This window comes from Diplotaxodon limnothrissa, linkage group LG20 (genome assembly GCF_057381915.1).
Source record: "Diplotaxodon limnothrissa isolate DT_005_m linkage group LG20, D_limnothrissa_male_GT1.1, whole genome shotgun sequence".
Taxonomy (NCBI): Eukaryota; Metazoa; Chordata; class Actinopteri; order Cichliformes; family Cichlidae; genus Diplotaxodon; species Diplotaxodon limnothrissa.
In genome coordinates, this window is record NC_140615.1 from 29,215,177 (window position 1) to 29,279,140 (window position 63,964).

At 43.5% G+C, this 63,964-nt stretch overlaps 4 protein-coding genes and 2 non-coding genes across 6 annotated transcripts; all 6 read left to right on the forward strand.

Moving 5' to 3' along the window:
- Window positions 1-14,948: 14,948 nt before the first annotated feature.
- Window positions 14,949-18,634, forward strand: rpl10 (ribosomal protein L10). Its single transcript, XM_085343930.1, has 6 exons — window positions 14,949-15,033; window positions 15,994-16,052; window positions 16,786-16,893; window positions 17,787-17,925; window positions 18,009-18,171; window positions 18,431-18,634. The coding sequence occupies exons 1-6, from the start codon at window positions 15,011-15,013 to the stop codon at window positions 18,584-18,586; spliced, it is 648 nt and encodes a 215-aa protein (XP_085200056.1). The 5' UTR covers window positions 14,949-15,010; the 3' UTR covers window positions 18,587-18,634.
- On the forward strand, window positions 16,165-16,297 carry LOC146611141 (small nucleolar RNA SNORA70). The gene has a single exon (XR_014905040.1). It is a non-coding gene; the product is annotated as a small nucleolar RNA SNORA70 (small nucleolar RNA).
- Window positions 18,224-18,356, forward strand: LOC146611142 (small nucleolar RNA SNORA70). The gene has a single exon (XR_014905041.1). It is a non-coding gene; the product is annotated as a small nucleolar RNA SNORA70 (small nucleolar RNA).
- A 2,358-nt stretch (window positions 18,635-20,992) lies between the features above and the next one.
- Window positions 20,993-31,444, forward strand: dnase1l1 (deoxyribonuclease I-like 1). Its single transcript, XM_085344140.1, has 9 exons — window positions 20,993-21,003; window positions 29,067-29,225; window positions 29,746-29,834; window positions 30,061-30,150; window positions 30,233-30,345; window positions 30,433-30,545; window positions 30,630-30,787; window positions 30,987-31,083; window positions 31,248-31,444. Exons 2-9 carry the CDS (start codon window positions 29,076-29,078, stop codon window positions 31,398-31,400), a joined length of 963 nt encoding a protein of 320 aa, XP_085200266.1. The 5' UTR covers window positions 20,993-21,003; window positions 29,067-29,075; the 3' UTR covers window positions 31,401-31,444.
- A 3,624-nt stretch (window positions 31,445-35,068) lies between these two features.
- On the forward strand, window positions 35,069-38,273 carry LOC146611144 (L-rhamnose-binding lectin SML-like). The gene is made up of 9 exons (XM_085344553.1): window positions 35,069-35,144; window positions 35,288-35,320; window positions 35,406-35,456; window positions 36,168-36,303; window positions 37,013-37,119; window positions 37,192-37,236; window positions 37,339-37,471; window positions 37,897-38,000; window positions 38,203-38,273. The coding sequence occupies exons 1-9, from the start codon at window positions 35,069-35,071 to the stop codon at window positions 38,217-38,219; spliced, it is 702 nt and encodes a 233-aa protein (XP_085200679.1). The 3' UTR covers window positions 38,220-38,273.
- Window positions 38,274-47,030: 8,757 nt separating this feature from the next.
- LOC146611145 (protein kinase C zeta type-like) lies at window positions 47,031-60,591 on the forward strand. The gene is made up of 4 exons (XM_085344380.1): window positions 47,031-47,496; window positions 54,449-54,570; window positions 59,453-59,542; window positions 60,445-60,591. The coding sequence occupies exons 1-4, from the start codon at window positions 47,420-47,422 to the stop codon at window positions 60,501-60,503; spliced, it is 348 nt and encodes a 115-aa protein (XP_085200506.1). The 5' UTR covers window positions 47,031-47,419; the 3' UTR covers window positions 60,504-60,591.
- Window positions 60,592-63,964: the final 3,373 nt, after the last annotated feature.

The following is a 63,964-nucleotide window of genomic DNA, read 5'->3' on the forward strand; positions in this document are numbered from 1 at the left end:
ACGCATATGCACACACACACACACACACGCATACACACACACGCATACACACATACACACACACATGCACACATGCACGCACACACACACACACACGCATGCACACATACACACGCACACACATGCATGCACACACACTCGTAGAGCTGGACAAACTGTGCACATGTAGTCCTGCACACAGACCCTCGGCCTGAGCTCTTGGACCCATAAAAAGTGCATTAAAAGCCACTTGCAGGTTATTAAACAAATGTGCCTCTTTACTTGCATTCCTTGTTCTCTCATCTAGCTCCCCCACTTTCCATCTGAGTCGAACTTAAAGGATGTTACACGTGCACATAAAAGCAGCTCCCATATTAAAGCCTATATTTAGGTACAGAGTGGATTTTAAGACCAGCTGAGGCAGAACAATGCATAGTACAATGGTAGTACATTTGAATCACTGTCTATTTGCTAACAGTTTTTAACATTTGCACACAGCTGGATTAGCAGCTGCAAAACGAGGATAAATTGTGATGGTGATAAATTGTGATGGTCAAAGCCTCAAACACATTGTGCTTTGGTTCTTCTCTGTGCCAGCTGCAGTCTCACAGTGTCTTGTCTAAGGGCCACACTGTATTCTTTAAAAATGAATTGAATTGAATAAAAAATTATTGTCCACAGTGAGGCTGCACATGCTTTATTAACTGAGCACAGCTTTTCAAGAGTCAGCTGGTAGAGGTGAAGGCCTGTTCTGGGAGAAAACATATTGTCAGGCAATCTGTAGAAGACTTGGGTTCACAAGTTCAATTTAATTTTATTTACATAGAGCCACATCATAAAAACAGTCGCCTTTGCAAGGTAAAGACGCTGCAATAATACAGAGAAATCAGAGGTAACTCTAAGAGCCATATAGTCTCCTATCAGCAAGTGCTTCAGCGACAGCGGGAAGGAAAAACTGCAGAACCAGGCTGAGGGAGGGAGGGGGGGAGGGCAGGGAGACAAAGACGCGCTGTGGAAGAGAGCCAGACAGGATTAAATGCATCACGTATTGTATAAACATGTTAATGAAGTGCAACAGCTGACTTTGTTAATGTGTTTTATCCTGAAAGAGGAAGATGACGAGTATGAAGAAGAGTCCTGCATGTTGTGAAGCAGGACATGTTGTGACATAAGAGGATGTTAGGGATGGGTTGAAATGGAGGCCAGTTATTAGGCGTGGTGGCCCTCAGAGGGAGAAGCAAAAAGAAGAAGAAGATCATTAAAACATGGAACCTTTATAGATGCATTTGTGCTGAAAGCAGGTTCAGTCTTTGTATTGGCAGCCAAGCAGAATGATTAGCTTTGTGATGCTTCACATGAATGATTTCTAAAGCCCTGCCTACATACAAAGCTGACAGATGGTAGCTTTAATACCAATAAATCATAATAGGAGCTTCACTTGCTTGCCTAGCCTTTTGATACTGTAGCTGCTAGTCTCTTCCTCTATCCCCACACAGCCTGAAGACCAGTGCAGGTCCCTCAAACCAGAATGAATTTGGTCCAGTTTATTAAGTGCAACGGTTTCATAATAAAAGCCTTTTCCTTTTTTCTTTGCCACGAATATTCAGGTTAAAATATTCCAGGTACAAAGAGGCTGTTACTGAAATATGTGAAGCTACCTGTAGCCTGATTGTTGAGGATAGCCTGAGGAGTGAATGGGTATGAAATTCCTATGAAAGAGTCAATTAAGCCAGCTGTGCCAGCTGCTGTAGATGAGCCTGGATAGACAGAATGTATCATTTCTAACTGTTTGTTATGGTTATAGAGCGGTGTAGCTACACAGCAACACTGGAGATGTATAATCAGTTTAACATTAGTGGACTTCACCACACGCTCCTCATCTGATCATCAACAGACTCAAAACAATGCAAACTGCTGAGAACGGAACAGTTAAAGATCCAAGCAAACATCAACATGAACCCGCGCTCACTGTCATTACAGCACCAAGCAGCAGGTAAACCCTCCTGCACCTGCACTCTTTTAACACATGTAATATGTGGTGTCAGGGACTGTAAACAACACCGTGTGGATCCAAAGTCATGAGACACAGACTGACCGAGCAGCACACTCTGATGTCTGCCACGGCGTCACTTACACAGACTTAGGACATCACAACTTCAGGAATAATGAAGAGTTTCCACATTATACAGACTAAGAGGTAATTAGGTTAAGTGGGGTTGTTTGCTCCTGTTTCAGCTTGGAGATAAGTCTGTGTGTAACGTCCCCATGCCTCGGACACACTGCTACTTGTTTTATTTACTGTGTCGTTTCTTTACGGAGCAGCTCCCCATGCCCGTCACTACGGCAGAGCTCCAGACCTCTCCTCCAGGTCCCAGCCTCCTACTGAAAAAAGGGAAGTGTGATTAGATGACCGCTGTCAGCTGCGACAGCCAGCCTACCCCCCAGGACCACACCCTAAACCCTCTGCTCCGCCCCTCCCCTGCAGCTGGGCCACAAACCACACCCACCACACAGTGTCATTCAGTTCAAAACAGCAGGCAGACTGAGGCTCTGCTGAAGATGATTAAGATCCAGTTTTCCTTCTGTTCCAGTGTCAGGTGATCCCGTGTTTGTCACAACAAGGGCAGCAGTTACTTTTCCACACTGGCCACACAGGTTTGGACCATCATTTAAAAATCCCTCCGTCATCTTTGTCTAATATTAAAATGTGAGACATATCTGAGACATATGTGTATTGACTATCCAACAATCAGGAAATAGATTTCATGGCACTGAATAGTTGTTATTTTTACTATTATCATTGTAGAGTGAAACACAATATGGAAACAGAACAGCTGAGCATCAGGGGTCATAACTCTGATTCTTGTTTGGGCTGAGAGATGAACTGTTGAAATGTGGCTGTCCAGAGGCAGTGGTGCACCCCATAATGATGATGTATATGAAGCAGGGATCACTTCCTGTTTCACAAAGGATGAATTCATGCTGAAGTGATCTGATAATGTAACATTCATGTGGTTTGTACATCTGTGAGTTTTTATAATATCTTTGAAAGAAGTGGTGGTGGTGCAGTGGTGCAGAACGACACCGTGGACCACAGGCTACAGTCTGACAAAAACACAACGCTGGACTTTCAAAGAACAACATCTCTTATGAAATATTCCTGAAGGCTGCTTAAAGAAATCAAAGCGTGTTCAGGATGTCTTGAAACATACATTTGGTCACAACAAATATTGGCTCAGTTTTTGCCTCCTATGTTGATTTTTTTAAAATGTTTGCAAAGGTTTCGGCACACATGCACGTTTCCCATTTTCCTAGTAAAACACAAGGAAGGGAAGGGTGGCACGAGGCTTTTCCACAGCACTCTGTCAAACGAGGAGCACAGAGTGTGTCAAACAAAGCTCAACATGTTGAGTTAGTCACATTCCTCACAGTAGCTCCTTTGGCTTTTAGAGCAGCTTTTCATACTCTGTATATTCAATGATGTCATCATCTGGAGCCTTTCAACAGCTTCACATATGCTACAACTTGTCGGTCACTGTTCCCTCATCTGTGCTGGGGTTAGGTGCCTGTGGATCCAGGTGTTCTTCTTCTGCTTCTTACATAATTAATCCACTTTATGTTTCACAAAGTTCAAATGGGACATTTAATTTGATTTGTTATGTTTATACTTCCATACTGAGGCTGGTTATTTTGAGTCTTCACACTGTGAGGCTGGACTGTGTTATGAGAACGTGGGTGGGTTGCTGTGAAAAGGTTACCTGTACACTTCACCCTCACTGGTGGCTGCAGTGGACGAACTTAAACAGTATTCAGCCTGTGGGCAACAGGAAGCTTTACAAAAGTCAGAGTACTGGCTGCTTAAAATCTGAAAAGTCCCATATTTTCTGTTTGGACACACAAATGAAAAATGTCACACTACACAGGACGACTCGGGACAATTTCTGAGAGACAAATAGTTATATTTCAGAAAAATACTTTACAAATATTTTTATATGAAATTTGTCACAAATATTAAGAACGTGCTATTTTCATTCATCGTTCACGCTGGATTGAAGAAACATCACAAAAACAAAAACTATCAACGAGCTGTTGCTGAGGCTGCGTGCCACAGAAAAGACAAACAGCCATCCCTGCGCTGTAGAAAGACAGTGCCACTGGTCCTGTTTAAAGTCTGCAGTTACATGTGTGATGTGACCTCATCAGAATAAATGCAGTCGCTTCAGGTTGGTTCTCAAAGTTAATCACTCTGACCTTAAGAGTCTTAGTGTGTTTCTGGTGAACTCAGCCGTGTACACTACAACAGTTTAACACGGGTCTAGTTTGGCCATGACGACAGCTGGAACACGGACATTTGAACTGCTTTCCACCCTCGAGCTCTCGCTCGGCCTCCTTTCACTCCCTTTCTGGCCATATTAAGAAAATCCCTCAGATTGGAGGAGAGAGCAGCGCTGAGAGAGAACGTGAGAGAACTCTGGACTTATTCCCAGATCTTCAGTTCCTGTTGGGAAATGACTGGATGGGGCTCAGGGAGGATGAGTGTGTGTGTGTGTGTGTGTGTGTGTGTGTGTGTGTGTGTGTGTGTGTGTGTGTGTGTGTGTGTGATGTAATCAGGACACGCACAATTTGCACAAGTGAGTTACAGTAAAAGTACCAAAGCTGTCTGTGGAGTCTCTGTCCTCAGAGACGTGTGTGTGTGTGTGTGTGTGTGTGTGTGTGTGTGTGTGTGTGTGTGTGTGTGTGTGTGTGTGTGCGTTCCAGGTGGATAGAGTGCTATCTATGCAGATTTATACTCTTTAAATGGAGGCGTGGCTTAGCTGAATGAATTAGAGTACAAGACTCTATTACTAGTAGCTAAAACACACACACACACACACATGCAGACACACACACACACACACGTTCTCCGTCGACACAGCCTTTTAAGGTAAGCTCTCCCTTCCTCTCTCCCCCGTCTATGTTAGCCTCCTCTCTGTCTCATTTAGCCTGCCTGTGATTTTAACCCCCCCAGCTTCCAGCACACAGCCCTCCCCATTGTGTTTCTACTCTGCTTATTTTTTTCCATGTTTCTGGCTGTCGGCCCGAGCACACAGCACTGTTGGATTCCCTGAGGACCAGCGCGCCTCTCTTGGGTCTTCTACTCTCAAACTCATCTAAACAGAGAGATTCTGGTGAGCGGCGGCGACCAGGCCAGTGAGGAAAGGAGCAAAGCAAACAAACAGAGGTTTGCAACGATGCAGAGAGATGTACTGTGGATAGCACTGCATTCAGCCAGGGTGCAAACAGTGCTGTTTTTGTTCCAAAGGGGAAACAGTATAGACGATCGTCCATTAGAAATCACAGGTCTTACATTTGATCACGGGGTAAAAACGTGCGGATTCTGCATTTCTGTATTCAACACAGAGATGAAGAGATGGGGTCCAGTAGTTTTGTCCATATAAGGGGGGAGGAATGTGGCTGTGGAGCAGCTATGAATGACTGATCCACCTCTCAGCCTCCCTCCTTAGTGTTATCTGCCCCCTTTTTCCCTCTCTGGGATTAAATCTGGAACATTTCTCTTGTCATGTATGCAGCATCTACACATGTGCTGTCCCCCATAAACACACACACACACACACACACCTCAGCTACAGACAGAATGATGTTTCATCATGAACCCTGCTGGCTCTAGGACTTCTCAGTCACTTGTGAGTAAATGTGGGTCACCCAGGTGGTGTGAGTAACGTGCATTACATCACAGGTACAGGATCACATCACACCTGCGTGACTCATTCACCGTGTGAGTCTGACAGTCATCATTTCAGCTCCACTGCATGAGCGTATGTCGCAATATAGGCCCTGACCTGCATCGAGGATTCGCTGGAAGCTCATGTTAAATGAAACACATGGTGATGGAGAGCAGGGCCTAAAGTATTTGACAAAGATGCATTCCCTGTGTGTATGGGTGTGACTGTATGTGCTCTTTAATGGACGTGATACAGGATGTAAAGGTAAAGAGAGGAGCAGAGGGTGAAGCATTGCTTTTAGTTGCTGCCTGTCTTTGGTTATCTTCTAACCATGTGACCATGATGGCAGTGCTGGGCTGCAGGTTGATTGGTTAGCCACTGTGCCCCACACTCGTGGTTTACGCCAAGTGTTTGTTATCTCATCACTCAGTGTGAATGTGAGCAGATTGTAACACACACAAAAGATTCTAGGTCTGACCAACCGTCTCAGCAGGGCAAAAAGATGACAGTCAATAAACTTCTAAAAGATAATTTATTGACACAATTATCCAAAGATAAAAGATAAAACAGTCCAGTGTCCCATATGCGAATCAAGTAAAAACACACAGTCCCAAGGCCAGAGCCAGCTATGCCACAACACCAGTAGCACTCCACATGATGACTTCAACAGGGTTAGCAGTTGTCCTCTGAGACCCACCACCCTGCAAGTAGATAGCCAGTGGTCACTCCAGCCTCTGCAACTCTGCTGCCTTTAAGCTGTGGCATATCATAGGCCCTGGCCTGCACAGAGAGACAAAATGACACATTCACTGTATAATTCAAAGCACAAAACCCATCCAGCCCAAACATATCAGGTTTCATCACATTACATACCTGCACACAGTATCAGTCAAGTTCCATTTAAAATTCTCAGGAATCTGCTGAGCCTCAAACTAAGAACTTAGAAATCTATTCCTCCCTGCAACTTCTACTTCTGCAGCATCCTTCCACAGATCGAAGTGCAGGGTTCTCTGAGTGCTGTGCACCTCTAAGGGTATTATATCACCTTTGCTGGGTGGCTGTAGCTCAGGTGGCAGAGCAGGTCAGCCACTAATCAGAAGGTCGGCGGTTCGATCCCATCTACATGCCAAATATCCTTGGGCAAGATACTAACCCCGTGTTTGCCTACTGGTGGTGGTCAGAGGGCCCGGTGGCGCCTGTGTCCGGCAGCCTCACCTCTGTCAGTGCGCCCCAGGGCAGCTGTGGCTACAATGTAGCTTGCTATCGCCAGTGTGTGAATGGGTGAATGACTGAATGTAGTGTAAAGCGCTTTGGGGTCCTATGGACTAGAAAAGCGCTATACAAATGCAGGCCATTTACTGACTGACTGAGTAATAAAATACTGGACTGTCACCCACCACTGGCGTGCTGTCAGATTGTCAAATTCTTCCATTTAAATGGTCCAAAGTTCCCAAAATCACAAACATGGTTCTAAAGTGCAGTGAGTGAGCAGAGGTGAAGGCTTGCAGAAAGCTGTTACAGCTTATTGAAACAATTCTTACTCCAAGTTTCAGAGTGAACTTTAAAAGAAATGAGCTTCCTGCTGTAATCATAAAGGTGGTAACTAAACATGGTTTTCATGCACTTTAACCTGCGAGCGTATCCAACTCCTCTTTAGTCTCAAACTCACCATCAGGGCAGATGCAGTCTGTGCTACAGTGTGATCCACTCTGTGCAAACGATGAGCTGTACTTTAGTGTTTAAAGGACAAGGTGTTGGAGTAAAAGCACGAGGATACTGGAAGGTGTAACGTTAATATGTTATGGCTAAAAAAATGATTGAATGGAAGGTATGCTAGCGACAGACAAACAGAGATGACAATTATAACTACACTGTTATTAAAAATCAAAGACGCTGAGCTTTGTTGGAGAGTGATCTTTAACTAAGATCATGTCTGCAGCTGTTCAGACTGTACACTGTGTGTATGTTACTACAGTGGCTATGCTAAAATGATGTTTGCTGACTAACTAAAGAAACCAGACTAAAAGCTTCAGACTAACGGCGCTGTGGTAGGTGTGTTTCCTGGGAGGCTCTCTGTAACCTACATTTGGGGTTCAGGATTCAAGCAGACCAATCAGGAGGCTGCTCCTTCGTGAACAGCATGACATCATATGATCTCATTACTGAAGCAGCTGAGCCTGACACACAGACCTGCAGAGACACGACCAGCAGGGAGAGAGAGGCACACATGCAGTACATGGTATGCACTCAGACAGAACCTTTTAACCTCTGCGTTTCTAGAAAGTGCTTTACAATGTGTTTCTCATTCACCCACACACACACACAAATACACACACACACACAACAGAGTTTAACATAAACAGCCGAGGTTCAACGTCCTCCCCAAGCCATGTAGAAAAGAGCCTCTCTATCAGTCTGTATTAGATTTATAACATACGCTTTACTTCTGTTTACTGAGTTTACTTTTATTTTCAGATTGAGCCAAATAATTTTGGTGCCTTTGCTGTAACGACACATGAATGCGTAGCAGAATGAAAGTGTCAGTAGGGGTGGATATGTCTCAACAGAATTCAGGAGATGTGACTGCAATATGATCAGCCTTTACTTGGAAACGTTGCTAAATATGTGTGACAGAGGACGGCGCAGTTACTCTCTCAGCCTGCTTTTCCCTGTGATGCTGGCTGATATGTGAGGCCACCAATGGACAAACATGAAGAACAAACAAGTGATGAGGAAGATGACCAAGCAGGAGTGAGTCAGATTCATTTGTTTCTGTTTTTCTTGCTCCCAGTCTCTGTAGCAACACTTTGTTTTCACTTCCCAGTCAACAACATGTGGGCATCAAATGCACAATCAGCAGAAATCCCCACTGTTGAGAGCGCTGTGTGCCAACCTTTCCTCTGGGGACCATGTGATGCTGATGTGTGGGGTAAACTACCTGCATTCGCAGTAGTAAATGAAGAGGCCGTGGGGGGCTATCCCAGCTGCCACAGGGCAATGGGAACTGTACACCCTGAACAGGTCACCAGTTTGTTACAGGGCAAACACACAGAGAAAAAACAGTTCACAATCACGCCTAATTTAGAATCACTAATGAACCTGACCCCACTCGCAAGCTCGACCAGATGGTGGATTCAAACCCAGGACCTTCTTGGATCAGGCAACAGTGCTAACCACCACCGCGCCGTTATGAAGCCTCACATTTAACATTTTTGCATTCTTACAGTTTTTCAAATCCAGTTGTGTAGTGAGGGACCCTGCAAACTAAGTGGGTAAATACCCTGATGTGTTATCAGAAACCACACACTTTCACATCCACACTGGAAAATCCCAGCCAACCCGGAGGTTTATCTATCTGTGTGGTTTTATTAGCAAATGGTCCAAAATAGTAATGTACTACATGTAGTGTCTCAAAGATAAATGTTGGGCGTTTATCTTACCTCGAGGTCTGAGTGTTGACCTGAGAGCTGAAAGGTTTGAACTTAACAAATCCCAGAAAGTCAGGAACTGAGTGAGACAGTATAACCACGTCATAACCAGCTCTGCCCCTGGATGAATGCAGAGGGGCGAGCAGAAAGGACGAGCCCACAGACGCTAATGTGAAACTGGGCAGTGCATCATCGAGGCAACCTGCTGAGGAGTCAGTATTAATCCTTATTCTTTGTCTGAGCTTAAACATCTGAACAAAGTGATCAAAGGTGGTGTCGAGACTCAGCAAACTGAGCAACTGGCTGAACTTTAACTCACACTGAACCTTTACTGTTCTCATGATCAAACTGACGACACGGACTTGATTCTTGTCCCAAAGGCTATGTGGGTCCTGTGACTGCTGTGTGGTAACTAGGAACTGTTTGTACCAGAATATGACTGACATGCAAACAAGCACTGAACCTGAGAACACTTGCTGCTGCATGGAGAAGCCTGCATGGTCAAAGGAGCTTTCAAAGAAAAGCGTCTGGACTTCTTTAAGTTGCTTGAAGACGTTTCACCTCTCATCCGAAAGCATTCAGAAGCCTGCATGCTTTACTCATTTGTGTTAATCGACACATGTCACAGTGCAGCTGCTGCTCACGTGGCAGCAGCCAGCTTTCCTCAGCCTTCTGATAACGGTGAAGGTTTCAGATTTTATGTGACGACACTGAGTGGACCACAGCTCACTGACTGACAGCTGAAAGGTGACCCGCCCACCTCTCATTCTGATGTCTCTCTAATCAAAGGAGCTTGCAAAGAAAAGCGTCTGGACTTCTTTAAGTTGCTTGAAGACGTTTCACCTCTCATCCGAGAAGCTTCTTCAGTTCTAAGGTCAAATGGCGGATAGTCCCAGATTTAAACCCAGTGGGAGTTTCCCCCCAAAAGAGGGACAAAAGGACCCCCTGATGATCATCTAATCATCTGAGCCAAGGTATGAAAACGGGTGTGGGTCCCAATCAGCCAGAGTTTCGGGTGAGCTCATTGTCAAACCTGGCCCCACCTTATCATGCCATTTCCTGAGGTCAAATGGCCCAGGATGTGAGTGGGCGTTAAGGCGTCTGGGGAGGGATCTCAAAACTGGATTATAGATGGCAGACAGTTGGTGTCGTAAACCACCGCATCTGTTCAAAGATGGTCGCTCACAGTGGACATAGATGGCTTCTTTTACTCCTCTTTCAAACCATCTGTCCTCTGTCCAAAATGTAAACGTTGGCATCCTCGAAAGAGTGTCCTTTATCCTTAGATGCATCCTGAAGAAGCTTCTCAGATGAGGGGTGAAACGTCTTCAAGCAACTTAAAGAAGTCCAGTATGATGACCTGGATGACTGAGAACCTTCACAGACATATGTCTCTCTAATAGTAACTGTTACCATTATACACCATCATGGTTCCTGGATCCTTGGAGTAACATGTTGCTGTGAAACAAGGCATCACATTCATTTTGACATAATCGTATAAATACAAACACATAGAGCTTATTCTCAGTGGGATTTCTTCTTTGGCCACGGAGTGTTCAGACTGATGAAGAGCATAGATGGCCCTGAGCTCTAGGCAGCACACTCTAACAGATACACCTCCCAGCACGTTTCCGTTTTAACATCAGCACACAGTGTGTCACCTACCACACCCTACAGCAGCCACACCGATCAGTGTGTAATTTTGTGTGTGTGTGTGTATATTTGTATTGGGCATGTTGTGGGGACATACTTTATTTTTACACAGTCACACTGTGGGCGCTAAAATCCCTTTTATAGACAAACACCTAGTGGAGTGTTAGAGTGAAGCATGTGGGAGTCAGGGCCAGGGTCGGTTTTTATAAAAGAAGAAGTCGTTCAGTATTTTCTGTAGTGATGGAAACATAACTGTGTCAGTGTGCGAGGGTGTGGTTGGCAGAATGAACAACTCGATAGTGTATTTCTTTATTTGGGTTGCCAAGAGAGCAGCATGTAGCCACGAAACCACAGAAAAAGCAATTGTTTTGACAACATGATTGTTGCCGTCTTCTGCTTGTTGCAGTCCTCCTTATGTATTCTAATACAAACACACTAATAATTCACTGTATTTCTTCAGACTTTAAGCTTTTTACCTTTGGAGGAGTAGACAGAGAGAATGATCTGACTCTTGTGTCTGAAGATATGAGGCGGGAAACAGCATGAAAACAGAATTCATAGACAGAATATAAAGGACGAGCTGTGGCATCATGTTGGTTTGCATCTGAAGTTCAGTTTGCAGTGTGCAAGCTGCGACTTGCAATGTCCCTTGTGGTGATTGTGGCATCTTTAGCATATCGAAGGAACCATGAGGACTGTTGAATTCAGAAAATTGATTTGCAGTTTGCAAGCAGAGACATTATAGAAGAAACACACAGCACTCAAGGAATCCTGATTTAGAATCAACGGGGAATTCCACAACCGCAGACGGGGGTAGAATTACTCTGAAAGTAAGGTTTAACACGTCCCTTAGCTGAGGTACAAAGTCAACTTTTAAACATTTGTGCGTTTTTAATCATATGGCACAATCGTCTCCGAAGGAGTCGGAATAATATCTGGAATAATAAGATTAGTTTACTGGTAACTTGGTTGGTCAGTTAGTGGTCAAAGGCTTCACAGACTTCTGAACCTATCAGAACAGCAGTAATTCCTAAAATGACCCAGATTCAGCCAATGAATTTAGTTAAATGTCTGAGTTAGTTCCTCTTGTTGAGATATTTGAATAACATCTGATGCTTTGAAGCAAGTATGCAGTGGTGCCATCAGTGGTACGTTGCACTGGCTTTAGTCTTGAGACACTTCATGAGGTGACAAAGTGGCAACTTTTGAAAAATGAAGCCAGAGCAAAAATTATAGCAGAAATGATCATGCCTACAGCCTGCTCCAAAAAGAAGAAAAAGGATCTCTAGATATTTTCTCTGTTCATCATGGTAAATGGACTAATATTTATGTAGCACGTTTTACTACAAGCCTCAACACCTCAATCCACGGTGAGGCAGTTTATCTAACGTTCACACTCACACCCACGGGGAGATATTGGTCATGTTGGGGATCAGTTTACCGACCTTCTAATTCATAGATGACCCACAGCTATCCATAGCAGAACAACAGTAGGTTTCATTAATAACTTTCCAAAAGTTTCTCACACATGTGTGTCCACTCTTTAAATTAAATCTGTGCACACAGTTGGCTATTGTCACTGGAAGCATCATTTGCTTTGCATCTCGTTGGAAACTACGCCTCAGTGTGAGAGGCCAGGAGCTTTGTTTCTGATTGTTAGCACATATGTGCAAACTGATGATTGACCAGCATGGAAGGCAACCTGCTGCTGGCTGTGGTTTCTGTGCATTGTGTGTACACAGAGTTAGCATTAGCAAGTAAGCAAGCTACTGTGATTGATCATGGCAGCTAATGCTTCCTCTTATTAACCTCCTTGTTGGCCAGCTTTGATGCAAAACATGTTTTTGATAAGCCTGCTAGCATGTTAGAAAGAAAAGTCTCACTAACATGCTAATGAGATAGAAAGGATATCAGCTAGCACTTTCAAATTAGCATCTATGAGAAATCAGACTTTCAGATACTAATGGGAGCGAAGGCCGATGCTGGCATATGAACAGCCTGTTTAACTCACAAACATCATCTGTGGGTAATACAAAGAGTCGTCTTAGAACAGGACCATCAGTTGTATCAGTACTTGTACTAAAACAGAAGCACCTTTTTTATTTTGCAACCTGGGATGCCTTAAAGCCTGAAAACGACTGGTCTATTTCTGTTACAGTGTGTGTGTGTGTGTGTGTGTGTGTGTGTGTGTGTGTGTGTGTGTGCGCACATACTGTAGCACCATTTTTGGTCCTTGCTCCTTTTCCATCGTCCCGCCGTCATCACTGGCCTTTAGCTCCGCCAGAGTCAGGAGCAAATTCAAACAAAACAGAATCAACATACAAGATAGAGAACTCATAGCTGACCTTCACACGAGGCTATAGGGGGATATCAGAAAGAGTTCATGGGCGTTTTTGAAAGAGTCACAAGGGAGTGGCAGTGTTTTGCCACTTCCTAAATACATCTACTTGCAAAAGGATAAAACTTTAACAAACGCCGTGTGCACATGATGAGTCAGGAATCTCACAGGCATGTGATAATGCCTGTACTAGCCTGTACGAGCCAGACCCAAGCATGACCAACCTTCAGCTGGTCCTGCACTGCTGAACACTCCTTGTTATGTCGAGTTATGTTGGAGTAAGACGAAAGCTCGGATTCCTCACATGCTTTAGCAACAGAACATTTGTTCTCTATTAACAAAACTTCAGATATGAGCTCATTGTTCCTTTTAGGAATTAGCCAAAGAAGGGTACAGTGAAGGAGACTCGAGACATATGGTATGATAGCGCCCCCTATTGGCCAACCGGCGGAATGGCCTTGGAACGTGCTGATTTTCACTACACACTGAGCTAACAGAATTATTGTTGCAGGTAAAGGATGTGCACGCCTTTTCACTGCTGATACATGTAAATAGATAATCTGTCTAGTTTTGTTAGTGCGGCGGATGTGATGTTGCACAGCTTCACTGGAAATGAAAACAGTTATTCCACTCTGTAGGTAAGTCTGTGACCTACTCACTGGCTGTGTTTACATTTAGATTTACTTCTGAATAAGTTTGAGATATTAACTGAAAATTTTTAACTTGTGAATTGCAAGAAAACATTTGTTCAGTGGCAGAAAAGTAAGTGAAAAAGTTGTAAGCTGTAGTTACTGACACTGGAAAGAATGCGTGTGAATGTGAGTGCCAGTGGTTGTCTGTGTTGACACACTGGAGGGTGCCACAGCCTGCCCTGGATGCAGTGGCTGCCCCAGAGGCCACCTCAGGCTGTCACGGATCCAGAGGCTGCTCCAGTGGTGCTCCAACAGCCGCCCCAGCTGGAGGCTGCCCCAGGTTGCCACGGAGCCTTTGCTAATTTCGTTTCTGTGCCAGCCTCAGACAGTATGAATTCTGTTTCTGCCAGGTCTCCAGAAACCTGATCTGTGTGCTTCCCAGTTCTCCAGGGCCGGGCCTTGTGTTTCCCAGCCAGCTTATTCAAAGACAGTTTAAATACTAAGAGTAGCAGAGTAACACTGTCAGACTTCCTTGAGACTTTTGCCCTGTATTTTGAATTTGATGGCAACAACATTTGAGAAAAAGTTTGCTACTGTGTAGCGTCTCCTCTTCTTCTAACAAAAGTCAGCAAATGTCTGTGAACTGAGATCAGCTGCTAGACTTTTGGAAGAGGACCACACTGATACCAAGTCAGACAATAGGCTGTGATTCTACAAATATTATATTTTCTCTGAGCACAGATAGATTTCTTGTTTAATCCTAATGTAATGTATTCCTGGCCTGTAAATCTTCTCTGATTCCATTTTAAATGAGTCTGGGCTCAGAGAAGATTTACAGTATGTTCTACTAAATAAAATTATGTTTGAATTAAATGTAGCTAACCCGCCTCATTGACGTTGCATACAACTACACTTCCCAGCATTCACTTGGTGTTCGTTAAGAGCCCTTAAATGAATTTTTACAACTGTGTTTTTAAATAAAATCCATATAGTAATCATTTATTGTTGTAATAAAACTACGCTGAAGCAAAAATAACGCGTACATGAATATAAAAATTTCCCTCGTGAACCATTCTGTCCATATGACAAAGCGGAAGTGACGTCTTCTTCCTTTCCTCCATTAGGTGAGTGCGTGGTGAGGTCGCGTTTTCTTCGGCTCTCCATCATACCGGTTAATTTAAAGCTGTTTTTTGACTTATCTTTGTCCAGATTAAGTTTAGTAACTTGTTTTTATTCGTTAATTTCCAGATTGCAACCATGGGCCGCCGACCAGCCCGCTGGTAAGTCATTTTCTGACCCCGTTTGAGCGAAGGGCCGAGCGAGTGTTTCAGAGGAAAATGGCAGCGGCTCCTGCTCGGCGCCATGTGCACGGTGCTGGCCTGCCCCAGGCCTGAGGAATAAGAATAAAAATAATAATATGTGCTATAAAACCCGGCGTTTCTGTCGTCCTACACTGTGAAGTCCATTTAAATGTTGTGTTCACAACGAGCGCCGTAAAGCAGTCCGTTCACGGGGCACGCTAGCACGGTGCGATAACAGTACAAGCTAAATGCTACTACTTTCAGCCCCAGCCAGAGTCTGTTTGAAGCCGTGAAGAGACTTAAAAGCTCCGAGTCACAGTTTATTGTGGTATAAAATAATTCCGTCACCAAATATTCTGACCCTGTTATAAGCCCACGAAGGTCACCTGACTGTGAGAGTCCTCACTGCGCGGTTTCTTTTATAAATAAATTGTTGGTTTTGATTTAACGTCTGTAAAACAGGAAATGTCCTGATCGTCGGTGTGAATCAGTTTGTGTTACTGACTCAAGGATAGGCTGCAGTATGTTCTCCTGTTTGTCCTGCTTTAAAACACCCGCTAGGAGAAGACACTTTTATATTTAGCTGTTAGTTTTAAATAGACGTGGTTGGGGTCAGACACACGTTGTTGCTATGCTTCAAGCAGGTTTCGCTGATGAACAATCAGATAAAAGGGATAATTGTCGTTTTATGAAGAATACTTGGTTACAGGTCAGACATCACAGGATAAATGTGTGTCTGAACAGACTCTGGCTTTTTTAGTTTTTGTCTCATCTTTCCTGCTCTGACATCATAAACTCTGTGATTACAGTCAATCAGATGGTGTTACAGCTGCGTAGCCAGCATGTGATTGATGTGGTCCAGCGTGCTGGCTGAAGGGTTGTTAGATTGTCCACCTCTTACACTAAGATTCAGTGTTGGTGACGTGTTTCCTCTCACAGCTACAGGTACTGCAAGAACAAGCCGTACCCCAAGTCCCGCTTCTGCAGGGGTGTGCCTGGTACGTTCTCCATGTTTCCTGTTTCAGTCTGTAACACTTCAGTGGGACCATGTTCAGGTGACATCACGGTCACCCCTCTGGACCGAACTGTCACAGTGGGCTGCTGTGACTCCTGCAGCTTATTAAGCCGACCGGTCTCGCTGTGGTGCGGTTCTGGTGTGCAAAGGCTGCAGACACTGACTCTTTGGTTGTGTATGTCCTCAGCTGGGAGGTGCTGAGTGCTTTAAGGGACCACTGAGACAAAATGCTGCTGCTGTGTGGCTCACAATTAATTAGTTGGTCATCATTGTTTCATTTTTAAAGCTGCTTTTCCATTGGTACCTACTCAGATCGGCTCAGCACGGTTTTCCATTAGGTCATAGTAGTACCAGGTACTATAAAGGTACCTTTATCGTACCTGCTTGGCCCGGGTTTCAAACGATCCGAGCAGGCAGTAAAATGTGATGTCATCAGACTGCAGGCCGCCGATTGGCTGGGCAGTAGCATCACGAGAGCGTCTCGTTCCCCGAGTCTGACGACGTGCCACAGGCCGAGCAGCAGGTATGTTCTCCACATCCACCTTTGTTGGAGTGTTCGTGTCACACGTTTATTCGGGACGTGTTGCTATGACGACAGCTGCGTCAGGTGACTCCAGTCGATCCGAGTAGGCGCTGATGGAAAAGCCCATGAGTTGGTCTCGCTGATGCAGACGTGAGTTTCAGTGTTCTTATCCTTCCTCTTCTGTTCTCATCAGACCCCAAGATCAGGATCTTTGACCTGGGCAGGAAGAAGGCCAAGGTGGATGAGTTCCCCCTGTGCGGCCACATGGTCTCTGATGAGTACGAGCAGCTGTCATCAGAAGGTGAGGAGACCAGGAGCCACGACTAACACACCTGTTGGTAACGTGTGTGCTTCTTTGTAGGAGCACACTTTGGCCCGTGAGTGCAGTTTACTGATAAAGACAGTGAGACGATGGCCTCTGTGGTTAAAAGACCAGGTTGCTTTAAACGTTTTGTTAGAGGTGTTATAGCTGAATGAGCCAGTCTCGTTTTCCAGTTTAGATCACTGGCTGTTCCCAGTGTTTGTTCGGGGGGGGGGGTACTGATTACTACTGTGGGAAACTATTGTATAGCTGTGAGATGTTTGTAACCTAATGTAACAGCTTGTATATTAAATATAAAAACTATCCTAGTATACAGCACACACACTCTCTGCGAGCTTTAAAGCTGCTCCATAAAGACTCGTGTATATGAGGAAGGAGCCAGTTAAACTGGGCCACAGCTGCTTACTGGCACCAGGAACGTTAAACTGGGCTCGTCACAGGTTCAGTGCATCAGGCAGATAGACTTGGTGCTAATGTGTGACTCGTCTGTGGAGGGTCTGCTGTATCACAGTGGGTAACAGGAGGAAGGCTGCTCAGCCACACCCTGAGCACGTTACTCAGTAAGGAAGCATGCACTGCTGCCTGCATGAGTACGTTACTGTTAGAGGATGCACTGAGCCTGGTAGCTGCAGTGTTGGGTCTTAGGGGAAAGTAAAGGTTCCAGGTTAGAACAGTAAAGTTTGTCTTGACTGCGTTCGAGTCCTGGGTTCAGAGAGACGTCAGAGCACAGCTCTCACTCGTGTGATGACCTCAGTAAGCCCCTCCTCCTCAGTTTGTCTGGCTCGTGTTAATGCTGCAGTCAGTCAGGGTTGTTGGCAAACACAAACAGCGGTGCCTATAACTTCATGCATGTTGTGCTTCAACCCCTGTAGCTCTGGAAGCTGCCCGTATCTGTGCTAACAAGTACATGGTGAAGACCTGCGGTAAGGACGGTTTCCACATCCGCATGCGTCTGCACCCCTTCCACGTCATCCGCATCAACAAAATGTTGTCCTGTGCTGGAGCTGACAGGTGAGAGGCTGACTGACCCGTAGCCCTGCTGCACTGAGCGCAGTCTGGCTCATCCTGTAATCCTCTTGTTTTGTGTCGGGCAGGCTCCAGACTGGAATGCGTGGTGCTTTTGGTAAACCCCAGGGCACCGTGGCCCGCGTGCACATCGGTCAGGTGATCATGTCCGTGCGTACCAAGGCCCAAAACAAGGAGCACGTGGTGGAGGCTCTGCGCAGAGCCAAGTTCAAGTTCCCTGGTCGTCAGAAGGTAAACGCTCCCAAAGCTTCTGCTGTAATAAATGTAAAGTGACGTGAGTCCTCTGCAGCTTATTAAGCCGACCGGTCTCGCTGTGGTGCGGTTCTGGTGTGCAAAGGCTGCAGACACTGACTCTTTGGTTGTGTATGTCCTCAGCTGGGAGGTGCTGAGTGCTTTAAGGGACCACTGAGACAAAATGTGTCTTCATCAGGGACTTAGTGTAAGTAAGTGTACTGAAAGGCTGAACCCATGTCTGTGCTCTCGCCCTCAGATCCACATTTCCAAGAAGTACGGCTTCACCAAGTTCAACGCCTGTGACTTTGATGACATGATGGCCGAGAAGCGTCTGATTCCTGATGGCTGTGGGGTCAAATACATCCCCAACAGAGGCCCTCTGGCCCGCTGGAGGGCCCTGCACGCAGTCTGAGGCTGCTCTCTGTGCCCACATAATCAATAAAGATGGCTTTGATTACAAAAGTGATGAGAGCGTGGCTTTGTCTTCATTGAACATGAAATCGCACATCAAGTCTGGGGGAGGTTTTCTAACGTGGTGTCCAGTTGCACTTGAGACTGGACACATTAATCTTACCACAGGTGTTAGGAGTTATACTGAAGTGTGAGCAGTGTGTGTGAGGATCGTTACAGATCCTAACCTCTATAACTGCATACAGTCCCACACTAACAGCTGATGGTCTCCTTCATGGGGCTCAAAGTATTCAGCCTTTAATTCTGTTAATTTACAGCTGAGGAAACACTGAACACGCTTTGGACTGTAAAGGTAACATGCTGAAAGCCTCGTCTGTCTTCTCTCTGCTGTCCCACAAATGACGTGAACAGGTATCCACATTCATTGATACTGAACACAGGTGGATGTTACCTTCTGACAGGTAACAGTCACGTGGAGCTGCAGCTGTACTGTAAACACCAGTTTAACCAAAATAAGAACAAAGTTGTAACATTAAAGAACAGCGGCTGAGTAGGATGAGTGCTCTGCAGTGATCAGACCTGTGACGTGTCCATGCTCTCAGCTCAGTTTGACTTGTTGCTGCGTTTCAGGTAAAGAGCTTTAAATGAACTTGCGTCTGTGTTCTTATTGACGAGCTGCTGAAGCATCGGGAACAGCTGACAGCTAAACGTGTTGGCAAATCAGGATTAGAAGATAATCAAACACATTATTGCTGCCATCGCTGTTCACCCGTTGCCTACTGGTGGTGGTCAGAGGGCCCGGTGGCGCCAGTGTCCGGCAGCCTCACCTCTGTCAGTGCGCCCCAGGGTGGCTGTGGCTACAATGTAGCTTGCCATCACCAGTGTGTGAATGTGTGTGTGAATGGGTGGATGACTGGATATGTAAAGTGCTTTGGGGTCCTTAGGGACTAGTAAAGCACTATATAAATACAGGAAATTTACCATTTATTTATTTTTGGTTAACTTAGGGATATAATGTCCAGTAGGTGGAGCTACTGTTTCTGTTTTTAAGGAGACCAAATGAAGGTCCTGGTTCAGCGTCTGCAGCTCCCACCATAGCACCAGCTGTACTGCTGTATGTAGTTCAATGCTCACTGTTGCGCTTCTCGTGGGACATTTCTGTGAGAAACAGTTTTTGCAGTACGTTTGGAGTCCGTAACGTTTGTTTTCATCCATCTGTTTGGCACCGGTGTGTCCCTGCTTCATCCAGGCCGACCTGTCCGCTGGAGACAGGAGGACAGTCTGCAGGTTCTCCCGTGTTTTCCTGGCTGGCTTCCTCCTACGGTCCAGAGACATCTGTTAGTGGGTGGGGCTAACTGGTGATTCTAGATTTCCTGTTGGAATCACTGGCAAGAAGATTACAAAGAAATGAAATCTAGTATGAAAGTTTGGACAGCGGTGGGAGTGGACACTTCCTTGCATTCAGGTGATGGCTGGTTTCACCTGTGTCTTTGTATGCCACAGCGTAGCTTGTGCCAGGTGTTGGACACTGGCTGTGAGACACAGTTCACAGATCCGGACTTGTGAGTGGGAGGACACCGTGTGATTATTCCACAGCTGGACTCCAGGTGTCATCCCAGATTCCCAGCAGGACACTGATCCGAGTTAGAAACGCTGAGGAGTGAACCACGTCAGGTGCCTCCACCTGTAAAGCTGTTCCTGTTTCAGGTTCCTCAGTGTTGCCCCCTGCTGTTAGTTTAACAGCCCTTTCTGCTAACTGACCAGATCAATATCTCTGAAGTGTAACTGACACGGTCCTAAGCTCTGATGAACAAGTCTTCTTTGAATGTTTTGGAGCAGTGTACACGTCTTTAACCTGCAGGCTGTCTTAAACTTCCCACACCTGATCTGTTCATCTGTGGACTGTTTGCCTCCTCACAGTAAATACTTAAGTCATATATGTGTAACCAGGCAGGTTTGTGGTTTTTTACTTTGAAGTATTCAAATGTTAATGTCTGCAATGATTTTCCTGATAAAGACTTGATCTCTGACAAACAGAAGAAAGTTTTTCACAGCAGCAGATCTCCTGCTGCTTCCTCCTTGTAGTCCCTCCTACAGGAAACAGAGTGGCGGGGGTAGCTTTGAGTTTCAGTCGAGAGACAGGAGTAAGAAGCGAACACACCCTACAACTCCAAGAAGTCCCAGAGCTGGTAAGCTGTAGTTTGACGACCCACAGAAGGAGCGAGCGAAGGAAAAGCCGTCTCAGTGGAGCGTGTGACCTGTAATCTGCTGCTGTGTGTTTATGACTACAGAGCTGCACTCTCCTACACACTAAGCTGTGTGTCTGGGTTCAAGACCTGACAGCTGGAGCTCACATTACAGCAGCTGGTACAGCCTGCTACCAGAGGTGGGACCAAGTCATTGTCTTGCAAGTCTCAAGTAAGTCTCAAGTAATGTCAGGCAAGTCAGAGTCGAGTCTCAAGTCACTGGTGTAAAAGTCCGAGTCAAGTCACAAGTCTGAAACTTTGAATTTCAAGTCCTTTCGAGTCTTTAAAAAAAAAACGAAAAAATAATGTTGCAGTTATGCTAAATGTAAATATTAGACCATGTAATTTTAAAATCTGTGTTTTTCTCAACACATGACAAAATAGTGAACTTAGAAAATATACACAAATTGTGAAATTGCACCTCTTTAAAATGCAGCTCAATTAAACCTAGCTCCAAGAATAATTTTCACCGACAGTTCTGAGATACGCTGCATGTTATTCTTGGATGCGGTTGTAGGACCGGCTTTAAAATCGCATGACAAAAATATCATACACATTTAAAAAAAACTGCATCACCAACGTAGCCTGGACAACATTTGCTAGTTAGATGAAGTCAGCTATCTCATCTTAGCATATTTATTTCAATTCAATTCAATTCAATTCAATCTTTTTTTTTTTTTTATAAATTTTATTTTCAGTCACAGCAGCATGTTAACAACAAAACATTGAACATACAGTAGTTTGCTGTTCAGTATTTACAATACCCCAAAAGATAACAGAAATAGAGAAGGAAAAAACAAACAAACAAACCAAAGAAACCCCTACAAAACAACAAAAAACAAACAAACAACAACAAACAAATAGAAAAATAAAATGTATAAGGGACATTCAGCGTACAGTTAGCTATGATAGCGATATAGAGATATGGTATCTGGTCATGATAAGGTGGTCATTTTAAATGTTTCCATGTACATCAAGAATGGCTGCCATGCCCTAAGAAATTTGGTGGTTGAACCTGCCAGTGTATATCTCATCTTTTCTAAATGTAAAAACCTCATGAGCTCCGCAAGCCACTGTTCATGTGTGGGAGGAGCTTCCTGCTTCCATCTTAAAAGTATAAGGCGCCTTGCGATAAGTGAAGCAAAGGCAATAGAATTCGAATAGCATTTTGGCAAAGTGATGTCTTGAGGTATCACCCCAAAGATAGCCGTTAGAGCAGAAGGCTCATATTTAACGTTATACATCTCTGACAGAGTGTTAAATATAGACACCCAATAGGTATGAAGATTGGGGCATGTCCAAAAGGTATGAAGGAGCGAACCTGTTTCTGCTTTACATCTGTTACACAGAGGGTCAGCTCCTGGATAGAACTTGGCTAACTTTTCCTTGGAGATATGTAATCGGTGTAGGACCTTAAATTGAAGGAGCCCATGCCTGGCACATATCGAAGAAGAGTGTACCCTCTGGAGAAAAGATTGCCAGAGCTCATCTGTTATAGTCATCCCAAGGTCTTTCTCCCACTGTGCTTTAAGGATGAAGAGAGAAGGAGATTGAAGATCTAATAGTATAGCATAGATTTCTTTAATCGCCCCTCTCTTATGAACGTTTATATTAATAATTTTATCCAAAGAAGTTTCCTCAGGTAGTTCCGGAAATGAAGGAAATCGACTCGTTACAAAGTGACGAATTTGTAAATAGCGGAAAAAATGTTGCCGAGGAACATTAAACTGCTTCAGGAGCTGCGTGAATGAGGCAAAAATCCCATCTACAAAAAGGTCTTTGATATTTCTAAGGCCATTACTTTCCCATATTTTAAAGGCAGAGTCCATCATGGAGGGTGGGAACATATGGTTTGAGCAGATAGGTGCTTTAATTGACATTAAGTGTAACCCCAACCTTTTCCTACATTGCACCCAGATTCTGAGCGAGTCATACAACAAAGGGTTACGTTTATAGGTGTATAGTTCTAATGGGAGAGCTGAACTCAACAAAGCTGATAGGCAAATTTTGCCACAATTGGATGACTCAATTTGGAGCCAAGCTGGAGTCTCTGTAGTAACATTACTCATCCAGTACAGCATATTACGAATATTTGCTGCCCAATAATAAGACTGAAAGTTTGGCAAGGCTAATCCACCCATTGGCCTAGTCCTCTGCATGAAATCTTTACGAATTCGTGGACTTTTGCCATTCCAAATAAATGCAGAGATATGCTTATTCAGTGTTATAAAATACTTATTGGGTAAGTAGCATGGGATACATTGAAATAAGTAAAGGAACTTGGGAAGTATGTTCATTTTGATAGAATTGACGCGGCCAATTAATGACAGTGGTAAATTGTTCCACCTCTGAAGATCTGTCTCAGTATTTTTAAGCAGCGGGACAAAGTTTCTTTCATAAAGATCTTTGTATGAGTGGGTAACCTTAACCCCCAGATAGGTCACATACCCTGATTTAACGCTAAATTGAAAACCTGAAAATGAAATCTTTCTGGCTATAGAGTTGACACAGAGAAGTTCACTTTTATGCAGATTTAACTTGTAACCTGAAATATTACCAAAACATTCAAAAATGGCAAGAGCACGGGGAAGAGAGCATAAAGGCTCTGACATATACAGCAGGAGGTCGTCAGCATATAAGGATATTTTGTGCTCCTGGTCACCTCTGAAGATGCCCTTAATGCAACTGTCAGCTCGCAGTTTAATCGCCAGTGGTTCAATTGATAATGCAAAAAGAAGAGGGGATAAGGGACAACCTTGTCTCGTACCACGGAGAAGTGGGAAATAAGAAGAGAATAACGAATTTGTTCTAACACGTGCCATAGGTGAGGAGTAAAGTAACTGAATCCATGAAATGAAATTAGGGCCAAATCCAAATTTATGCAGAGTATAAAACAGATAATCCCACTCCACCCGGTCAAATGCCTTCTCAGCATCGAGTAATAAGGCAATTTCAGGGGTTGTAGTTGACTTGGTGTGTAATATGTTCAAAAACCTGCGCAGGTTGAAAAAACCATGCCTACCCTTCACGAAACCTGTCTGATCTGGAGAAATTAACAATGGTAGATGTTGCTCTAGCCTGAGAGCAAGTGTTTTTGACAGTATTTTTAAATCTACATTTAAGAGTGATATAGGACGATATGATGAACACTCTAATGGATCTTTATAATTCAATTCAATCTTAATTGGCAGACTTCATGTCCATAAAAACAAGACAAAAAAAAAACAAAACACACACACACAACACCCCCCCCCCCCCCCCCCCCCCAACACAAGGTATACACCATTAAATATATATATGTATATAAATAAGTATCTAAAACATTTGTAAAAACATAAAACCATAATATACATAAAACACAATTACTTAAAATAAATCAATAAATACACAAACACTTTAACCAGTGCTTTCTGAGACTGGATGAGTAACGGGAACCACTCACTGTCGGATCTGTGAGTGCTAAAATTATACTGTTACTCGAACCATCCAGTCGTTCTCTAAAATTGAACATTAGCTTCCTTAAAAGTGCTTTAAAAGTCCAAACACCCACAGCTACAAACATCTGGCTGGCACTACCACTTCTAGGTATCCTGCAAAGGATTCTCATCGCATCATTATATGCAACATGCAGCTTCTGCATGCTACATTGTTTGTAGGATGACCACAAGGGGGCAGTATATAGCGGTGTGCAATACGCTTTAAACAAAGCCACTTTAACTGGAAGTGAACAAAAGCTGAATTTGCGTGCAATAGTATTTGCCTGCACATAGAGCTTACACCGTTGTCTGTATATGTCATCATCATCATTCATTTGCTCAGTAATAAAGTGACCGAGGTATTTCACCTTTTTATGAACTTCAAGAGTTTTTTGTGCCAGTTTAAACAAAGGGAAATTTAGCTGTTTATCCTGCTTCGTTCTACATATCAAAACAGCACTTTTAGCAGCATTGTACTCAATGTCATATTGCACACCATATTCAGTACAGACATTAAGAAGATCCTGTAACCCAGCACTGCTTGGACTAAAAACAACCAGGTCATCTGCATACATAAGATGATTTATCAGTGCTTTACCTAATATACACCCAGTGTTACAGGCTCTCAGTTGTATGGACAAATCATCAACATACAAATTAAATAAAATTGGAGACAAAATCCCACCCCGTCTAACACCATTGCTGACACCAAAGGGGGCAGAAATACTGCTTCCCCATTTAACCTGCATGTTCTGATGAGCGTACCAGTAAGAGAGAATCCTCACGATGTACTGAGGAACTCCCCATCTCTTCATTTTATCAAAAAGTTTTCTGTGGTTCACTCGATCAAAAGCCTTAGAGGCATCAATGAAAGACATGAGGACAGATGAATTTTTAGCCCTGTACAAACTGACTATTTCCTTGAGTGCATATATGCACATGTCAGTGCCGTGCTTTGAAGCCAAACTGATTATCCAGAGAAGAGATGAACTCACTAACTCTGTCAAACAAGATTCTTTCTAACACCTTAGATAAAATACTGGCTAGTGCAATCGGCCTAAATTATCCAAACAGCTCACTTTTGCAGCTTTGTCCTTCATAACTGGTACCAGTAAAATACACAGCATTGAGTCTGGTAATATGCCATGAATCATAAACCCAGTGAAACAGAGTGCTAAAAGAGGAGCTAGCCTTACACTAGCATGTTTTAAATGTTCTGCAGTGATGTGATCCAAACCAGAGGATTTATTATCAGACAACCTATGAATGGCTTCATATACTTCATGTGTCCTTACACTTATTGTGTCATTACTCATGTCAAGATTGTCCTCATATGGTTCACTTTTTATACAGTTAAACAACGCACTGTAATGCTGTCTCCATAATGCTGCAATGTTATCTGCCCCAGAAACACCTTCAACAGTTGATGGTAGAGATGGTTTACAGTTATTAAGAGCTTTCACCTCTTTCCAAAAATCTGCCGTATTATTACACAGCATTTTCCTGGCCAAAGAATCTGCTCTTAGCATTTGCTCATTTTTAGTTATAAAGCGAACAGCGTACTTATATCTGGCATTCGCACATTTTTTCTGTTCAAATTCTGGGCCTTGTTTAGGTCTTCCAGCCATGGCCCAACATTTATAAGCTATGCGAGCTTCATCATGGTACATGGATACATGTTCTTTCCAGCCAGGTCTGATGTTAGGTTTCTTATGCTTATATTGTTTATCAAGCAGTGTGCCACTTTTATACAGAGCAGTCACTATATCATCATACATGGAGCAGAGTAAATGTTTATGCACAGCATTCTTACAGTTGACATCTTTGCACAAAATAGCTTCTTTATTTATATGCATATTAATAATCATACGGTTCTTGGAGTGAGTGCATACACTCATGAAGTTTAGTAACTTCCGGTCACTGCAACAAGTCCAGGTACAGTTTACCGACGGATGGGTGCAGGACCTTGAAATGCACCGTGTAGAACGAAAGACCATCGTACGTATCATAAGTTTACCAATCTCACAAATCGTCGTCATAAATACACATTCGTTAACCGTTTATTAATATAACCTTTGAGCTCAACGGTAATTAATTAGTAGTGGAAATAATTTCTGGTTCATCACAGAAATGTAGCAGTGACAACAATACTGTATGCTGTAATCGTACTGGGCAATTAGTGATACAAAAAAACCTGTTTTATCCTGTGAATAAACGTATATGTTTTTGTCAATGTACCATAATAACATAAGCGAAACGCAATATTGTGTCAGGACAATTCACTATTTATGCACAATAAATAAAGGAGCATAGCGCCACAATTTCTGTTCAGCGCCAGACTTGCTTGTAACCTATATCACCAATTATGTTATGAAAATGACGTATTAACTACTAAAAAACACTGACCTTCGTGTAAATGCTTGGAGCAGACTAACCTGTGAGCTGGAGTGTTCTGGGACGTTATATTTGGTCTTTGAATGGCTGCAATCCAGTCGCGTCTTTGTTACTTCGGAAACATGGCTTGAACAATTTCTCTTCAACGACGTAATCCGATAACAACCGATCTCTTTACCCGTCGGCTTCCCGTGGCTGTCATGCGACCGGCTATTGCAGTTAATAATACAACAGCTTCTTGACATTTTTGTGTTTCTTTTTATCGCTGTGTGACTGATTGCAATTGAAAGCCTGCGTGCGCTAGTACCGCTTGCCACGAGTTCCCAGAATCCTTTGCGGTTCTACCCGTGAATGACGTCACATTTTCAATCTCTATATAATATGCATGTTAAATTTTATATTTGGGGTAAAATATCAAGTCTTTTCAAGTAAACCGGTTCAAGTCCAATTCAAGTCCCAAGTCATTGGTGTAAAAGTCCAAGTCAAGTCACAAGTCTTAGAACATTTTTTCAAGTCAAGTCTAAAGTCATAAAATTAATGACTCGAGTCTGACTCGAGTCCAAGTCATGTGACTCGAGTCCACACCTCTGCCTGCTACACACACGCTGTAGTTTCATGTGTTGTGCTGAAAGTAGACGTGTAACAGCTTTAGAGCTAACAGAGCTGAACTAGAGTCATTTCTCCATGTTTCCCATGACGTCAGGATCATTCCTGCGATGGTCACTGCTCCGTGTTTTCTGTTTGATTTTAGGATTTTATCATCTTGTTTTCTGGAGTTTCGCTTCTTGTTTTCCACGTTAGTTTCAGATGTGTGCCGTGGGTTTTCCATGATTGTTTCCGTGTGTCCTGTTTCATACTGACTGGACTGTTATGTTTGTTTGTTTTCCTTCATATTTCTCCTGTTTGGGTTTCTGGACATTGTTCTCCAGGCCCTGAGGAAATGATGTGGTTACAGTCGCTGCAGGACACTAAGAGCAGTGACAGACTGAAGTAACTGAACACCGTGGTCTTCCTGTCAGGGACTCATCAGTCCACAGATGTGATTGCACTCATTAATGCAAAACATCTGTGGCTGAGGGGGGACCTTGGACAGATCTGGACTAGTTTGGTTTCCTGAAGACGTGTCAGCTCTATCTTCAGCTCTAAGAACCTGAGTGGATTTGTCCCTTAAGAGGAACCACTACTGATCATGTGCATCATCTCGTGAGCCAAAGTGTGAATGTGTGGGTCATCATCAGCAGGGGTTTCGGGTGAAACCATCGTGACCAACAGACTGAAAGCTAACTGGCTATGTTATTTTGTCTGAAAGTAAATATGAGTGGACATTTTTTAATGAACACACTATTAATTATTTATGTGAGAACATTTTTAAGGAGCTGAAATGGTAACAAATTTAAGAAACACAGACAGAGGACACGGAGCAAACATCATCTCTGTGGGCAACAAGTGTTTACATGTGGACGGTTTTATACATACACACGATTGAACTCAGTTTGACCCTTTTTATGCTAGTGGGTTTTAAATAGATAATGATGCAGGGCAGCACGGTGGTGCCAGGGTTAGCACTGTTGCCTCACCAGCAGAAGGCCCTGGGTGGCAGTCCATCATCTGACCGAGGTCGCTGTGTGTTCTAGCTGTGCCTTCCTGGGTTCCCTCTGGCTCCCTCAGTCCAAAGACATGCGGCTTTAGCTTAACTGGAGACTGTAAATTGCCCATAGAACGGGTAAATGTGAGCCTCTGCATTGGCCCTGTGACAGGGTGGTGACGTGTTCAGGGTGGAACCCCCCCTCCCAGGTCACCTGACCTTAGATAAGGGGGAGAACAAATATGTGGTTCATGTCTAAGATTTATGCTAAAGCTATTGTTGGTCATCAGGAGGAATTGGAGAAGTGAATAATTTTAATTTCACAAGAAACAGGAAGAAACAGGAAGTTTCACTGCTGAGTCAAACCACGAGAAACAGGAATAATCACAGTTCATGTTTATGCACAAGCAACAACAGCCATTAGATTTGTGCTGGTTTGCTGTTTACTTCTTTTTATCAATTAAAATCATTTAAATTAAAAACCTTTTAGTTATACAACCCCAGCTCCAAAAATGTTGTTCCCAAATCAAACAGACGGTGAAACACCATTAGAGGAAAATATTCTGGATTTGATGGCAGCAACAAACTCCCGTCTTCTTTGCACCATCAGAGATGCAGTGGTCTGTCTCCTCTTTAGTCCACGTCTCAGTTATGTTCACATCAAAGCTTCCATCAAAAGTGTTTTTTTTTAAACACCAAACAAAGCTGAATTTGTCCCGTAGCAGCCCTCAGCTCATGTGTTTCATCATGTTTCTCGATGGGGACTGTGCTTCCTTCCAGCTGTTGGCCATGAGTCTGTCTCTCCTCCTGCTGCTTGCCGTCCTCGTGGATGTGACCGATACTAAAGCTGGTTCAGATTTTAGGATCTGTGCCTTCAACACACAACACTTTGGTGAATCCAAGTCGAAGAAGAGTGACGTTATGGGGATTCTTGCCAGGGTAAGGTAAAAAGAAAGACTGGGTAAGAGTGCTTGTGTTCTTGTATTTGTCTCAAACAGCTGAGGGACAGTGTCGTGGTTCTTTAGTGGACGATAGTCACTACATGGCTGTAGCTAGTGGGGCCACTAACAAACTGACAGAATTACTCAGTGAATCAGTAAAAATGATTTGTTTAGAGAAACTTGTTTCCTGTTTGAAAATTTGTTCACCACATTGTGAAATTAACCAAAGCAACCAAACAAAGGCTATGAAGACACTTCCATGCATTATCATTTAGCACCACAAGGTGGCGCAGAGTCAATGCCAACGCGTTCCTTACTACATCAGTCGGAATGAACACGTTCTAATTTGCGCGGTGGTCTGGGAAAAGGACCAAAAAGAACAAATATAACAAATATTTTTAGGGATGCAGGACATTTTTATTTTATTGCAGGTGACCAGCGGGGCGAATAATGAGTGGCTCCTCTGTGTGTCCCACTCCCACTCACCTTTTCATGGCTGTGCTGTGTCTCCATTTCAGATCATCACACGCTGTGATGTGTGTTTGCTCCAGGAAGTGAGAGACAGTAGAGGAAAAGCTTTACCACTTCTGCTCGACTCCCTAAAACAGTGATTATTCATTTGCTTACACACACACACACACACACACACACACACACACACACACACACACACACACACACACACAGACCAACCCCCACCCCCACAGACACCCACAGACACATGTTATTGCATCAGTTTGGAGGTGAGTGGTTTGGACTCTAAATGCTCAAACTTAGCGACTGACACATGCAGTGACTGCATCCCCGTCCCATCTGTGCTGTTTCACCCTCAGGTCTGACACCAAGTATAAATATGAGACTGTGGCCAGCGAGAGACTGGGCAGGTCTGAGACATACCAGGAGCAGTACGTGTTTGTGTACAGGTGAGCTACACCTCTGTGCACAGGACATCTAAGTGCAGGTATAGTGACGGAGTCTGGCTTCACTGAACCTGAATGTGTTCAGGAAGGAGACGGTGAGGGTCATGGACCAGTATCAGTACCCTGATAATAAACCAGGAGACGTCGACGCTTTCTCCAGAGAGCCATTTGTTGTCCGCTTCAGAGCGGACCGCACAGGTCGGTCCCCGATGCTTCCCTGTGACAGAATGGAAATATTGGTGTTGTTGGATGGATTCTCCCTCTAACCCTCATTTCCATCCTCAGCTATAAAGGAGTTTGTTCTCATACCTCAGCACACCACGCCCTCCAACACCACCAAGGAGCTCGATGCCCTCTATGATGTTCTACAGCATGTGAGAAACATGTGGAAAACTGAGGTAAAGACTATTTTGGCATTCATCAAACAGACAAGAAGTCAATACCACAGGTGTACATGGTGACCGCTGTGCTGTAATGGGCAGAATGTGATGCTTCTTGGAGACTTTAATGCGGGCTGTGGCTACCTCGCTAAGAAGAACAGGAAGAATGTGCGCCTAATCACAGACACGAATCTTATTTGGCTCATCCCAGACGACGCTGACACCACCGTGCGATCGACCACATCCTGCCCCTACGACAGGTAAACGCACAAAGCTTTGATTCAGGAGAGTTCCCAAGATTTTAGGATCCCTGGAACTTTTCAAGAAACAAAGTTTCCTTTGATAAAAGCTGATATGCAATATGTAAATGTAAGCAGACTATAGCAGACTTAAATGTGACCGTGTGAATGAAATAAGAGACATGAGTAAATGTGTGCTGCTCTCTGCTTGTGCCAACAGGATTGTTGTGAATGGGGAAACCTTTCACAGAGCCATCGTGCCTGCTTCAGCCAAACCGTTTAACTTTCAAGAGCATTACGGACTGACGGAGGAGCAGGTAACAGTCCACGCTCTGCATGTCTGTACCAGTGTGTGTGAACTGTACAGAAACACACACCTACAGAGTGTGTTAAACACGGTGTGCTGTGATTTTGTTACTGAAACAGATCAAACTCTGTTCATTTGTTGACACTGGCTGTTCTTCCTGTGTTTTTTATTCAGGCGCTGGATGTCAGCGACCATTACCCGGTGGAGGTCCTGCTAAAGGTCAAGGATTCCAGAGCCTTTCTTGGGGGCTCATCTATTACCAGTGGAAACCAGTTTATGACTTTGTTTGTCCTAAGCCATGTTGCCTTTCAAATATTGACAAGGTAGTTAAATAATAAACCTGGAGGATGAGATAGGTCTGTGTTATAGCCAAGTTCATGAACTGATGAGGACATGCGGAGCTGAACTTTCCAAACATCCCTGATGTTGGTCTGCAGGTTAAAAAAGATAAAATTACACAACTATTTACCTTCAACAATATGGCTTTGACTGCAGTGTACAATGGCCGAGCTGTGTGTGGATGTGTATGTGTGACTTCACTGTTAGGCTGCAGATTCGCTCAGTTTATGGCAGCTGGACCCAAAGTGTTCAAAGATCAAATACACATGATTTCATCCACAGCACACAAAACTGTGCACACAACTGACAATGAAAGTTTCTCACCTGCTGTAAATATTTGTGAGTGTGTTTATGGTGTAAAAATCATCTGAGGCCAGGTTTGTTTTCAGTGCAGAGGTATGTGTAAACTTCATGTTTCGCTGTTTTCTGTTTGTTTTTTTCAGCCTTTAGTGCGACAGGACAGAAAGATGAGGAGTAAGACATGCTGCTCACGGCTGCAGGCTCGATTCAAACACAGGCCTAAAGGCCGTAAACTTTAGTGTGTTCCCAGGATGAGCGGGGGAGTTTCTAAATACGATCGAGGACACGCTAACCTCCTTTCCTTTCTTGTTTCTGATTGGACAGCCAAATTGGACTTTTCTGCTCCTGCACACACTATTAAACTATCATTGATTCCCATTATTGTGTCATGACCAGCTTCTTGAGATGTCTTCATGGACAGTTTGCAGATCATCATGTGTCAGACTGGACACTGTGGACGACTGCTCTGTGGGCTTAGATCCTGCCTGTGTTCTTACCTAGTGTCAGAATCCTCGGCTGTGCAGCAGAAGACTGTTTGACGAATTCTGAGTGAGAAGTTTACAACAGAGGTGCACAGCTTTGGTCTGCGTACAGAGAGCGTCTGTATGTGCTGCTGCTGCTCTGATCGTCCACATGTCAGCCACAGAGACAAAGTGAAAAAAGTGTGAAAACCTGAAAACTGTAACAGCTGAACTTCCTGCTGAACTCCGCTCCTTTCCCAATCGATCAGTATTAGACAGACACAGTGTGTCATACACGCCGAGCACAACCCAAACAGACATGCTTCATTTTTCTTGCTTAATATACAAAACAAAGCCTCCCAGTCTTTGTTTTATTGCAGCTACAGAGCTTGTCGTTTGTTACTCTGACATGAAAGTGTTGGCACTACATGAATCTGAAGTCGTAACTCTGATAGACCCTCACCATCATGTTGTACTGAAGCACACACAGCACCTCACTCTCTCTCTAAATCACACGTGCAAAATAAAATTAATCAGCACCATGGAGGACAACAGCAATCCCAGGCTGTGGGACACGTACACGTCATATAAGGTCACACCACGATGTCTGTAATCATGGAACAAAGGAGAAGTGTCCACAAACCCACTGTGTGCGTCACCTCATCCTCGGTCTGTGTTACTTTACAGTGGAACAGACACTCATATTACAGTAAGAGCACATATTATAACAACAGTAGTAACAATGTTTCAGACTGTATCTTTTGAGCCTTGCGGGTCGTTGTACTCATCCTGCTCTCTTCTCTCTCTCCTCTTTTGAGCACCATTTTTCGCTTTGCTCGCTCAACATGAAATAAAATGCTGCTGTGCTGTTTAACTCTATAAGACAAAACTGTCGCATGGTTGACGTCAGCAGGTCTGCAGGGATTTAGTCAAATTCTCAGGCAAAATTCTTTGAGGATCTAATTGTTTGAGGACCAGGCAGCAAGTTTAGAAGGTACCAGTACTATATTTCCCAGCATGCATCTGTGCCATCACAGCTTTCCCGAATAGGTGTATACTTTAATCAGTGTAGTGTAAAATATGTAAGGACAGATTTGAAAATAATCCTGATCAGAACAACGTGTGCTGTAAAAACTATGACACAGAGCAGAACTCTTATGATGTGGTCACTTTGCATTACACACTTATATTAACTGTGTTACGTCAGAGTCAGGCCTGGGAGTGCCCGGCTGACCTGTGGGATGTCGCTTGCAGCTGTAGCTGTGACAGTATCATCGTCATACCCTCCAAGCCTGGAGCTGTAACATAGATATTACAGCTGTGTTGACCTTTGGAAATAAGAAATACTTTTTGTATTTCTGTTGGCATAAACATTAGAAGATAAGAAGAAGAAGACATTTTGTGTGTCTGCTGCATGAGTTTGATTTGTCCAGACTTTTGCATGGAGCTGAATGTCTCAAGTCAGATCAAAGGAAACGACCTCTATTTTTAAAATATCTGATTTATTTTTCTGCACATCAAACTGCCCTGAAGCAGTGCTGGCATGCACGCATTGCACAGTATCAGGGTTACAATTCCATGTTATTCAGCACATAGTGCAGACTGTGTGTTGCAAGGATCAGATTTACTGTCAGTGATGCTTGCGTGTGGTGGCAGCGTGCCTGTGTTTGTGCTGAGTTATCTGCTATTTGTGTCCTATTTGTCTTGTCTGTTTGCTCTTCTTCTGCTCTGTTTATTCTGGTATGCAATCCTAACGGCGTTATCTGTGACAGAAACAGAAGCACACAGATAACAGAAACAAACCTGCACACTTACATTTGGAAAATCTGCAGGTTTGTCTTTTTTCACTTTGTAAATTGTGTGTCAGCTAGTTCAGTATTTCCTGATTCACTGAAACCATGTGTCCTCAAAGATTCAAGATTCAAAGATTCAAGCGTTTATTGTCACGTGTACAAAGAAAAGCATTTCTCTGTGCAATGAAAGTCTTTCTCTGCTGTCCACACACAGATGCAGGTTAATATGTACAAACAGATCAAATAAAAAAAGCATAAATAAATACAACAGAATAAAACTGAGGTAGATATCAATTTCTCTACTTTGTGCAGACAATCAAACAGCATAAAGAGTAGTTTAGCTGTTGGCCATGAAATAAAAACACAGCTTCTTCAGTGGAAACAGTATTTTATGGAGCCCATCAGCAAAAAGGGAATTAGGGCATCGTGAGCAGACTGATGTCAGGTTAATATATCAGAAGATAACATGTGAGTTCATTACACAGTTTCAGTTCTGAAATAAATGACTTTTTGAAGTTACAGTGAGTCAAGTGTCTTTGTTACACAGACCTGTCGGTCTATCCTTCAGGCCTGGGCCCTCTAACACATAGGGGTCCTTAGGGACTAGTAAAGCGCTATATAAATACAGGCCATTTACCACAAGAAAAATGACTAAATCCTGTTTTGCATGGTTGGATCTGAACAAGGTTCCAGGTCGAGCTTCAACATGCAACAAGAAGAAATGTTACTGAGACAAAACATTTTGCTGAGCATGCAATTTATTGAAAACAACATTTAAACTGAAACAGGCTGTTTGACAGGACCACACCTCCAGAAACCCTATAACCCCCCCCTCCCCCCCCCAAAAAAAAAACAAAGCAAAGGTCCAAACATGAACTCAGTAAAGAGCTCTACTGTTATCGATCACTTCAAAAATTCATTGCAGCACGTTTGATCCAAGCAGGACTGTATGTTCTTTGCATGTGTGTATAATCATGTCAAATCCTTCACTGGGCGAGCACCTGGCCACATGTTTGGGCACGTATCCAGCTGAACAAAAGTCTGGGGGGTAAGGTTTGTTTAGCACGATAAGATGAGACTGCAAACAGACTCAAAGCCATAAATGCTGCGTGTTTCTGCTGCAAGCATCAGTCTCACTGGGTCCCCTGAAACCATGCTCCACCTCAGCAGCACGCTCTGTGAGTACAGTCAGCATTTTCTCATTCATGTTGTTTTCTAGCTGAAGAAGATTTCTTCAGTTCATGTATTTAAGGGTAAAGTATCACGTGTTTTCATATTTGGCCACATTATAAATTGAGAGTGCTGCTCCTTTGTTTTTCAGTGTTGGCAGCAGCCTGTCTGCTTGTTAGCACAGGTAAGTGTCTGCTAGTCTGATTGTTTCTCACTGTGCTTAGTTTTAATATGTGAGTTAGACTAATTGCTCCATGTGTGCTTTAAAGGTGCGCAGAGAGTCATCACGTGTGGGAACCACGTCCACCGGCTGAGCTGTGGTAAGACCCAACCACTCATGTTTCTCAGCGCTGCAGTGTTTCTACGTGTTATTGTTATTTATTTATTGGGGACGAATGTCGAACACAGATCACATCATAGACACACAGTGAGGTACGAGAGCAGAAACACTCAGGACCGACTTTAAACCATGAGTACAGAACTCCACATGCTGATATCCAGCAGAAGCTTTACACCATAGTGTCCTATTCCTCCAGTTTTTATTCACATCTCTTCAGCTGCCTTAGAAAAAGTGTCCATACAGAAAGCCACAGTGGTCGTATAGAGCCAGGAGCCACACACGGTGGTACATTACCCCCACACTCTGAGGATAGGCGGGAGAGAATGGACGGGTGGATTTTAAACCCTGTGAAGTGTTTCAGCAAACATACACCGTCATTTACCGCCTGGAAGAACCTCCACACAACATTGCATCAAAACTAAATAAGTGGCACACATGAGTTTAATATAATCACCACTAAGTTAGATTTGGAAAACACGCCCGTTTCTTTAAGGGATCCTTGATTTGGTTCTATGAGTACAGAGTATGTAAGACAGGAATGACATTTGTGTTTGGGAAGCATACAAAGCAGCGAGTGAGCATCTCTGCAGTTTGTGTTTGTGAGTTTGTGAGGCTGACGGCAGCTGCAGACGTCCCTGGTTGGTAAGCTCTGTCGTTGCGTTTGAATACCTGCCTCTGTGATGTCCAACAGAAACTGGAGTGATTCGTGTCCAGGAGTCCATGTATGGACGAAGAGACCGGGACACGTGCAGTGGAGAGAAAGCTGAAGAGGTGGCCATCAATACTGCGTGCTCTCTGGAGGGTGCTGAAGACACCATCAGGACAAGGTATACGTCCCAATAACACACCAGTATTTGTTATCAATGGATGTCACTGCTGCTGATTACCACATATAGATATTTCTAAGTGTTATAGAAGATTACCAAAAAAGGAATTATGTCTGTTCTAACTGTAACTGATGCATGTTATGTTATCTGCCTGCGCATGAAGGAGCGTTAACCCTGACATATGAAACTGTGTATCTAAGTGCTTCCTCTTGAGATCGACACAGAAGGTGGTATTGTGTACATCGCCACATGCATGTGCTTAATAAATGATTGTTGATTGACTGGACCTGCTCTGAGTTTGTTTCTCAGCCCAACATCAAAGAAGTCGGGACAGGTCCTGTAGAATAACAGGGGATGAAATGTGCTGCATGTATAGTGTGAAACTTCAGTGATGTGAGAGATCATGTCTGGAAGACGAGATGCTTTTTGAAAAGTGAATATAAAAGAATCAGAGTGCCTTCTTGCTTTCATGGATAATGATCGTGGAGTAAGAAATGCCAGGTTATCAGATCCAGTGCAAAGCTGGGACTGCGAGCCTTTCGCCTCAGACAAAACAGACGATTTCACTTTGATGATATTTGTGGGGAATTCCTTTTACCTTACAAGACCCCATAATCACGTAGAACCCAATGAAAGACTGTTCTTCTCAGCGTTGGTGGGATTTCCCATGGTGCTTCACTGCTGACTCTACTTTCTATTATCTGTTCAGCTGTGACGGCAAGAAGGTGTGTGAAGTAACCCCGGCCATCTTTGCAAGAGATCCCTGCAATGACACCTTTAAATACATCCAGACCACCTACACCTGTATACCAGCAAGTGAGTCACGCACCTGCTTTAAACAGTAGGCTCTGAGTGCTCCACCTAATCTGACTGATGTTACTTTGGCAGTTCACCTGATAACCTGCGAGCAGTCTATGGTCGAACTGCAGTGCGGTAAGATCACGTGTGACCCGACAAACTTTGACGTGTCCTGATAACTGCCTCTCCAAGCACCCTTCTTCAGTTTTCAACAGCACGCACTGCTTTCTTTGACAGACCAGGGCCACGTCATCCACGTGTACCATGCTGATTTTGGGCGCCGTGATCCACACATATGCTCCTTCAGACGGGAGGCCTCACACATGGAAAACATCAAGTGTTCAAACCCCACTAGCAAAGTTGCTGAAAGGTACAGCTTTAACATTAATGTGACTTTTTACTGTGAGTGACCAACGAGATCTTAAACATGACTATGAAGTCTTTGGTCTTTGGCACTTTCCTCTCGTAGCTAACGACATATATTTCTGAAGCTAGCGGAGCTGAAAGTATGATTTGGGTGAGCTGGGACGTGCAACCATCACTTTGTGTTCACAGCGTTTGCTGTCCCCACACAGCCAGGGGTTATAGCCTGGGTTTGATCAGTGTTATTAATCACCAGTATTTGGATTTACATAATTAGTGTTGTACTTCTTTTGCACATCCACATCATTCATACACATCGTCTAGTATGAGAAAACAACAAACAAATGTGTCTTTAATTTGCATTGTCAGCTGGGGATCTTTACTACCTGCCTTTAAGTGTTTCATCTGCACTGTGCTGCTCTGCATCCACAGGTGTAATGGGAAACGCACCTGTTCTATGAGAGCAAGCAGTGGAATGCTTGGCGACACCTGTCCGCGTATGTACAAATACCTGGAGCTGACCTACAACTGTCTGAGTAAGTAGCTCAAAGGATGAAGAGTATGTGAACGGTTCATGACACAAGGGGAAGGAAAACCAGCAGCAGAGCCAAACAGGTGCTCAGTGATCCACCTGTGATGCCAACAATAACAGGCTGCTTTATTTAGCTTCCATCTTCATGTGAACTGTTACAGTGAACAGCCAACCACGTCTGACTGTGTGTGTTTGATCTGTTGCAGAATCTGTAGGTGCTTGAGAGGATTAAAGATCCTGCAGTAACAGTATCCTTCACTAAATAAAATACATGAAAAACAACAAGTTTCTGTGTGTTTGTGACTCGTCAGTGTTTTCATGTGTCCTCACATCTGTACAGAGCTTTCACTCACTGGGCCCACGTCCTCATTTAAGAACGAGAACAAACAGCTTGTAGAACTGGGGGAACGTATAGAGATGAGAACTAGAGGGGGTGTGTTTGGAGGCGTGATCCCGCTCCTGAAATTCAGATACTTTATCTCCAATTTCTATTCTTACTGATCGCTCAGGTCAGAGGCGACAAGAGGATCAAAGTGAAGACATGAAATGAAAGTGAATCTTTAGTGCAACAACATGACATTTATAAAAAATACTAGTTTTTCCTTAGCAGGAGAAATGATTTCTATTTCCACGCAAAAAACTAAAATGAATAAAAAAAGTTGACCTTTTTTGAGCTATGACACAAGCAAACTGCTGCTGAGCACTCAATCAAGTTCAAACTACAAAAGAAACAGACGGGAGAAAAAGAGGCGATTCTCACAAAGCAGGTTTGATACAAACTTATCACAGTGTGTCAGCAGCTGGACTGAAAGTCAAAGAGAAGCACAGAGAGCGAGTCTGGGAGATCTGTCTGAGGACCCCAGAGGTGCCACGAGACCCGAGGACCTCAGTCTCAAATAAGACAATCGCTAGAACCCTGAACAGGAGCGGACGTGACAGACCAACAGGAGCTCTGACAGACTCGAGCATGCTGGACAAGCTGGAATACGGGGACGGTTGACTACCATGGCAGTGTTACACAGAAGTCTAAAGGTAATACTACCAGTAATAGCACTAGTACTAGAAGTTGATAATAATTGCCTTGGCCTTTGGTCATTATTTACAGGTATGTAAAAAACAACCCACAAGCAACAAAGTGCTAAAAATTTAAATTAAATGAACAAAATAAATGTATGCAAAGAAAACAAAATCCTAGCAAGGTTTCTGTGAGGGGTCAGCGGCTCCGCCCTTCACCCGTTTGCTTCCTTTTCTTCTGTCTCCTGGTCTTTGTCATATCCACTTTCATTAGAAACCATCAGATTCATGAAAAGAAAATTAGCTGAAATAAGTAAGTGATGAACATTATGTCACGATGAATGCAGAAATACAGACTCACAGCTGAGTTACACAAAGCTGGAGCCTTGTCAGTGGCTTTTCACTGAATAATAAAGAATGTGTGAGTCGGCACCCTGAGGTGCTCCTCATCAGGACCAACAACACTACACATATAACATACAATAAGATTTCCTTCTCTCACTGTTGGCTGGTACGTTTAGGAATATTAGTGAAATACATGAGATTAACAGAACGGAAACACAATCAGATCCATGTAGATTCTACCAAAACTCACAAACACCTGGATCACAGAGTCACCTTTTAAATTTGAATCCATATTTTAACCTTTGAAAAGTCTAAAACAGTCTGTTCTGCTTGTGTTTATCAGTGACATAATCAGTGGACAAAGCGCAAATAAAACATGCTGATCTATAATCTTTGTAAAAAAATCTGAAAAATGATAAAGTGAAACTGATTTGATGGGTGATCTATTAGTTTATTTCTAGTGTCTAAACAACATACTAACATTTTATTTCCTTTCTTTTCCCTTCATGAAATGTAACATGAATGCTGTTTGCAGATGTTTAATAATCAGTTCTTGTCGTCGTCATTCGTCCAGGTTTTACAGCATAAATAATTGATCCATACTGCAGACACCAGGTCCAGGTCTCAGCACCATCTGATAACAGAGCAGCCGTCTCACTGATGAAAAGTGAATCATCAGCTGAGGAGAAATGCTAACTAGCTAACAGCAGGCTAACAGTGTGTGTGCTAACTGCTAATCTACAGTGGGGCAAAAAAGTATTTAGTCAGCCACCGATTGTGCAAGTTCCCCCACCTAAAATGATGACAGAGGTCAGTAATTTGCACCAGAGGTACACTTCAACTATGAGAGACAGAATGTGAAAAAAAAATCCATGAATCCACATGGTAGGATTTGTAAAGAATTTATTCGTAAATCAGGGTGGAAAATAAGTATTTGGTCAATAACAAAAATACAAGTCAATACTTTGTAACATAACCTTTGTTGGCAATAACAGAGGTCAAACGTTTACTATAGGTCTTTACCAGGTTTGCACACACAGTAGCTGGTATTTTGGCCCATTCCTCCATGCAGATCTTCTCGAGAGCAGTGATGTTTTGGGGCTGTCGCCGAGCAACACGGACTTTCAACTCCCGCCACAGATTTTCTATGGGGTTGAGGTCTGGAGACTGGCTAGGCCACTCCAGGACTTTCAAATGCTTCTTACGGAGCCGCTCCTTTGTTGCCCGGGCGGTGTGTTTTGGATCATTGTCATGTTGGAAGACCCAGCCTCGTTTCATCTTCAAAGTTCTCACTGATTGAAGGAGGTTTTGGCTCAAAATCTCACGATACATGGCCCCATTCATTCTGTCCTTAACACGGATCAGTCGTCCTGTCCCCTTGGCAGAAAAACAGCCCCATAGCATGATGTTTCCACCCCCATGCTTCATAGTAGGTATGGTGTTCTTGGGATGCAACTCAGTATTCTTCTTCCTCCAAACACGACGAGTTGAGTTTATACCAAAAAGTTCTACTTTGGTTTCATCTGACCACATGACATTCTCCCAATCCTCTGCTGTATCATCCATGTGCTCTCTGGCAAACTTCAGACGGGCCTGGACATGCACTGGCTTCAGCAGCGGAACACGTCTGGCACTGCGGGATTTGATTCCCTGCCGTTGTAGTGTGTTACTGATGGTGACCTTTGTTACTTTGGTCCCAGCTCTCTGCAGGTCATTCACCAGGTCCCCCCGTGTGGTTCTGGGATCTTTGCTCACCGTTCTCATGATCATTTTGACCCCACGGGATGAGATCTTGCGTGGAGCCCCAGATTGTGGGAGATTATCAGTGGTCTTGTATGTCTTCCATTTTCTGATGATTGCTCCCACAGTTGATTTTTTCACACCAAGCTGCTTGCCTATTGTAGATTCACTCTTCCCAGTCTGGTGCAGGTCTACAATACTTTTCCTGGTGTCCTCCGAAAGCTCTTTGGTCTTGGCCATGGCGGAGTTTGGAGTCTGACTGTTTGAGGCTGTGGACAGGTGTCTTTTATACAGATGATGAGTTCAAACAGGTGCCATTCATACAGGTAACGAGTGGGGGACAGAAAAGCGTCTTACAGAAGACGTTACAGGTCTGTGAGAGCCAGAGATTTTCCATGTTTGAGGTGACCAAATACTTATTTTCCACCCTAATTTACGAATAAATTCTTTACAAATCCTACCATGTGGATTCATGGATTTTTTTTTCACATTCTGTCTCTCACAGTTGAAGTGTACCTCTGGTGCAAATTACTGACCTCTGTCATCATTTTAAGTGGGGGAACTTGCACAATCGGTGGCTGACTAAATACTTTTTTGCCCCACTGTAGCTAACACATTAAGAGTAGGAGGCACAGATTGATGCTGCTGTGTAAAACTATCATATGTGTCCTCCTTCACTATAGCAACACTGACATGCTTGTATTCATGTTCATTTAAGGAGGTGTCACTGGGCACAAGTGGAGAGGCAGGGAAGTCATCCACCTGCCCACTTAACCACAGTCAGCTGATTAATGGATGACTCAGTTTAAACTGGTCAGGCTCATTGGTGGATTTTTAAAGTTTTCATTTTCAAACTCTACTACTAGTCACGTTTATTTATTTCTAATTTGTAATGTTTGTTCCGAAGCCGTCTACCATATATCTGCTTGTCGATGTGCCTGCACAATAAAGACAATACTTATGTTTGTGTGAGATCACGTGTAGAATGTGCTGGAGTGTTTAATTAGAGTAGAAAAGGCCTGTCGTCCATTTAGTGAGAGCTGGTTGCCTTCTCTTCGTGCAGAGCTGCGTTAGATGCCAGGAAACAAGCTTAAAATGCAAATCGTGCCACGTACTACATCTGCATGGCACCATGCTGCAGCTGTGTCCTGTGACCTGTATGGGCTCATTTTGGAAAAACTCATATGGGTCATATTTGAGGGTACGAACAAACCAATGAATCCCTGTTTGAGGACTTTTTGAACCCAGCCTGAATGTTCTCTGATAGCATTTTATTTTGAAATTTCATAGTCAGTAAGTGCTATTAAACAGCATTTTGAATACAACTAAAAATCAAACCTCAATATCTTTTTCACTGAAAATCAACAAAGTCCATCATCCTGTGTCTTACTAATATCACATAATATCATCATCTTTAGATTGAACTCACCAAAGCTTATATTGACTGTTATATCTTATCAGTTTTGCTCATATTTTTTATCTTTATCTTGTTATGTCTGTTTGGTCTCTATCAGGTAATATCTGATTACTGTACTCTATCAGGTAATAATTTGATTTTGTAAAAGCAGTATAGATCTGGATGTGGGCCCAGGGCCAACTGCTCTTTACTTAGCCGTTCAGGCAGTGAATCCTGGTGTCAGACCTCACTAATTATTATTGTTATTAGTAAATTACTGACCCATGCAATTAACTCAGGGTGAACATCTTCATAGTCTGTCTGGAGCTGCAAACTCAGCTTCTCAGTCCTCACAGGTTTGGATTTTCATTTCCATTTTTTCCTGATATTTACGTCTCTGATCACTCTGATGGTATAGGCTGGCAAAACGACCAAAGTTGTTACTTTATCCAAATAATTATGGCGCTAAATGTGAAACAGTGAACTACTTAATAACTCGTGAATCCTCCATCCGCTGCTCGTCGGGGTACCCGGATGTCTCTCTCCTCCGCTGCAGCTCTTCTGGGGGACATCGAGGTGTCCCTAAAATAGCCACGAAACAATCTCCCCAGCGTGTCCTGGGTTTGGCTCAGTGTGCCCTTCTTATCTGGGAGGTGTCAAGGCGGTATCCTTCAGACGGTTACGCGGTCTGCGGGCTCCTCTCGGTGAGCAGGGGCAGTGTCCGTACTTTCAGCCTCTGCAGAAGGACGATCTGTTCTGGTTTTTGATGCACAAACACAACAGCTTCCCCTCTGTATGGAACGCCAGGACTGCCATAATGAATTAATTAAATACACCATTAAATAATTAATTAAATGTGGCAATAATTAATTAAAATTGGAATTAATTAATTAAATAAATAGTTATGACACATGTAATTAATTAATTATTGACACATTTAATTAATTATTTATGTATTTCACATTTTAATTAATTATTGACACATTTAATTAATTAATTATTGACACATTTAATTAATTATTGACACATTTAATTAATTATTTAATGATATATTTATTTATTTCATTTTGGCAGTCCTGGCGCCTGGCTCTCGTCATGAAATAATTTTATCTGTCAGCCTCACCCATCAAACTCAGGGGGCGGGGTTAACGCTGCCCATGCAGCTTCTCTAACATTTGATTGGTTGCCGTGCAAAGTAAGTCAAAACAGGTCGATCCTAGATAATCGATTGCTTGTGTAGACTTGGGGCAGCCAGTTATCCCAGAATGCAGATCAAATCACAGGCAGCAATGGTGGTGGTGTAGTTTTAAAATACCCCGTTTTTCTGTCACCAGCTACACTTTTAACAGTGTTTTAGCCGCGAATGTCGCGCCGTATGTCTGGTCAGGTTGTCAACATAGAACATGCTTGCAAAAGTGCTCAGATGTTTTCAGAGATTTCACTAGCTCTGCTAACAGTTAGCATGCAGAGCGCATCGAGGGGGTACATTAACCGGTTTGTTTACATATTCCACTCTCCGTGTTCCACATGTTGCATTCGCAGATTCTCATTTTCACCGAACGATCGTCTCTTTCCGCCTGGTCTTGTGTCTCTGTGCTTCTGTAACATAAAGAACGAGCTGACATTTTTCTCACGAAACCAGCGATCAGCTCAGCAGACCCTCAGTTTACCTGCATGCATCCTCCTCCTCATCTGTCAGCTGTTTAACACCTGCTGCTAATTCAAGAAACACGCCTAGTTACCTGGTGATAGTCACAGTTTAACTGGGCAGCCGGTGCTCGATATAACGCAATGTCAGCGCATTTTTCTGCACAAGATAAGTAAATATAGTATTTTCCCCGAGCGCAGAGCTGCTGGAGCTTGTTTCCTTACAGAGCACTTTATAGGCGAGCCAGCTTTATCAGCGGCTGATGTCCAATCACCGGCACACAGCTTTGAAACCTCAGCTGAGTTTTAGCTCTCAGTGGTTAAACACTGGACTTCATTCACTCAGGTTCTGTCTGTCGGGTCACGTTTACTTCGCTGTTTTATTTACAACTGAGCAAATCGGTTTGGCTGAGGTTAAAGTTACGTTTCATAACTGCATAGTTTCACAGACGTTTAATGGTTCACTGGCACATGTGTTAGACTGAACTATCATCTAAATATCATCTGTTTTTTAATAGTTATTCAACTGTATTCTAAGCACCAGCTGTCTGTTAGAATGTGATTTTTTTTCTCTCTCTGTTGGCAGAGGTATAAAAATGCGCAGGAAAATCTGACGTGCATGGCAAACTTCACCGACGATATTTAGGGAGGAATAAACACACATCAAACATAAATGAACCATTTGCCTGTCTCCATAATTGAGAGCATTTTCTCTTCTTATGTCAACACTCTCTCTCTCTCTCTCTCTCTCTCTCTCTCTCTTTTTTTTTTTTTTCTTTTTTTTTTCTTTTTCGGTCATGTTATGTTTACCTGTCAAAGGCTTGTTACAAACTATGAAACACATTGTGCAGACTTCTGGATGTTAGAAGAAAACGAATACTGCTCATGAATGAGACTAAAGGCAGGAAGGTGTCCTTTAAAACTAAACATGTTAATAGGACCTCCCTATTTATATCATAGTTTATGATATAGCATGTGTATTTCAGTAATAGCCTGCTGAGGCCACTATACGTGCTGGCCTCATATCAAATGTGAAGGCAGACTGAGTCTATGTTTGACGTTTGTTTATATCTAATCTTCCTTTTCAAACATTTAAACAGCAGCGAGTCTGCAGCTGAGGGAATACAAACTCAAATTGTCGGAACAGGTTTGCTCGTTTCTTGGATTCATTTGGTGATTTATTAAATGTATAACTGTTATTCTAATCTGCTGCTGAGTCTCTTACACTTTTCTTTATGCTGTATATTTTCACGTCTCTGGAATAGTTGGCAGTTAGATAGTCAGCTGGGAAACTTTGTGTTAACTCATGGAGCTGAGGATATCGTGGATATGCTGACCTCGCTGCGTGGTGTACAGAGCGAGGTCAGCATGATTAATATTCACAATAAAAATATTAGCCGAACATCATGAAGTCTGTATGTGTTTCATAGTGTCGAACAACCTTTGTACAGTTAAAGCCAGCAGTTACTACATGACGGAAACACCAACGTTATCTCTTTTATGTGTTTATACACAGGTCACGCTGATTACTGAACAAAAACCCAAAGATCAGATGTTAAACAGATTTATTTGCTCTCTCTCCTCCTTAAACATGTTTTTAATGTTAGTTATAATTCAGAATTGGCGACTGAAACACGTAGGACACATAAGAACATCAGGAAATAAAACACCGATAAATATAACCTCAGTAAAAGAAGTCAGCGGGGGTTACTACAGCTGTGTACCGGGGCCTGCGCTTTGTCGGTGGGATTGCTTGCGAGGCGAGCGGGTCTATCCCACGCTTTGCCGTGAGACTGGGACGACATCTCCGAAATCATCGAAACACTTTTGCAAAGAGGCTGTATCTTGACAAACCGACCAGACACATGAAGATTAAACCACTACATTCTCGGCTAAAAAAATATTAAAACGGTATTTGGTAACACACAAACAGGGTTTTTCAAAGCTCAGTTCTGTCAGCTTCCACATGCCGGTTGTTGTGTGCTAGAAACAATGGCCACCAGGCCAAAGCAATGGTTTTGACTCGATCAGCGTTAACCCCGCCCCCTGAGTTTGATGGGTGAGGCTGACAGATAAAATTATTTCATGATGAGAGCCAGGCGCCAAGACTGCCAAAATGAAATAAATAAATATATCATTAAATAATTAATTAAATGTGTCAATAATTAATTAAATGTGTCAATAATTAATTAAAATGTGAAATACATAAATAATTAATTAAATATGTCAATAATTAATTAATTAAATGTGTCAATAATTAATTAAAACGTGAAATACATAAATAATTAATTAAATGTGTCAATAATTAATTAATTACATATATCATAACTATTTATTTAATTAATTAATTCCAATTTTAATTAATTATTGCCACATTTAATTAATTATTTAATGGTGTATTTAATTAATTCATTATGGCAGTCCTGGCGTTCCATACCTCTGGGCTCAGCACCGACCATTAAAGCATTACAGCGTCACTTTCCACACTTCATGCATATAACGTTTTTGCCATTAACCACTAGGGGGCGCTAAACACCATATTAACACGACTGGTTATGTCGGGTTTTTTCTGTTTGCCGGTACAGAGGTTGCCCTTACCTGGTGTGTACACGGATCACTACAGGGCCACCGTACGGATCGCGTGATACTGACCACAGTGTTAATGAACGCGTACATTTAATGTGATTGTTTATTTAAATATGTCGTAGGAACAGGCTGTAACGCTGGGAGATGAGAAGAACATATTAGAGTATTAGTTACAGTATTTGAGGATCATTTCTATGAGGAAAAACTGCATAAAAAGAGAACAGTAGTCATGAACCCGACCGCACACTGTCCGTATCCTTTCAGATTATTAGCACGGTGTTTGCCGGGACAGGCGGGAAGCCCCGGTAGGTGAACAGGTGAATTTAGATTACGGTAACCATAGTGAACCGGAAGAAAGCCCGTCAAGTGTGACCACACTCCGAGCTCGACCGATGACAGGTGAAGAGTTTTCCGTTTCAGAATAAGAGCGCTTCTTTAAACCTTGCGCATTAGCTTTTATTCTGAAAGCTGGGGCCGGAAACACCGCCGTTATTCACGGGACGTGACAGACTTCCCCAAAGTCCCCGATGTTACCTTAACGACAGAAAGTTTGAAGCGGCTCCGCTCGGGTTAGTTTTCAGCGCACTGGGCGTACAGGGTCCTCTGTCATCTGCGAGTGGAAACCACTTTCTATCCACGTATCACACAGCGAGCGTGGGCCTGTTCACGTAGACACGGGGGAGCTGAACTGTACGATGCATATGCTAGCGTCAAACGGATCCATAATGGACCTGAACTCGGAGTTTGTGAAGATTAAAGCGCACTACTGCGGGTAAGTAACTCTCCGTGAGTAAGTAGGAAACACCTGTGGAATGGACACGCAGCCTGGGCTTCTTGGAGCTCGTGAGTCAGAGAGGCTTTAGTACCTGTGGCACCTGTGTTTAACCCACTGTGTGCGTGAAAAATGACATCAGAGGAAGCTTCGAGAATATTTTTCACCCTCACATAAAGTCAGCGTTTGTGTTGATGATGGGCACATGTGGAGGTGCAGTGGAAGTGGGCCGCTGCTGGTTAGAGGTAGGTTTCCTGCAGTCATCTGTGGAATCACCTCATCACGCAGGAACAGTGTTTGTATGAACGAGGCAAGTTTATTATCGTGGAAGCAGAAAAAACAGTCCGTGTACTATCACCATGACAGAACACGCAGATTACACGCCATGTGTATGTCACATATGATATCGAGTCCACAGTGAAAATCTCACGTATATCTGATGAAGCCTGAGTGTAACCTAATACTGACACACGTGTGTGGGACAGACTGGACTGGAGGTGTGACGTCCCGTCACGGAGGGCTCCAAAACCAAAAACTCAAAAGCTTTGCAGGATCTTTAGGTTGAACCAATTACATCTCCAGGAGGAGTTTGTTAGAGCACACGGCCTGAAAATGCCCCAAATGCTGCCAAAATGACACAAATAATTAAGTAAATAAAAATACATTTTATTTGAGGGTGCCTTAGATTAAAAACAAAAAACAAAACATCAAATAAAAACAAAGATTTGACAGTGAGTAAGATCTGTACTAAAGTAAACCAGTTTAAACAAGTAGGTTTGGAGCTGTGACTTAAATGAGGGAATCTATATTTCTAATGAGCGGAGGAAGTGAGTCCAGAGCCCAGCGACTGAAGCTCTGCTCCCACAGTGGGCAGACGAGCAGAAGGAACAAGATGAGTGAAAGCTCTGACAGAGCAGGAAACAGTGGAGATATGAAGCAGATCACACAGATAAGGAGGCCAAGGTTATGGATGCACTTTAATGTGAGGACTAAGATTTTACACTTTACCCTGGCTCCTATGGGCAACCTGTTGAACAGTTAGGGTGATATGGTCTCATTTATACTGACTGTAGTACTGGAGCTGTAATAATGCGCTATAATGGTTGCTGGCACATAGATGTGTCACCATCACACCTGCTCCATGCTTCACGGTGGGAACCGTGCATGCAGAGACCCTCCGTTCACCTTTTGGAACCCAAGATCTCAGATGTGGACCCATCAGACCAAAGCCCAGATGTCCACTGGTCTAATGTCCACTCCTCGTGTTTCTTGGCCCAAACAAATCTTTGCTCCTTGTTGCTTTTCCTGAGTCGTGGTTTCTCAGCAGCTCTTTGACCATAAAGGCCTGATTCACACAGTCTGCTCTGAACATGTAGAGATGAGTCTGCTACTGGAGCTCTGTGTGGCTCTAATCTGAGCTGCTGTTAATCTGTGATTTCTGAGGCTGGTCATGTCTATATGCTCAGCAGCAGAGGTGACTGCTGGTCTTCCTTTGCTGGGGCGCTCAGTGTCATTGTAGCGCTTGATGTCTTTGCGACTGCACTTGGGGAAACATTCACAGTGTGATCAGTTTTCCAAACTACTTTTGTGTAAATGTGGAAAACAACACGTGCTGCTGGTGACCTCGTGAGAGCGAGGAGCAAACACACTGCCATCTTTGCATTACAGAATCCACTCACAGATTTAGGTTTATTATTCTTCGGGCGCTGTTTCGGCTTCTTGTGCCTCCACCCAAACTGTGTTTAGGTGGAGCAGTCTCATACCAGAGACTTAGCAGTCTGCTATGTATTACGTCTTTCTCTTCAATCCTTGTTTTTGTGTTCGTTAGCAAAGGCAGTGTTTGTGCTACACATTCATAATAATGTGATGGTCAAACATTAAGATATGAACAGCTAAAGTACAAAACTGTCCATCATGACAGCCCAGTGTCCAGACTTCGTTCTGTTTGACACTTTTTGAAAGATGTTTGGACGAAGCAGACGATACTCTGCTATGTGTGGTTCTGTTTTGTGTACCTATTACCTAATTACTTTGGTGTAACATGAGTATCAATAAAGACTTGTGAAAGTACAGCTAAAAGTCCAAAATGTATGCCTTCCTTCATATTTTCCAAAGCGGCCCAGATTGTTGACTGTGCCGGGTTGACTCCCGGCTGTTACACGCTCAGTGTACGACTTTACATTCCCAGGTACAGAATCCTGCCCCACACCTTACAACAAAGACACACTCAGAGTTTAGTTTCATTTCCTACAACACTTGGATTTTCTGATTGGTTAGTTTTAGTTTATTGCACATATCAATGCTGTTTATTTAAAACACAGCTGTGTACAACATATGTTCAGTTTGTGACGGAAAAAAATATTTACATCAAAATGAAACAACATCTTCACTCAAGAGTAAAAAAGTGCAATCTAAAAGTTAAAACATGAGAATCAGCATCGTAACGGTCGACGGTTAAAGCTAGCATGACAGCTACATGGCACTGGCCTGTGTCCTTAGTTTGTGGTTCAAGATGAGACGCAGATATGGGCAGCGCGGCGGTTAGCACTGTTGCCTCACAGCAACATCAGGCCGGGGTCTTTCTGTGGAGTTTGCTCTCCGTGTGTTTGCGTGGGTTCTACTCCGGCTTCCTCCCACAGTCCAAACTCATGCAGTCAGTGGGGTTAGTCGGTGACACTAAATTGCCCACAGGTGTGAATGGTTGTGTGTGTCTGTGTTTTAGCCCTGTGACAAACTGGCAACCTGTCCGGGTGTACCCCGCCTCTCTCCCCATGACAACTGGGATAGGCTCCACCCCCCGCGATCCTGAAGAGAATGGATGATGATGACTATATCACACTGTCCTTAGTTTGTGTTTGAAGATGAGACACAGCAAGTATTTATCCCATTAATCTGCTTGTATACTGCTGTTTCACTGAGTGAATGAGTGCTGGAATAACACAGTGTGCCGAGCGTATGCACCGGTGTGGTTCTGCACACGGTGCAGCCTGGTGTCTTCTGCCACAGTGTGCTCCTGTGAAACCAGCGTGGCGGGCTGCCTCTGCACCGTCACAGCGTCTGTGTGATGAACGCCACAAACATCAGTGATGACTGTTTTGTAGACTAGAAGTTTCTGCTGCTCACAGATTTATTGTGTGCCAGGCTCTCTGAGTCTGAACCTGAGACACAGACACGCGTGTGGGGCAGGAGTCACCATAGCGACCAGTCGTCACACCTGTTTGCTGATGGCGCTGTCTCTGTTCAAAACTCATCACGTCTTTTCTTCTGATTCCCCGGTCGAGCCTACTGTCTTCTGACCTCTGACCCCGCAGTAGATGATTTGATGTTTTAATCTAGTTATCCCCCTTACAGGGGCATTGTGCTTAAATATGGATGTGATGAGTATTCTTCTGTTCTGTTGTAAGAGGAGATCCCGACCGAGTGACTAAACCATCACATGTTTCCTCTGAATGTCAGCACTGTTGTTGTTGTTGTCTCCAAACTCTGGCTCAGAAACGCTGCTCAGCTCTCGCTGTGTTAAAACCCTTCCACATATTTTTGGAGGCCTGTGTGTAAAGGAGCCAGTGGTGATGTCACCAGTGTGGTTCAGGTTAATCCTACCAGTATAATCTTTAATCACAACGCTCTGAAATGATTTTCCATGTTGAGTTCAGACAGTCAGCCTTTCTCTGTGTTCAGCTTCCTGCCTGATCTACCTGCTGCACAGCAGACGGTTCAGGCCCAGCTTCACTCTGTGTTGGTGATAACCAGCACCAAAGAGCTGCTTCTGCAGCAACCCGTCTGAGCACGTTTGTTGCTACAGATGCATTTACCCAGACTCATTCTGCCAACGTTTGGGGCGGCGTGGGAGTGGAGTGGGTTTTTCCAGCACGAGTCAGGTGTGTAGCATCCACATACAGTCTTTGCAGTCTTTCGTGTTGTGCGCTACGTGTGAGACAGGCCAACTGGAAGATACCTTAATCTGATTTGTCCCAAATCGTTTTAAGTGTGTGTGTGTGTGTGTTTTAATCACTGAAGTGTGTCTTAAGCCGGAGCTGTTCTGTAAATATTGATATCAGGGGACAAACCAGTCCAGTGTTTCCCACTTCTTTTATCTGTAAGGCAACAATTCAATGTTTACCTGACTCTTTGAAATGAATCGTCCTAATTAAATATATATTCTTTTTGCTAATAACATTCCCTCTGCAGCATGCATAACTTTATGCAAATGATGTGAATGACATTCATTCAAGTAAGTCAGTGATAGTAAACAATAGCAAACAATATGAATAAGTAGGATGAGTGGAGGCTGTCAGCATCATGTCTGAGATGACTTACAGCTGCTGACAGATGTGCCGACCCTGCAGGGATCTGACTAAAACCTGGATTTATTTGAGTGGTATAACAACTTGTGTTGGTCTTTATGGAGTTTCCCCAAAAAGGTTCAAAGTAGAGAAAGTTTCTGTGAAAACTAAAGTCAGTAATGCAGCATGTGATTGACCCAGCACACAATCACTGAGGTGTGTGAAGTGTTCTCATCAGTGGGGTCAAAGATCACGGTGCTGCATGTTTATGCTCTGATACATGACCAATCCCTGAGAGCATTCTTCAGTATGTTCACACAGTGCAAGGGTCAGCATTCAGCTAACCTTTAGTTACAGACTGAGAGAGTTTAATGCACATTTGGCTTCAGCTGTTTGAGTTTATTACAACAGCAGAGCAGGAAGGGTTTCACAGGAATACTGCAGACCAGAGTTCATGCTGCTCACATCTCCTCCTGTTCTGGAGACATTTTATATCATAAAAAACAACTTTTACTTATCGAGTGGAATTACTTAGCTACTTACTTATTAATGAGTTAATAACATTGTTATAGCAGTGTTTGCATTAATGCATAAAGAGTGAAGAGTGTAGTGGTAGAGACAGGAGCTGCTGCTGAGTGGGAAACAGCACAACAGTCAGTGTAAACAGCTCCCACTGAAAGCTCAGTGCTGCTCCTGCTGCAGGTGAATAAAACAATGAAACATTATGTAATTCACACAGCAAATTACCACACATTTTACTACTACTACTCCCAATAACAGTAATATTAATAACTCTACCAATATCATGTGTAATGGAAGGCAGTGCTAGAGGTTATATTTGAGTAAACGTTCCTTTCAGTTGAGTATATGTGTACCATGGGGAAACCTTAATCTCATCCTGCAACAACAGAAGTAATGTAATCGTAACTTCATAATGAAATGATTACAGCAGCAGGTCATGATGGAAGCTGTACAGATGTGGGTAAATACAGATGTGTAACACAGCACTCACTGGTCCTGGATCATGAACAACAAAAAGAGAAACACTTTGTTTGAGGTGCTCTCTCTGTGGGCTCCACCTGTCAGTGATTTTTAATGTATAGTTAAATGTTCTGCCTCACAGTTCCCACTGCTCTGCCTCCGTCTGTAGCTCTTGCTGATGATGTGCTGCCTCTCAGGATTTCACTCCTGGCTGCTTTGAATCCACATTAGTTGAATTAAAATATGTAATAATTTCAGATTTTCTGGTAAAAAGAGAGATGCACTGTAAACTGTTCAGTGTGATGTTGGATGACAGTAATGCATTCACACCCAAAACTGTGGCACCGTTTAAATGACATTAAACACATTTTAATGAGAGCTGTTTAAAGCCAAAGAGCTTCTGGGTAAATATGAGCTAGCATGATAAACAAAGCGCGGTGTGTATGTGTGATGTAATTCCACGCTGACCTGTGTGTCGGCCGGCTGCGTGGAGCAATGCCTGCTGGGAAGCAAGCTGTCTGTGCCCCACCTCGTCAGAGTCCAACAATCACTGACCACAAACTGTTGTGCACACACACCCAGAAACCTGCCCGACACACTGCCTGGGAGCTGTCAGTGCAGCACCTGCTCACGCAGCTCTAACACACAGCTGACTAACTCAAGGTTTATTCTAACAGTGTGGCATGTGCAGGCTGCAGACTTTGCTCCAATCAGCAGCACAGCACTGAGGCCGATGTTGACACTCAATATACGCACCCTTATTTAATGCTGACAGCTGATAAGGGCTGTGAGGTCAGTGCTGATATGAAATCAGTGCTTTCTTTTTCAGGCCGACAGATTCAGCCATGCTTATTGGCTCGTACATGTCATCCATCGTTCTGTGGATTTATACAACCTTAGCACAGAAAGAAAGGACCTGTTGGGTTGAATATTTCCTTTTTGTTAATCTTGGCATTGGCAGAGAACATTTGGCAAGTTTTCTGTGGGCACAATCCACCTGCTCCACTCTGCTGCTCAACATTTCCCTACAAGCAGATCCATTTAACAGGGAGCTCCACTCCACTGGTGTACGATTTCTGCCAAGAAGCAGTGTTACAGCAAGAAATCATCAACCAGACACAAAGTGTTTGGGCTCAAGTAAAAACTGCCTGGAATAAGGAGGTGGTCCAGATCAAGGCAGCACTTTATTTAATGCCTAAAGGTAACAGATATTGTTCAGTACAGTCTGAAAACAGTTAAGAAAGAGAAACTTGGTGCTTATCTTTCTCGGCTGTGAGTGGATTGAGTGGGTGGTTCAGTTCACACCTGTAACACTTAGTGTGATTGTGTCAGTTGGTGCACCGTTAAGACAGACCTGAGCCCACAGTCCTGGGCCCACAGTGGATCATTAACTCCGCTGCAGAGGCCAGCCAACATCTTTCTCTCTGTCAGACTTGTCCCAGTGTAAATACCCTAAAACATTTAAGTTTAAATTTAAATACTGTATAAAACACTACATTTTCACTAATATTTGTGGGTGTTTAATTGTTTCTTTCTTTTGTACTACTTGAACACTAAAGCGGCCCTCCAATGAGACGACAGCTCCAGCCCCTGCTTTAAAGGATAACAGCTGATTGGGCCAAAGAGGAATGTCTGCAGAGGCGACAGAGCGACTGGGTCCTGACGTCTTTGTGTTTGTGTGCTTTCAGGGACATTTTAATCACAGACTTGGCTGCAACAGTAACCTTTGTGGAACTGTGTGAGGAGGTGAAAACCATGTGCAGTGTTGCCAGCCAGCAGCCCATCACACTCAAATGGATCGATGATGAAGGTGGGTGTGCCTCACAGTCAGTGTTGGGAAGGTTACTTTTAAAATGTATTCCATTACAGAATACAGAATACATGCCCCAAAATGTATTCTGTAACGTATTCCGTTACGTTACTCAATGACAGTAACGTATTCTGAATACTTTGGATTACTTAATATATTGTGGCGAGTTCAGACAAGGAGGAGACGGAGGTATCGTTTGGTCTTGCTTCCCGTGAGCTAGCCAGGGAGCACAGCCGTTTATTACATTTGCAGAAGAACACACTGCCACTAGCTAACTGCTCAGCGCGGCAACCACAACACACATAGGGCGCCCTCTGACCCCGGAAGGACACACCGTCGCAGCGAGAGGGCGTCACCCGTCACCATGGCAACATACACAAAACATAACTGTACAAGCAGAACCCCGAACAGCCCTGACCCGCTACAATATTATCATGCTTTTTACAACAACGTGAATGTACTATTGCTGTGTGATTTATTACTATTACTGAAGGTCCGCGACTCCGAACTGTAGTAAAGGGACCTCTGACTAATGCTGGGCTCACACTGTGCGATTTTTGGCCCATTTTGAGCCGATTTTTGAGTCGTGCGATCGTTTTGGCGATCGGCCCGATTTTGGCCTTCATCGTGTGTCGTGCATCGTGTAGTATACGTGGGGTAACGAGAAGCGATTGACACCTCACGACCAGCTCCCGATCATCAATCGCTTGGTCGTGAGGGTGTCACCGCAGTTTGCCACACTGCGCACGCGCAAACACAAATGTCAGCGAAAAAGACGGCGTAGCACGGCAGTGCAGCGTGTGATCTGGACACAAGCGATGGAGGCACAACCTGTAGAACCATCCGAGCCCTTTCGATGTGGCCTCACAAAATTATCACGACCACAACAACCGTGAAAATAGTTGGATCGACACTGCTGCTCAATCACAGCTGCCTGACCAATGTTTTTCATTAGCAATTTAGCAAAGTTGATGGTGGTGGTGTGTCTGTGTGAGTGAAAGACGGAGAGGGAGAGCGAGCGACAGAATTTCTGTTATAACCTTCATTTTTATGGACGCACAGTGTGAGCACTCAGGTCGCATCAGAGCATCGGGCCGTATAGTGTGAGACCCTGCATCGTGACCTATGAACTTCTAACCCCTGCGAGTCAATCGTACAGTTTGAGCAGGAGCTGAATCGCGCGACTGAAAAAATCGCACAGTGTAAGCCCAGCATAATACGGCGGGGTCCCTGTCGGCTGGTAGCCGAAAAATAGCTCTACTTTGTTGTGTGGGTCAACTTTTCTTGCGACAGACAGAGAGAGGCGTTGAAAGACTGCTCCAACGGAACTTGTTGTTTTCGGAGGAAAACACGAACACAGTGTACAGTCGAGTCTTAATAGCTTACTTACAACTGGGCTCGTCAGGCACTCTTCTTGGCTGAAGTGGTTATTATTATATTTACATGCTTCCAGCTCCCGTTTTTCCTCGATGACTGCTCGTACCTTTCCACTCCCCTTTTTCTCCCTCCTAGCGCTCACAGACACATAACGTGTATGGCAGTCCATTCTCCCAGCAGCACGGACTACACTGAACATGATGCTACATTCTTTAGAGCTATGCTTGTAGCATTCTGCCTGTTAGCTTAGCACAACAACAACAACAACGAAAAGGCGCTCTCTCACCCAGGAAACACACAGTCGCAGAGAGAGAGCGTCGCCCTGTAACCATGGCAACCGTAACGCTGCCGCCTGGAACAAAAGAACGTAGCTGTCAAACAAAACCCAAACAGTCCTGACCCGCGACAAAATGAAACAGGAAAGTACCCCAGTGTATTCCATTTATTTCAACAAAGTAACTGTATTCTGAATACCACCTTTTTAAACGGTAACTGTAACGGAATACAGTTACTCATATTTTGTATTCTAAATACGTAACGGCGGTACATGTATTCCGTTACTCCCCAACACTGCTCACAGTCACAGGTCCTCAGCCTTGTCATTGTTTCTGCACAGGCTTCCTGTCAGGTTTCACTTTACTTTTGGTTTCATGGCTGTAGGAGATGAGACCCCACCTATATTTTCAAACTACTCCACCTCTATTTTCCAAGCCAGATTCTTAGACTTCCTGTGAAAACTATAGGGAATTGTACATTCCTGTCCTTAGCTCTAAAATTCTGGAACAACCTCCCAGCCTCTCTTCACAGCCTTGACTCTGAGGCGTCTGTTAACATTCCCCACCTGACACATGTTTAGCCTGCATTGTTGCCATTCACTTTGCCTGGTCTCCTGGTCAGTTTTGGCTTTGTGGGCGTCTCCTGTAAAAAATACAAGCTGCTTATCAATCAAAACCAACTGATAAACAGACGAGTATTAATGATTCCAGTGCACAGTTTCATATTTTTGAAAAATACCCTGCACCCAGCCGGTTTGTCTGATAAGTGTCCCATGTAGCAGGGTACCCTCACAGCAGAGACTCTCTGGGTTGTGTGTGTGTCACATCAGAGTGTGGTGTGGCACTTGTTGCACTGAGAGCAGCATTTGTATGTGAAAAACACAATCAGTGATGAATGTCACGTAACAGAGAATAAAGCGGTGCAGGGCGAAGCATGTCTGTGCTGTGTTAGCTTAGACAGTGAAGTGTCCTATAAGAATGTCTCTGTTTATTGTAGAGAGAGACAGAGAAGGTCAGCTATTTCAATACCCTCCATTAAAGCACCATGGTTGGCAAAATCTACATGAAAACTGTTCCTGTGATAGGTGGAAACATTAAACTTGTGTCACCACTTGAGGCAAAAACACACCATCCAGTGCAAATAGGCTTTGAGACACAGCAGGTTCACTTTGATGATGTGACAGTATCCTGCAGCTCCTGGACAGTACCCGAGTTGTTGTTGGTAGTATTAAGTAGTTATGTTATGCTAGCATAAATGTCACACACCATGCGAAAGGCTGTCCAAAGACGCAGACTGACAATGCAGACTGTGCACAGAAGTGACACAGTGAGGAGCAAGTGGACTTTCTACAAGTTCCTGTGTTATCGTAACTTCACTGTCTGCACATTTCCCTCAAAGCTGTGTCAGGAAAATGGATCCAACATTTGTCACACAGTTTATGATGAATAAACCAAATAAATGTTGTTATTTTGTTTCAAGTCCACTAAGCCTCGACTACAATGGAAATACTCACAGTCACAGTGACTGATCATTAGCATTGTTACCAAACACACCACAGTAATTCAAAGAGATGCTGTCTAATATTGTCAAGATAAAAAAGTGATAGAAACAAAGACCTGTGACTTTTGTTTTTCCATGTTTGTCCTTGGAAATGAGACTTTATTTTTCTCCTTAATGTTCTGCACACAGCACATCCCATAATAACAAAGAAAATGTATCACAAATAAAAACACATCATGTACATGGATAGTCACAGTGTTTGCTTTGGAGCACCTCTGGCAGCACTTACAGTCTGAGGACTGGGTATGGCACTGTAAGCCTGGCTGTTTCCCGTCCTTTGTCCTCTCAGACTCCATCACGGGGGACGGGCAGCATTGGTGCCATCTTCACATCGAGTCTGGGCTCTGGCTGGGCAACATCACAATGTGGCTCCAGAGCCACATTGTGATGTTGCTGAACCTTTGTCCAAGGCCCGAGTGCTTTGGTTATCATGAAGGATGTGTGTGCACTGCTGCATTCATTTATTCTTTCTCTCGGCCGCTCGAACAAAAAAGCCTGATTGACAGAGCTCCAGAGAGGAGAAGCTTCTCTGCAGCACTCCACCAGAGTGACTGTCGGGGTTTTAGTCCGCTCCTTGAGTAAGGTTTTCTACTCAGATCACTCAGATGGGTGGGGTGGCCTGGGAACAGTCCTTTGTTGTTACAAAGTTGTTGCCTTTGTGGATATTGGCTGCACAAATGTTTCTTTTGCTTGATATAACTCAGAGGTGTACAGACAGGTCCTGGCACATCGTGCTAGATGGTTGAATATGGGGACAAGCAGAGTTAACCACTGGACTCCAGTCAAGTTGTAGAAGCTCTTCACAGATGAGACAGGATGTAACAACCTGTCAGTATGTCTAAAATGAACATGCTTTAATATAACTGTAATATTTTTGTTTTTCATTTTTAATCATTTGTAAAATAAGTTTGTAAGAATTTCAAGCGAGTTTTTAAAAAAAATTTTTTATTGTCATCATTATGGGATATGTTGAATGTTGAGGTGAAAAATGAATTGAATCCACTTTGGAATATGGCTGTAGCATTAAAAATGTGAAGAAGTGAAGCGCTTTCAGTACTGTGCAGATCTTTGGCCACTATAGGAACAGGGCTGCACCCTTTGAGTAATTTGAATAACGTGATTATAAAAACACGCTCTGTAGCGCTCAGCTGTCACCATGTTGACGTGCGTTTCACCCACATTTGTGACTCAACATAGACTTGCAGGTTTTTCAACCAAAACACTGATCACACAACAGCAGCAGTGATGATGATGATGTAGTTTAACATGGAGTCCAGCTACACACAGCGAAGAGCAAAGAGGCGGAGGATGTTGTTATTGTGTTGTTATATTTTCTAAAATGGAAACCTATGAAGGATCTGTGGGATTTTTCTCTTTTGAATATGTATTATTGCTCAGTAATAAAAGTATTGTATCCGATTACTTAGGTTAGATGAAACTTTATTAATCCTTCAGGTGGGTTCCTCTGGGAAATTCAGTTTACTTGATAAATTAAGGATAGATTACTCTATTACATATTACTATTACTCTAATCGATGGTTGCAGCCCCAGTCAAAAGTAAAAACTCCTGAGAACTTAAACTGAATTGGACTGTTAAACCTCGAACAGTCTGTAGTCCTGATCAGAAGATTATATTGATAAGATTGCATGCATGTGTTTGTCTGTGTAGGGGACCCGTGCACCATCTCCTCTCAGATGGAGCTAGAGGAGGCGCTACGGATTTACAGTCGAACCAAAAGGTCTGGATTACTGTTGCATGGTGAGTTTGGGAAAACTTTTCATTAAAGAGGATCTGCATGCATATTTCCAGGAGTAAACTACCGGTCAAAGGTTTACAACACCCCAATTTTTCCAGTTATTTATTGCAATTCAAGTCGTTCAAGTTCAGTGAATAGTTTAAAATGGTACAAAGGGTGAACTGCCAGAGGTTAAAAACAAAGGTAAGGTTACCCACAACTGAAAAATCACGTACATCTTAGAACAAAAAGGCCTTTTTCATGGGTTAACAATTTAATCTGTTCTGCAGCAATGGAGGTTGATCAAGCCTTGAAAGCTGGAGCTACTAATTCCTACAGCTGTTCCAACTTTCCTGGATTACTTCTAACACATGCATCATACTTAAGTATTCAGGTCTCAGGCCTCTGAGTTAAGACTGACTGAAATAACATTGCCAGTGTAAGCTTACCTGTCCATACTGTAAATACTGATATCAGATAAGATTACTTAAATTTAATGCATGCCACACTGCTTTTTTAAAAACTGTATTAACGGGGTGGCTGTAGCTCAGAAGGTAGAGTCGACACCCGGCTGCCAAAAACCCTTGGGCAAGATTCAAACCCCAAGTGTCTGCATCCAAAGGAGTGTGAATGTTAGAAAAGGTATGAGTGGGTGAACCTGTTGTATAAAAGCCTGCGCTCAGAGCTCAGCAGGAAGCACTGTGTATGAACCCGTCCACTCTGGGTGGAAACCATCTCACTCAGGAGGAATGCTGTTTGACTCTATAGGTGTGTGTGAAAACAGACAAGTTCTGCTCGTTGACCTTTCACACGGTCTTTTCTTCAAATAGAAGTAATGACATTTTTGGTTCCATTGACAAAACAAACTGTGCTGCTTGGTATGAGGACAACAACAAATGTCTGCTTTCCTTTCCTGTTTTTCCAGTATTCCCCAGTATTCCAGAGCAGCCGGGAATGCTCTGCCCCGGAGAAGACAGTGAGTAAACCTGCTCTGCTTTCATTCTGTGAGATCAAGTGAGAGTGGATGTCCTTGGACACGTATGTGTCCACGTGACACAGATATCCAGTAGGATTGTCAGCGTTAACGTGTCATCACAATTCAAATGTGTAGCACATGTAACCCGTCTGGAGCGCAGAGTGACTCAAAATCCCTGCAATGACTCTGTCAACACATTTCAGGCAGTCTGGCCGAAGTTTGTCCGTGCTGCGCTGCAGATGGGTTAAAGATTCGAATCACGTTAATCCTGATGCTGCGTTAACATGTTAACGCTGACAGCTCTAATATCCACGTGTTCATTTTCTTTGTTTCCACAGCTGATGTGTGCGCTCTGTCTCAATAATCAGGTGTGTTGACCTGTTTTGCACCTCTTCTGTCATTGTTGTTGTTGCCCCTGCAGTTCCATCCCACACATGTGCGATTACTGTAGCAATAAAATGAACGTGTCCATCTCAGTCCATGCATGTGTGTTTCAGTGCATTGACACCCGTGTGTGTGCGTTCTGGTTCTTGTATACACTCTGATGGGAGTATAACAGGAACATGTTGTGCAGCAGTGGTGTTGACCCTAGATCTCAGTCAGAGCTGGTGGCAGTGGATTGGTGTGTAGAGCCAACCCAGTCCATATATCCCCAGTCCCAGTTTACCTGCTTCCAGACACCATGAACACCTTCCTGGGTTGAGTGTGTGTGCCCTGCCAGACTGCAACGTGAGAATATTTTAATGTTATGGCTAGGGATGGGTATCGTTTAGGTTTTATCCGATACCGGTGCCAAATCGGTACTTTTGAAACGGTGCCGGTGCTCAAACGGTGCTCAAACCGGTGCTTAAAGAATGGAGAACACAAAATTGGTCCAAAAACCTCTCATATTCAGCTGTTTTTTGTAAAAATATAACAATGTTAGCCTTTTCTGCAGCTATGGGGCATATATGGTATCACTCTTGGTTGGAAGCAGTGCTTAAACAATGGAAAAAACACAAACTTTGTCCTAAACCTCTCATGTTTAACTGTTTTCCACTTTTTCTTTGGTCATTTTAGCCTTTTTAGCCAGGGTGAAGGGAGTATCTGCCATCAAACAAGAGGACAGCCGCATGTAGCTATGATGATGTTTGCTAGTTCACCTTACATGCATTAATGTAATAACGTGGTTAGCCTACTCACGCAGAGAAGAACGGCTGCTGCTGCCATCATCATCCGTCATCATTTCTGCTACACTGGCAGGGCTAGGGGCCAGGACTCTCCTCTTCGTGTTTTTGGGGGATGTTGCATAACAGGCAACCCACCCGCAGTAGATGTGCTCGGTGTGAGGTCTCGCAGCAAGCTATCAAATACGGCGCATTTCTGGGCTTTTAAAAAAAACGCTATGCGTCGCCAGGTGTTTCATCGGATTTGAGGTGTTATTTCCTTTGACAGTATCACAGTATCAGCTTAAAGCACTTGTTGCAGGCTGCTGAGTTTGCATATTTTGCTATGAAGTACAGCCAGACTTTTAACCGCTTCGCCTTGGGCATTTTTAATCTGTAGCTCTGCTTTAACAGAACGTACGTACGTACCTGGCCCCGCCTACTATCCTCGGAAACGTAAAATGATTGGCTAGAATCTAAAGTGTATCACAGCTCAGGAAAAAAAAGCACCGAAATAAAGCACCGAAATGTGCGCTGCTTTTCAGTCTGGTTACTACCGTTTATGTCAGAACCGGTGCCATCATGGCACCGGACACCGGTACCCATCCCTAGTTATGGCTGATATTTAATTTCTGTGGATTTTGGGCCTTCATGTAAGTCTGCAGGTGCAGGGCTCTGAACATCAAACACTCTATATTAAACTTCTTAAGGGTGATCATCAGCTGGTTCTTGAAGAATTGAGCATGATATGGTAAGCATGCCCATACGGAAAAGATATGTATAAATAGGGATTGGTATCGTTTAGGTTTTATCCGATACCGGTGCCGAACTGGTACTTTTGAAACGGTGCCGGTGCTTAAAGAATGGAGAACACCAACTTTGTCCAAAAACCTCTCATGTTCAGCTGTTTTTTTTTGTAAAAAGATAACAATGTTAGCCTTTTCTGCAGCTATGGGGCATATATGGTATCACTCTTGGCTGGAAGCAGTGCTTAAACAATGGAAAAAACACAAACTTAAACCCTCTCATGTTTAACTGTTTTCCACTTTTTCTTTGGTCATTTTAGCCTTTTTGGCCAGGGTGAAGGGAGTATCTGCCATCAAACAAGAAGACAGCCGCATGTAGCTATGATGGTGTTTGCTAGTTCACCTTACATGCATTAATGTAATAACGTGGTTAGCCTACTCAACGTAAATTACACACGAACAAGATTAAGCTACTCACGCAGAGAAGAACGGCTGCTGCTGCCATCATCATCCATCATCATTTCTGCTACACTGGCAGGGCTAGGGCCCAGGACTCTACTCTTCGGGTTTTTGGGGATGTTGCTAACTCCGGGTCCGATAACAGGCACCACACCCGCAGCAGATGTGCTCGGTGTGAGGTCTCGCAGCAAGCTATCAAATACGGCGCATTTCTGGGCTTTTAAAAAAAACGCTATGCGTCGCCAGGTGTTTCATCGGATTTGAGGTGTTACCTCCTTTGACAGTATCACAGTATCAGCTTAAAGCACTTGTTGCAGGCTGCTGAGTTTGCATATTTTGCTGTGAAGTACAGCCAGACTTTTGACCGCTTCGCCTTGGGCATTTTTAATCTGTAGCTCTGCTCTAAAAGAACGTACGTACCTGGACCCGCCTACTATCCTCGGAAATGTAAAATGATTGGCTAGAAGTGTATCACAGCTCAGGAAAAAAAAGCACCGAAATAAAGCACCAAAATGTGCGCTGCTTTTCGGTCTGGTTACTACCGGTACCCATCCCTATATATAAATCATATAGAGTTTGTATCTGTCTTGTGTGAAACTTGTATGAAAAGCATACAAGAGTGAAAACAGATATAAGATCCCTTGAAAAATTATATAAATGAAACTTGTATGTTTTGGATACTTACTAAAACAATATATGAAAGTAACGAGAAAGTGGCCACTTTCATGAGTAAATCATATAAGCCTTATATGATTCACTATATGAAGTAGGCCACATCTGATGCAAGTCTTTTATAAGTTTTTACTATTTCTTTTCCATATGGGTGGATTTCAGTAAGAAAGCACCTTAACTGAATCTTTTTGGTGTATGAGGGGATTTTATGGTTGGACTTGAGAAGCAGTTTGAGGTAACCAGGAGTTAAGAGTTTATCCTGTCCGTGTAACACATGCAGAACTATTTTAGACGTGTCGGTCAGGAAGCTTTTCTGCAAAGATGTTTCTGTGTCATTTGTGTTTTTGCTGAGTTCATGTGTGGAGTCGTCACCGCTGCTGGCTCCCCATCCCCACCAGTGTACTGTCAGGTTGCTGCTACACTCCCTCGCTGCCTATTTGCTGTGAC

Bases quoted from the DNA above. Each gene is read 5' to 3' on its own strand.
- rpl10 (XM_085343930.1), top strand. From the start codon at position 15,011: ATGGGCCGCCGACCAGCCCGCTG. The intron at 15,034-15,993 runs GTAAGTCATTTT...TTCCTCTCACAG, and splicing joins GGCCGCCGACCAGCCCGCTG to CTACAGGTACTGCAAGAACA. The intron at 17,926-18,008 runs GTGAGAGGCTGA...TGTGTCGGGCAG, and splicing joins TCCTGTGCTGGAGCTGACAG to GCTCCAGACTGGAATGCGTG.
- dnase1l1 (XM_085344140.1), top strand. From the start codon at position 29,076: ATGAGTCTGTCTCTCCTCCTGCTGCTTGCCGTCCTCGTGGATGTGACC. The intron at 30,346-30,432 runs GTCGGTCCCCGA...TTCCATCCTCAG, and splicing joins CTTCAGAGCGGACCGCACAG to CTATAAAGGAGTTTGTTCTC. The intron at 31,084-31,247 runs GTAACAGTCCAC...TTTTTTATTCAG, and splicing joins ACGGACTGACGGAGGAGCAG to GCGCTGGATGTCAGCGACCA.
- LOC146611144 (XM_085344553.1), top strand. From the start codon at position 35,069: ATGCTGCGTGTTTCTGCTGCAAGCATCAGTCTCACTGGGTCCCCTGAA. The intron at 35,145-35,287 runs GTGAGTACAGTC...TTTGTTTTTCAG, and splicing joins CCACCTCAGCAGCACGCTCT to TGTTGGCAGCAGCCTGTCTG. The intron at 37,120-37,191 runs GTGAGTCACGCA...TTACTTTGGCAG, and splicing joins CTACACCTGTATACCAGCAA to TTCACCTGATAACCTGCGAG.
- LOC146611145 (XM_085344380.1), top strand. From the start codon at position 47,420: ATGCATATGCTAGCGTCAAACGGATCCATAATGGACCTGAACTCGGAG. The intron at 47,497-54,448 runs GTAAGTAACTCT...GTGTGCTTTCAG, and splicing joins ATTAAAGCGCACTACTGCGG to GGACATTTTAATCACAGACT. The intron at 59,543-60,444 runs GTGAGTTTGGGA...CTGTTTTTCCAG, and splicing joins GTCTGGATTACTGTTGCATG to TATTCCCCAGTATTCCAGAG.